Genomic DNA, 60,880 nt, shown 5'->3' on the forward strand with positions numbered 1-60,880 from the left:
CAAAAATTTAATTCTGAAATAGTAATTGACAGTAACATGAATCCAGAACAGTATGATTAAATTAAAGTAATCCTAATGTTTGCCCTCCTACTCAAAATGAGAATATTTTAGTAGACATAAATGCAAGTCCTGCTTATCCACTTACTTCTCTAACACTATTACAACGAATCCAATAAAACTGTATTCTTTCCCATACTTACTATAGAGGGAGGCATCATTTAATTTCAGTCGGTAAACAAAGAGCATCAATTAGGCGACTAAGAAAGGACCAGCGACAGCAGCAAGTAAGTAGAGACAAAAAAAACACCCTCTTTTTAACTTTACGACGGCAAGTTTTCAACATACTTTCGAATGGGTTATAAAGCTTGGAATTCCTCGATGCTGACTAGTTGCAAAAATTATACAACTTTCTAAAATAAACTACAAAGTCAAGAAACCTTTTCCTGTCAACCCATTTCCAGATCTCCCAAAGCATCCTTCAATCAATTCCCTTGACCACAGCAAAATCAGCACAATTATCCTATCTCTCTCATTCCGCCCCAGCATATTTTCACCCATAAAAAATCCCGTGCCGCCGACTCCAGAAAAAAGTGCACCACCATACTGCAAACCTTACCCCACAAAATTTCCAACTTCTTCCCCACTTGACAATCCTACAACAAAAACCAGACAATATTTGAGCCTGGGGAAATAAATTGCAGCAGTTGTAATCCTCTGGTAAATCGGACTAAACTTCTTGTACTTCTAGTTCGTTTTTAAGTTTATTGCACTTAATTCAATCCGCCCGTAAACTTATAATAAGAATCTGCTACGTAACAATAGAGAACTGACAAAATTATGCAAATTGCTACGCTACAAAATGGAGTAATTTTTTGACGATTTTTTTAGTGTACATACTTATCTAGTTGTAATGCTTAGGGCGTTGGATACTGGAACCAAATTCTGAATTCCTGATAAATTTTATGAATGAAGCCTACATATGTATGAAGTTCGTATTCCTAAATACTTATCTTTGTTTATATATCTGTGAAGTGAGATTTCTGAAGCTCAGATTAATGCGATTTTGTAAAATGTAGATGGAGAATGTGACAGTACAATTTAGGAAGCAAAAATAAACAAGTAGGTATGTACATATACTAAAATAACTAAAGCTGCATAGAGTAGTTAGCTATTCGACCTGAAGAGCGTGACTTTACTCAAATTAACGACCTTGAAGTGTGGCAGCATCCTGATAAGCATTCTTACTTCTCGTCTTGAGGTAGGTTACCGATTACTGCGATGAGACGGAAAATCCTAGTGGATTGCTGATCCACTGGGATCGATGTCATCTTTATGTTCCCCAAGAGAACTGAGAAGAGCAATGAAAAATATGTTAATTTTAAGTTAGAATTAATTATTGGTTTAAATTATTAAAAATATTATTACCGTCTAATGGAAATAAGATGATGATTGCGTTTCATATGAATGAATGAAGACGTTAAAGAGCCGGAAGTTGAAGATTTACATACAGGATGCTTATTTTTTCCTGTGAAACTTGGTGTAAGTTGTTGGCGTCCCTGTAATATATGTAGTTTTATGTAATCACATTATGAAAGTTTAATTACATATGTAAGTTATGAAGATAATTAATAATTTTCGAGTGGCTAGACAGTTTAAGTTCTGTTTAAGAAATTATGGGACTAAAGGTCTAAATTTTATGCTTGGTGTTAAGGGGTCTTAAATTGGGTCAATTTAACAGGTGGCTTTACTTAACAGATCTGTATTTATGTACATACTTAGTATGTGTACTTAGTATGTATACTTAGTATGTATACTTAGTATGTATTTACAGTCAATGGAAAAAGTATTGGCAACCCCCACGCCAGCTAAATAAAGTTGGCTATAACCATGGAATGCATCATACAATTGGCATGAACATTTGTACCCATTTAGCAAATATAATGTAGTTTTCGATTATAATCATGATTTATTAATTAAAATTAGATAAACACAGTTTTTAAATAATTTGCTGGAAAATTTGCAAAATTTACCCGCAAAAAGTATTGGCAACCCTTAACTTAAAAAATCGTAAATCAAAGAAACGCCAATTTTATTATGACAAACTGCTTCTAGTATTACGTAGCACCTCCCCTCGACGCAATACGAGCAAAAATACGTCGTGGAATTGATTCAACAAGTTTCTTTATAACGCTTTTTGATCTGGCTGCCCATACTTCCTTCGAACTTTTGACAAGCTCGTTTTTCGAAGAGTGGTTTCTCACCAGTCCCTCTTTTCTCAATCCGGACAATCAGAATCACATCGGGAGACTGTGCAATCAACGAAAGAATCTTAACCTTTTCAATCTCCAAAACCTTGCATCGTTAAATTGGCTACATGTTTGGGGTCACTGAATTTTCGGAATATAAAATTCTTTAATAGGTCAGATTTTTATTAAATAATATCAAATTATCGTTTAGAATGATTATTTGGACCTCATTGGTCATTATTCCATCGATAATGACCAGCTACCTACGCCACGACCTAGTCATTTAACCCCAAACCATAATCGCTCCTCTTCTGTGTTTAGCTGTCATAGGAATATATTCGTTTTTGTGAGCCTATTATGGCATCCGCCAGACTTGAACCATTCAATTGGCTCCGAATAAGTAAAATATGCCTATGTCAGACCAGCAGAACCTTTTTCATTCATTGGAAGTCTATTCATGGTGGTATTTAGTCCATTCCAATTTATTGGGTTGGTTCGTTTTGGTGACCCTCGCGTCAGTCGGGCTTCTGGACCCTGGAACCCCATGGCATGATTTTTGATTGATCACAATATTGCATGATATGTTGACCCCACAGTTGGTTCTCAAATTCAACATGGTTTTGGGAGCTGAAGTCTTCCGATCTCGAGTGATAATTTGCTTGATTCATCAGTGGCTCGTGGGCGTAGGTGACTTTTTCCTTTCGCACCATGGAAAAGTAGAAACTGAGATTGTCATTTTATATTTCTTGGCTACGTTTTCAATAGTAAATATGGAAAAGTATGTTTTCTCTTTGAATTTTCGATAAGAAAGCTTTTTTGTGAAAGAGACATGATTATTTCTCCCGGCGCCAATACAGCTCGTTTGGTGTCGCCATTTTGGCTCCAGACAACACAACTGTAGACTTAAAATGTCGCTAACGTCATATTTGGTCACCTTATTAACTTACCGTAATGAAATGTGGTAGCTGATTAAGAAAATTGTTTTGCGTAATTAATTTGGCCACATGTTGTCAATACTTTTTGCGGGTAAATTTTGCAAATTTTCCAACAAATTATTTAAAAACTGTGTTTATCTAATTTTAATCAATAACAAATGACTATAATCGAAAACTACATTATATTTTCTAAAGGCGTACAAATTTTCATGCCAATTGTATAATGCATTCCAACGTTACAGCCAATTTTATTTGGCTGGCGTGGGGGTTGCCAATACTTTTTCCATTGACTGTATGTACATACTTAGGTACATACCTATATCAAAAGTTTGACGATGTTGCGAAGTGTAATACTCCGATTCGTTGACATTTTAAAATTATGTAGTCAAGGTCAATACAACCAACGTTTCCTGAGGCAGTTTGGAATTTGGCGATGTTTGGAATTAGTTTAAAATACTTTGGGTCAAAGTTGACAAATGTACTATTTCTTCCTGCGACGGTCGCGTGTTCAAATATTTTTACGGTTTCCAACCACCGTCAAAACTGATTGAAGAAAGAAAGAAGTCAAATTGTATATGATTGAAGAAACATTGTTTGTATTGACTTGAGCTACATAATTTTAAAATGTCAATCAATTCTGATTGTTACACTTCACACCATCGCAATATTAGTTTAATTTGGTAACTCAATTACTTTTAATAAAGGCGAAACATTTAAACCTTCATATTTCAGTTGGATTCATAAAAAAAATCACTCACTTTACAATATTTATTGAGCTTACCGATCTTAGATAAGATGTCATAGCTTATTTAGGACTAGACGATTATCAATTATTCCATTACATACTATCTTGTCGCACTAATTAATATGTGCAAGAAATATTATTTCAACGAAATGAACTTTTTTTTTAATTTGGAGACGTGGCTCTTGATTTGACGAGGTTCAGACAACGACAGAAATATTTATGAAAGGAGGACAGGCCAAGGTTAGCGTCCCTTTCTTAAGAAAGGGATATCCAAGCATTCTGTCTTTTATGTCTCCGTTTTCCTGCCTGTCCGCATCTTTATTTTTCTCGAATAAGTATTTAACTACTTTTCGTATTATTTATTATCCTGGAAAGTTGTGATTATTAGATAAGACCACGTTTCTTATTAAAAATAATAACGTGTGCTTTGCACGTCCTGTCACCTTTTTCTTAGGAGGGAGCTTGCGAGGTTGATAATAACAGATCTTGATGCCCTTTGGATATATGGTAGGGACCCATGAGTGTACTAAAACCCTGAATTGGTTTGACTCCATGGCCACATTTACGCCCGCCACATCCACTCAAAAATGCCCAAAAAACGCTTTCACTCCAGTTTTCACTCACTCAAATCCACGCCAAAAATCCAATTTTACTCGGATTTTGAAATTTCTTTCACCAATATACTCCCAGATAGTTTCTTTCTTCAATCCAATATCAAACTCAATTTTTTCGAAATTTTTAGTATTTTTAAAATTTAAATTTCTGAATGAGCATTGTTGTAGCAATCAACAAGGCAAATTATGCCTGCGAAATAATAATCAGCAAAATTGAGTTTGATATGGGATTGAAGAAAGCAACCATCTGGGAGCGTAATGGTGAAAGAAATTTCAAAATCCGAGTAAAATTGAATTTTTGGGGTGGATTCGAGTGAGTGAAAACTCGATTGAAAGCTTTTTTGGGCATTTTTGAGTGGGTGTGCCGGGCGTAAATGTGGCCATGGAGTCAAACCACTTCAGGGTTATAGTACACTCATGGGTCCCTACCACATATCCAAAGGGCATCAAGATCTGTTATTATCAACCTCGCAAGCTCCCCTCCTTAGTTTTAAGCCGGAATTTGGACCCAAGTTCAGAAAAGGATTCTGAATATCCACAAAGAGAAAGGTTCAAATGTACACAAATGTTATGTACATACACAGTACTTCCGTCTTAAACAGCTCCATATCACTATTTAGGTGAGGTCATGGTAGCAAGTGCGCATAGATTTGTATCACTGTTACAAATAATGTTGCCCTTTTCAAAAAGGCCTTTTGTAAAAGTAGAGTAAACGCACTCTCAATTCTAAATGAGGTATACTACCTACATAAATCCAGTGTATTGTTAAGTTATGTAACACTGTTCACTTGAATAAAGTTTACCCTGGATATACTAGCTTAATGTAAAATTGAGGGTGCATTTACTTTTCTTCAGGAAACATTATTTACTAGCGTGTACGCATGTACTATAATTGTTCATTTATTGAGGGGTGAATCTTCGTTTTATGGTTTTGTTTTCTTTCCGTCTGAATCATAATATCTCGAGAACGGGTATGAATTTTGGCATGTAGTTTTTATCAACGTGTTTTTAATTCGCCTGGTTGAATTGCGTATTTTATTATGCAAGTTCATAAAATGTTTTATTTTGTGTACTGTGATGACCACAAAGGATGTGATTTCTGTATGACTACGTATTTGCATAATCTCTTAAAATATCTATGTATGACAGAACTAAACCACCTGACCAGGGAGTTCTTATTTATTTGCTGACCCTTTTAATTTAAAAATTATGAAGGTTAACATAGTGACATGCAATAAAAGAGAATAGTCATTGCAAATTTGCTAAACCAAAGTGCCGTCAATTTCCATATTTTTATTATTCCCGAACAAAAATATTATTTCTTTTTACACGCCGAATCATAAAACTTGTCTGCACAAATATTAAAATTTTTAAAGGCGAGGCATGACGTAGTTTGTGAAGAGGGTGGCATATCCAAATCTGGGGAAACAAAAGAAAAAAATCAATTACGCCGTTATCACAATTTTAAAAAATAACAAAAAATTGACGCCAAAAATTTGACACTTAAAACTCCAAAATTTTGTATTTTTTTGTATTACCATCCTTTCCACAAGTATCAAATCCCTTAATAATTTCTGCCCTAGCGTCCTCATTGTTTCCTCCGATCATTGTATTCTTCACTTGATCCTTGAACCAGTTCATGTTCAATTTATTCCCCTTCATGGTCCCCTCCACGTTCCGGATGACGCATAATTTAGCACACTAAATCATAACGAAGGAATCCGATGAGGGATTTTACCTACCAGATTTCTAAGAGTGCATAATGAACAAAAATTTGCAAAAAATTACATATTCGTCTTCAACATCCGCACAACCAATCCCCGCGAAGAGGGCACTCGTGACGGTCTGCGCAGGAAAAATGACCGACTGACCGTTACACGTGGAATGAGCGTTAATCTCCTTTTGGACATCGCTCTTCCGGACTAGAATAATTATCAAAATTAAATTTGTAAATTAAAAAAATAATGTTTCCTAAATTTACTAATTTAAGTCAGAATTACCGAGTTCTTAATACAGATAGCCATGATAACGACGAAAATCCAGGTGATAGCAGACTTAATCATTCTTGTCAAATTTATTTTTTATAATTTTGACTGGATTTTTTAAAATTTTTGCTGGATTTTTTTCACGATAAGTAATGCGTGACTGTCTCCAGTATAAAACTAAAAGGGATGCACATCCTTTTATTTTGTCGTGTTTGTGACAGGATACATAAATTAAGAAATCGTGTTTTTCAATTATTTATTGTTTAAATTGTCGGAATAAAAATAATGAAAAACAAAAGTATAAATGACCGAGGAAATGACGCAAATTAAGATTCTGTTTCGAATCAAATGCTTAATTCAATGAAATTTGAAAAATATTTTTATTGATTTGTAAAATTAGATACATGTATGTGTATATTTTAAATAAATTTATGAATATAAATTTTAAATATAAACAATAAAGTATAATATAATATATTTGCAATATACTTGTAAAGGATTTTAAATTCATTTATGTCCAATATTATTTACATATTTAGTTATAAATATTTGGTTTCTACATAGAATGATTTTCTAAAAATGTGTGTGAATGTAATTAGTAAGATCTTATTTATTTAATTCGAAACCTAAGATGTAAAACTTATTACTAGGATTCCTGATAATACATATTTCTAAACTTCAGGAATATTTTCTACTCTACAAAACTCTTTTTGCACATACCGCTTGTCCCGATTGAGTTTGTCTGTATTCGAGAGGTAATAACTTTATTATTTAATCTGTTGACCTGGGGCCGAAATGATTAAATAAACATGTACGGAGACGCAACTGTAACTTTTCATGCGTTACAATTTTAAACGATAAATTTATCCAAAATTATCAATAAACCTGGCAAGGAAATACAAATTTACAATATTTCAAATCCTTTATATTTAGGTAAGACCACAAGCGGAACTAGGAATATGTAGGCATAGCCTTTTCTTTTTCAGGGCCATCACGAGTGGGGGCCCCAAAATGTTTTAAATTCATTAATTAATTTCAAAATTTGTTAGATCTCGAAGCGAATTCAAAGAATCACACCTAATTTAAATTCTGTTCAGAAATTTTGCCAAATTTTACCTACTAATTTTAATTTCAAAAATTCTGAGATATAACATTTTGGGTTCATTTTTCTACAAGATTTGCTCTCATCTTGATTAATAATTTTACATGTTTTAAATCTATCGCAAATTTATCCCGATGTGATGCGAACTTAACAATGGCGATCATCTTGTCGGGATGACTTAACATTTGGCTGACGAACAAATTATCAATTTAGATGTTATTTAACTCAAACAGGATAAATCAAACTACTGCAAAAACTGCATCCGGCCAGTTCTTCCGTCAATTTTTGAAGTTATGCTATTAAATAATATAAACGTTTTAAACCTTTGTCGGTTAACCATTCGACGCCAATTTACCTTGCACAGAATAAGGGTTATGCGTAAAAAATACAAAATTTCCTTAGTTTCTTATCAGTATTTTCAAACCGGTCAGGGACACGGGGCCCCAGCGAACTGTGCCCATTTGCCACGAATTTATGGAACATCAGACACTGACTGGTGTTATAGTAAAAAAAAGGACCTAAATAAGCATTCCACAACGGTCTGAAAAGTGACAACGGGGGACAACTTTTTCGTTTAATTATAGCGGTTCTAAATCATAATGGCCTTCTCACCAGGGTTGCAGAAATCTCATCTCACCCTCGTAAATCTCATCCCACTGAGATATAATGAGAAATAGTGAGACATGAGAAATATGAGATTTAGTGAGATTTATGAGCCATGCACTAGCGCCACCTAGAGGATGTGGTCATGAACTACAAGTTTATCTCATTATTTCTCATATTTCTCACTCAGCCCCAAGTGAGATGATTGATATATATCATTAAATCTCACTAAATCTCACTCAGTGATATATATCACTTGTAACCCTGCTTCTCACGCTCCAGATTTCTTACCATTTGTTTAGTTCTTCAAGAAGCACCGTTACCATGGTGGCTTCTTGACTTGTAAAAATTAAAATATATGTGAGTATGTATGTAGATCACGGCTACTTTATTAAAATAATTAACTTAATTAAAATGTAAAAAAAATCGTTCAACTTTCATTTAAAAGTGCGATGAGTAAAATTAGTTGAGAAATTAAAAATCCTTCCATTTGAGAAAAAAGGTTTTGTCGCATTTGCTATAGGAGACAATAGTAATTTACACCTGTGCAATTAATCGCAGAATTCCTTGCTCAATATGCAGCAGGTGAAACATTTGAAATTGCAGGGGCAAAAGTACCTGGTTTATCACAATGTTTATCCTACTAAATACTTTGCAGAGTGAGAAAAACCGTACGACTGGTTCCAGGCTTGGAAAAGATTGTTCAAAATTTTTAATAAACTGGGCCAGGGAATAAAAAATTACCATATTTTTTAACCCTTTATTCATAATCAATACTTACAGTGTATCGATTTCTGTAATTTTAAGAAGGCTGCAAAAAGATGACTTTCAAAAATCTTAGTAACGATGAGTAATATGTAGAACTAAGGTTAACAAAAGTTAACTTTTAATTTTTTATTTGAAGGTGCTCTACTTCATAGGTTTCCACGCGTAAAGTTTGGTCAGCCTAGCAGTAAAATAGAAAAATCAAGATTTCGGATTTTCCCATGTACATATTTTCATTTCAGGAAAATCCAAGCATATTTAATCTTTCCTTGCACAAATTTGTTGTAAATGTTCCTTCTCGCAAATTTACCTCATTTACGACATGAAATCCTTCACGAAGATGAATATTCAACAAGATTGCTGAATTCGACCCCATGCATTTAGTTTACATTTGTACTATGCATTTCACCCACTTTCGTACTACACTAGAATTATGCATATGCGAGAAAGTTAAGCCAATTTCTTGCAGTTGGGATAAGTACGTCATTTTTGAATAAGTAACGCAGTAAAAATGGACATATATATTTCTATACATATTCGGTCTAATCCATCGCAATTTTCCTAGTCATTTCTCATCAATTCGAACTGTTAAACATCGTAAATTTAATTTTCGGAACCGTAAATTCGTTCCGAAAATGTGAAAATCCTTCTTATCTGAGTCCTTTGAATACAAATCCAATGGATAACTATTGTTGGAAAATTCCATGACCTCTCCTACTTTGAGAATCGAAATGAATAATTCAGATATACAGAAGGAGACCCATATGAAAACGTAAAATATTCATGAGCAGCAGTAACTAAGGAAGAACTGGCAACAACTTTTGGGTGGGGGTTGTGGAATTATAAATGCCGCTTTTGGCGGAGTATAACATCGTCCTCGGAGATTAGAGAGACTGAAAACTAGTTTGAGTCGTCATTCTCAAGAACTTGAAATATGAATAGATTTAGAGCTTATATTCCATAGTCTCAACGAACCATGAGTACGAACATATTTACTTATGTTTTTCCTAATGAATAAGTATTTAAGGTGAGTTTTCTTAAATTAATTCCAGACTGGAACTCTCTTCCCCGAGAGTTTTGTGATATCGATGACAAAAGTCTCAACTTCAGAAAATCCGTTAATCAGTGGTTAATAGATAAGAGGTCATAATTGTATGATTTTGGTTAAGATTTTAGTTATATTTTAGTTTTAATCATTTAATTAATTAATAATAATGTGGTCAGTCGTGTCACCCTAGGGAGACCAGTCTAATTTTGTACTGATAGGTTGTATGGCACGTGAAATAAAGGCAAACAAACAAACAAACAAACTCTTTAGTCAAATTAATTTAAATGGAGCAAGTGTAACTAAGGATAAGATTTAGTGAATTAGTACATTTTGACATGCATATTCTAAAGTAACTAGATCTAAAAATAAACATTTGGCTTGAAGAATATGTCTCTAGTAAAATTCATGACCTGGAAATATGGTTGCATCGTCGGGTAGTTGACCTAATCAGGTGACATGGAATTCTTGCTCCTTGTCTTGTACAGGTAACGGATCATTACGGTAGGGTGACAACTGGTAGTCGATTACTTTAATCCATTGGGGTCGATGTCATTTAAATAAATTTTTTCCACGGCGACTGAAAAGTGCAACAAAAATATCTTAATTTCACATATGTATATTAGGATTACCTAAATACATAATTATTGTTGCAAATTAGTTTAGAATTTATTACCGTTTATCGAAAATAAGACGATAGCTAGATAAATGCGTAGAGATGAAGATGTACGGGATTTTGAGGCTAAATTTTCAACGGTGAAAGTTGATGGAGAACCTGCAATATAAATAGAGGGGTCGCCCCGGGAAGTGGTGGTCAGTTTGTAATTAGTAGCAGGGTAGTAAACCATGGTTTCAAAGTTTTTATTTTTTTGTATACTACTACAAATATATTCAACCACGTACCCTCAAAATTTCATAAGCTTTCCTTGAAAAACAAATTTCGTACACAACTTCAAAGCGAGGAAGTCGGGAAACGAATTTTTGGTAAGTACCAAAATTCGAGTTACAAAGACTCAAAGAAGTCTTTACCACATTTCAACAGAGAAGGGTGTGGCCGTGCAAAAATTAGGACATACATAAAAAAGTGTGGCGAATCCGAAAATATCAACTTCAAGTACGCACCACAAGAAAAAACCATCATACTGACCTCTTGAAGATGAAAAACGATTAAATTTATTTTTGGAAAGTACCTCTCCACGTTTGTGCATGATGCGGCCGTGAGGTCAAAGATTAATATGAGCTATTTGTATCATATTAAGGCCCATAAATTGTGGGCCAAGGTGTATGGAAAAAGATCTGCAACAAAACATACGAAAGGCCAAGAAAAAATGGTGAACGCAAAACTTCCCAAACCTTACAACAAAATTTGACCAAAACAGTTGGGCAATGGCGACGAGTCCTACGTCTTCAAAAACTTGATAGAAATTCCGGGAAAGCAATTTATGCATGGTAAATATATCTCTAAACTGAAAACCTCAGAGAAATAAATTTTGTTTTTGAAATTTCTAAGATATCCCAGATTTGGTCGGCGTTGGTCCAATTTGGATATTTTTGGGACCCTTAAGTTCAAACGGGCTGTGTGGGCGTACAGGATTATTTTCAGAAATGCGAGACGGACCGTCCGATTCCTTTCATCACGGAGTATCAAAAACATAAAATGTAATATTTTGGCCCGAACTTTGCGATCATTCATCACGCAATATCTGCGAAGGAATAAATTGACAAAAATGTCAGTTTGGGGTTGGAAGATGAAGGTCTCTCAAACGCCCATCATCTTCACCCCAAAATTAGAATTTGGACTTTATCCAAGTCGAAATACTCCAAGGTTTGTGAAACAGGCGATACTTTAAAAAAATTTAAGTTCCGGTCTGTGGAAACTAACAATGAAGTTGCAAAGTCTTTCGGAAAAACATTAATGGTGGGCGTCATAAAAATAGTTAAATACATGATGGATAATGGACTTAAGTAGTCGCTGTCTGCGGATTTCTCACGATAGATATATTTCAAATATACTTCATCATTTTGGCATTTTTGGAATCATTTTTTGACCATTTTCAGGGGCAAATTTCACATCACCACTTCCCGGGGCGACCCCTCTAACAATGGAACCTTTTTTCAAGCTACACCGGGATTGACTAATGAGTTGCATCAAAAAATCAAGCCAAAAATTAGGAATCACATGGCGCTTATCGTTCCGTTGAATGGCCCCTTTGAAGAAAAATATTGGGGGTCAAAGTCCTCACGAGCGCCGTGGGTTTTCGCCTTGTGGAGGAAAAGAGAAAGAAAATTTGCTCAAAAATTGAACTTAACCGCCAATATTTTTCTTCAAAACGGCCATTCAACGAAACGATAAGCGCCATGTGATTTCTAATTTTGGGCTTGATTTTTTGATATAACTCATTAGTCAATCCCGGTGTAGCTTGAAAAGAGGTTCCATTGTAAGTGGATTTGCATATAACATGAAACATATAATTACTTTTGGCTCATTGGAGTAAATCAGCTTAAGAAATTGCAATACCATAAACTTTAAAACTTTTTTTGGTTTTAGGATTACATCAATTTAATCGGCGACGTTACTAGTGGTACGTAAGCATGTAAATACATAAATACATCAATGTTTGTGAGAAACTTATTTACTGATTTTAATTTGCTTATAAAGTAACCCAACTATTTTAAATACAAACATTTAAGCCTTCAAATTTATGATAAACTTATTCACAAAAATTAATTAAATAAAGTAGCAAATAAATTTTTGTTGAGCTTACCAGTCTTAAAAGGCTGCATGTTAGTACCAATTATCAATCTTCCATTACTAGTCGCACTAATTGAAATATGGTTAAAATATTATCTCGATGTGAAATTTTAAAGTTTTGGAGATAGGAAAAGTATGCCTTTACTGGACGAGGGTTAGGCAACGACAGAAATATTTATGCATGCAAGCATGAGTGGAGAAGTCGGCGTGACTTTCTATAAATATTTACCCGAGAAGGGCTGGAGAAGGCAGCGTCCCTTCTTGAAGGTGCATCCAAGAATACTACTGTTTATATGCCTTAATTTGTTTCTGCTGATCAACAACCTTCTTTTTACCCCATGCTTAACTGCAGGTTTACGACACATAGTCGGACTGCTTATCATTCTGGAAAACTGCGATTATCTTGCACATATGTTAGGGTACCTTTCTTACAGTTAAACAATAATAACGTGTATTCATTGCACACTCTCTCACATTTGACACATTTTTAAGCCGGAATTTGAACTCGAGTTTAAAGTTAAGAATAGAATTCTGGATATCGATCAAGGAAATGTTCATACATATTATGCGAACACTATGAGAAATCTGGGAGGACCACATACATATATACGTATGTGGTACACACATACTCCATATACATATATACACTGATGATATGATTTGGTAACAAATTCTTACCGGCTTGGTTGTACATATTTTGTGGAATGAATCTTTCTCATACAGTTTTCAACGACGTGTATCAAATTAAGCCTGTTCACTTTAATTCATGTGACCGATTATGAAAATGAATTTTCTGTGATTTGAATGAAAATGATTGAAAAATTCAGTCATTCTAGTGTAACTGACAGGATGTCTCACTCCTTTTCACCCTATGCTTTATACATAAGGCGAAGTAAGAAATGAAGTCCGATGAAGTGAAGAGAAGTGAAATGAAATGAATTTGAAAGAAAATGACTGAATGTGAATGATAATCTACAGTCAGAAATCGAGATGACTGAACTGTAAATGAAAAAAGTTTTTTTGAACAGGTACATATGTTTCAAATTCGTTTCAAGTTTTTAAATAGATATTTACAAAATGGATAGATGGGGTGCGGTTCGCAATATACTGGACCCAGGTAAATATACCACAATTTGCATTGTAACCTTGCATGACCAATTACTGTTTCAAGCTTAAAAAAAGTTTAGCAAAAATTCCCTATTAACTTAACTGTAAATGAAGTTCATAATTGCAAACTTTCTTAAAATATTTATTGTACCGAAGGATTTCTTTTAATTTTTGTGCACAAATTTATTCTCCAAACGCGTTCGACATAGTTCAAGATGGGATATTTACTTCCTCTGTAATTAATTAAACATTTGAGGTCTTTATACATAGGTCTTTTCACATATGTACACTCTCAATAATTTTTTTACAAAATTGTTACTGGCGGAGACACTATGCAATTCTACCGCGTGGTAACAGTATAGTAACAAATTGTCTTCTGAGGGTAAGAAATTTCCTCCGGTATCGGTAATATTTTTTTTACCTGAGCTTTGACATATTAGGCTGAGCAGGATTTAACCTCTGTATATATGTTTTGTTTCGGTGATAAATTATTACCCGAGCGGTAGAATTTCATAGTACCTCCGCCGGTAACAATTTCATCAAAAAATTATTGAGAGTGTACATACATAATTTGTTCTCATCATTATAAAGGGTGTAAATTTAATCCGGTAACCTTTTTCACTGCAAAGAAAATGCTTGTTTTTCGAAACTGCAGATATTAGAAAAACCAATTTTCCTCAGAAGTTACCTTACTATTTAGTCTTTTCACCACGTGCTTCGATTATGCCCTGAAGGTTATGCTTCATGCACTGTGCAAGATGATTTTCGTCGTGCTCAAAACCCACTAGGTACACTGCAAATAATTTGGTGTAAATCCAGTCCGGTGTAGCCACATATGCACACCGCCGGTGTTAATTTACCCGGATTGCTACCGCACGGTGTGCATATGTGGCTACACCGGACTGGATTTACACCAAATTATTTGCAGTGTACCATAACTTCATACCCTAATTTCAGGACCCCTATCAACGATTGGTTTAATTTCTTTGCTGTTCTGTATGTTCAATTTTGTCAGTGTAATTTAGGATAGAACTCAATTTGCGAGTTATTGGTCCAGAGGATATGGCGACAAAATTCCTGAAGCCGTCAAATTCCAATTATTTCATAGCTTTCATGTCAATGCAACATGGTCATCACTATTTTCAGATGACAGATGATTTTAATTGGTTAGATTATAAGTTCGGTCAACACATAATGCTGATCCGACGGTAGTTTTCACCACAATGGGCTATTTGTGCACGATTTTAATTTAATCCGTTTTACGCTTTTCCGTTCCATTCCACTATTTGGACAAAGACTTCAAGTTAACTAAGGAAATCTGAGTATAGTCATTGATTTTCTGGTAGGTGGGACCCTTTTGGATTGTTTGGGTCATTTTTCATCCTTCAAAAAAACTTTCTTCCCGCATTTACACGGACTTTTTCCGGCACATCCAAATTTTGGATGATTTTCATTATTAGTTTGAATTTCCCGCTTCTAAGACCTGCACCTCAATTTCATGGTGTTTTTTATTAACACCTATGTTCACTCCACCGATGGAAAAAATTTCAAAGAAAAACATCAGCGGGATCAATAATTATGACTGATTTTGTCTCGAGCGGGGATCTAAAAATCCGTGTTACCGGATTAAATTTACACCCTTTAAGTTAATGTTGGAAATCAGCATGTTATCAAGTTGTTATCTAATGACAATAAAGACTTATTATTATCACCACACATTCCTACATATGTTAACTCTGCATACATAGTTTGAAATAGCCTATTTCTACTCATTCTACCAATCAAATCTGGTCTCTTAAAACACGTCGATTTCCTTGTGAACCACCCCTCCCGTGAAATGAATGGGTGCACCACTGGCTTCAAAGATGGGTCGTATTCGTTCCACAATTTTCGGTACCTGAGTACTTAGGAAGCTAAATATGGATAACTTTGGGCATGCAAGTTATTTCCCTGAGCGAGTTACATACCACGGTTCCCGAGATTTCTACTCTTTTAAATCCTTTGCTCAGCATGATGAAATCCTGAATGTGGGGAGAAAATTTATTTTCCGTGATACTAGTGTCCTAGAAATGGACACTTTTAATTCCTGAAATTATTACGAGTATATGTTGTTAATATTATAATCGTTTAGTACATGCTTAGAAATCCAGTATTAAAAAATGTCACGCAGTATTGATATAAATATTGGTAACAAATTAGGATAGACCCGTAAAATTTAAATACCAAACGATGCCCCTCTGTGAAACATGTTGAGTGAGGGGGAGTCTAGAAATTTAATGATTTTTCCGTGACATAATTTATGTACGATCCCATACCAGATTTCTAACAGTGTATTTCGAACTTTATTTTTCCTGGACTGATTTTACCTTTCAAAAGGGACACAGCTCTGAGAACTTCAATCAACTCCGAGGACTCTTTCACGAGGACCTTGACCCGTTTCAAGTCCCACATTTTGAACGATTTCATACCCCGGTTGACGGAGGAAATGGGGAAAGACCACATCTCTTTCATCGTCAAGTCGAATTCCTTAACGGCGGGGAATAATTGGATCATTTTTTCAGGTAATTTCCCCTCCTTTCCCCACCAGAAATCCACGGTCAACGCGAGAAATTCCACTCGGCTGTGGCGCCTCCACACTTCTAGATCGTATGACATCGAACATCTTGCTTTGTTCTGGACCCAGAGGGTTTTTAATTTTGGGAAGTGGATGTCATCAAAGAAGCCAAGAATCCGGTACGCATTTATGGCGCGGATGGAGAGCCTGGTAAGTTTTGGTAGGACGGGAAGCTTGGCAAAAGTTTGGATCTGTTTAGGATCGGCAATAAATATCAAGCAAGTGTTAGAATATGTCTCACAAACTGAGCATCAAAACCTATTTAATTAGCCAAATTTATGTAGCAAAGCTACTTGTATTACTTGTAAATAGTTTTCAATTAATTTTTCGCAAATTTGCTACCTATTTGACCATGTTTTTCGTAAAAATTCACTGACTCGTCGTTTACATAAAACGAGTTGCACATACATACAAACAGGGTGGTTTAAATGTCAGGTTACAATGGAAAATTTTTCAATGGGAAAAATTCGCAAATCTCTATCATTAATTTTACCTCTGAAATTCAATATTTTAAGAATTTTGTCATCAGTGTTCTATAAGTTTTGATAAAAATTAATAAAAAGCCCAAATCCGTAACTAATGGAAATTTACGAATTTTTCCCATTGAAAAATTTTCCATTGTAACCTGACTTTTAAACCACCCTGTACGTAAATTCATTGAAAGTAACCTGCAGGTCCGCACACATACCCAATAGCTTAGCGAAATCATGTTTTTTGAGTTTAACAAATATGTAAATATATTAGTTGCTTATTGAAAACTTGTACATTGCCGTGTGTAAAATTCCAAAATGAAATTAAACCCTTACCTCCTCCACCTCACCGCCCTGCCTCTTAGCCTGGGACAATTCCAGCTCGATCAAAGAATCCTTCACCTGTCCCAGCATCTTGATCACATTGCCCAAGTAGTTGGGGTTACGTGCATGCCCATAGCACATTAAGAATTTAAATTTCAGCACTTTGAGATTCCTGCACCCCTCCAAATTCGGACAGAGAAACGCCGCGATATCCAGCGTGGTCAAATTGGGCGCAGAATCGAGCCAGGTTTTAGTAAGGGATTGAAATTCCAGGCCGACGGTGGTGTAGTCAAGTCGAAAGATTGGCTTAACATGGAACCTGAGCGAGGTCAAGGCAGGTTGCGGGGGGAGCTTGAGACACGCCTCGGCTGGAATTGTGAAGTCAATGTGGGGTTCCCAGGCGCTGCGGATGTCAATGCGCTGGATATTTGTGGACCCCAAGGTGCTAATTCCTTCGAGGAAAGCGGGGATAAATTCCTTCTCGGCGGCGAGAAATTTGATTTCATGAGTTAATCCGGACACGTGGGTGAGCCCTTTTGCGATAACGTCAGCATTCAGCTTGTCCGACCCAACGGATCGGTCGAACTTGTCGGAGATGAGGAGGCGTCGCGTCAGTTGGTCGTTGACGGGGGGCACCTCATTAGAGTTGGAGATTTCGCAGGAAAAAAGCTTGTTGAGCTGGAAATAAACCCGTTTTCCTAGTACGGTGGAGGCGACGTCGTTCCAGTCGTGACAGACGAGACGAGACGTCTTCAAATCGGGGAGGCTGAGCTTGGCAAAAATAGCTTTGAGAATCTGGCAAAAAAATTCAAAGTTGTTTAATTAAGCGGGCAGGGTAATCAATTATTTATTAATTTGAACAAATGTGTGTAATTATGCGTGTAACTAACCAACGGATTCGTTACAACCTTCGACATGGAGTTGACACGTGCGTTGTCCGAATCTGAAATTAAGTAAAACGAGTGAATACTCTGATACTAAAGAAAAGATTAATTGTTAAGATAAAATATTTCTAAATAGATTCAGATATTTACCAAAATCTGGAGAAAGAGTTGACCTCTCATCTTCTGAATGGGTTGACCGCAGCTTGATATTTTTGTCACTAAATTCCGCAACGTTCTGCATGTTGGAATCGAGTTAGTGCGTCGCCCGTACCTGGAAAGGACACACAAAATGAAATTAACACGTCATTCGTACATAATAAAAAATGCATGCACGAAGCATGAAGAAACGAAACGGTACAAACTTAAAACTTTGATGAATTATTCAGATATTTTTTTATGTCTAAATCCACGCAGGGTTAAACTTTTAAAGAAATTGAGAATTCTGAGAAACCATGCCACTATCAGTCTCAAATTCCCTAAAATCGAGTTAACGGGAAAATTTGAGACTATTTAGCAGTGGCGTAGTTTCTCAGAATTTTCAATTTCTGTAAACATTAAATCCTGCATGAATTTAGAGTAGCTATGTACTCTTTTTTTTACTTAAAATACCTAAACTTGTACAAATTTTGAAAACTCATGATGCGAAACGAAATCGCTTTCGTTCTTATAATTCATGTGGATTATAAATACGCTGTGGTTTAAAAGATAAAGCATTTATTGTTATTAATATGATAATCCTACCTTCCTTGCCCACTAACAATGGAACCTTTTTTCAAGCTACACGAGATAAGCTTAGTGACCTATGGTAAAAAATCAAGCTAAAAATTAGAAATGACGTGGTACTTATCTTTCCGTTGAATGGGCACTTTGAGGTCAAATATTTGAGGTCAAAGTTCACAGTAGCGGCCTGTTTTTTTCTCAAGCGGGCGAGCGGAGGAGTGAAAATTTTCTCCTTCGAGGTCACTCCGCTTCCTTCACTCTCACACGCTCACACTTTATTCAATGCATATTATTTTTGACAAAATTTCACAATCTCGTAAATTGATTCATACATTCATATAATTTTATATTTGCTATAAATATACGCTATATTTCATAAATTATAAGTTATAATTTATTGAACCCATCGTCACTTTTTTATTACGCATCGGTGGATCGTAGGATTTTAAAAAGCAAATATAAAATTATATGAATGTATGAAGCAATTTACGAGATTGTGAAATTTTGTCAAAAATAATATGCATTGAATAAAGTGTGAGCGTGTGAGAGTGAAGGAAGCGGAGTGACCTCGAAGGAGAAAATTTTCACTCCTCCGCTCGCCCGCTTGAGAAAAAAACATGCCGCTACTGTGAACTTTGCCCTCAAATATTTGACCTCAAAGTGCCCATTCAACGGAAAGATAAGTACCACGTCATTTCTAATTTTTAGCTTGATTTTTTAGCATAAGTCACTAAGCTTATCTCTTGTAGCTTGAAAAAAGGTTCCATTGTAAGTAATTACAGTGCAATATTTCAACGAAGCAGTTGCCTAATCCTTGGGAGATTTAGAAACGTTCGTCTTCCTATGACGAGGGTTAAGCAACGACAGGGAATATTTATCAAAGGAGGACTGATATTTATCAAATATTTATCAAATATAGATATTTATCAAAGGATAAGCTAGGGAGCGTCCCTTTCCAAGGGGACATCCACGCATTGTATGATCAGTTTTTCTGCTCGCCGCATCATTAATTTTTTCGAATGCGTAACAACATATGAACATATTCGTGTTATTTATCTATCATCCTGGAAATCAGATTAGATTACCTTTCTAATTGTTAAGGAACTATGTATGACATGTGCTTCGTACGTTCCGTGACGTTTGACGTACATCAATATTATCTATTAAGCTGGACATGAGTCCAACTCGTGCACGAGTTAATGGACGGCTAGATTACTGAGTATGGATCGATACAAAAGGTTCTTGTGTAAATACGTACATAATCCTGTCGTCTAGAATCCTAACAGTTAATCGCCATGGCAACAAATGCATAACTACATACAGATATATATGTATTTCCTTGCACTTAAAAGTGATACTAATATCCTCCACAAAGTGGGATGGGACAACAATGACTCCTTTGTACACTGTAAATAATTTTAAGCCGAATCGTCACCCGCGGAGGTAATATACATAGTGCTCTATTTTGGGTAACGATCTAGGAGACGTTTTATCACCAGATGGAGATAAGCCAAAAATCGTGTATTAAACACACCATGTGTCGTAATTTAAAAAATTGAACATTTTTATTTGCAAATATGTATGTAAGACTTTTTTACATGACAGTATTGAATTTTTTAAATGGCAACGTCACGTGTGCTTGATGCATGAGTTTTTGACTTATCTCCCCCTGGTGACATAACGTCTCCTAAATCATTATCAAAAAATAAAGCACTATAGTACCTCCGTTGGGTGACGATTTGTCTCCAAATTATTTAGAGTGCATATATACACTGATGAAATGATTTGGTAATAAATTCTTACCGGGTTGGTTGTACATGCATAGATCGGATATTTTGCGTACTCCGGCCTCCGCGTACTCCGGCCTCCGGCTGGCCACGTGTACTCCGGCCTCCGCGTACTCCGGCCTCCGGCTGGCCACGTGTACTCCGGCCTCCGCGTACTCCGGCCTCCAGAAAAGGCTGCGTACTCCGGCCTCCGGAGGCCGGAGTGCGTATTCCAAGCCTGGAGTACTCCGATCTATGTGTACATAAGTATTTTGTTTGTGGATTGAATTTTTCTCATTCGGTTTTGAACAACGTGTATCAAATCGGGCCTGTTCACTTTTATTCATGTGACTGATTATGAAAATGAATTTCCTGCGATTTGAATGAAAATGAGTGAAATATTCATTCATTCTAGATGAGTGATTGTAACTGAAAGGATGTCTCACTCCTTTTCCGTTTCACTCTATGCTTTATGAGTACAGAAGGCGAAGAAATGAAGTCAGATGAAGTGAAGTGTAATGAAATGAGTTTGAACGAAAATGACCTGAATGTGAATGAAGATCTTCACTCAGAAATCGAAATGACTTAACTGTGAATGAAAAAAGTTTTTTTGAACAGGTATGTTTCAAATTCGTTTGAAGTTTTTAAACATATATGGGTGAATGGCTTGTCACAAAAATGGGTGAAATGGGGTACGACGAAAGAAGGGGAAATGGGGTGCGGTTCGCAATATAATAGACCCAAATTTACCACAATACCACAATTTGCATTGTAACCAATTACTGTTTCAAGTTTTAAAAAAGTCTAGCAAAAATTCCCTTATTTATTATACCCACGGATTTCTTTTAATTTGTGTGCACAAATTTCTTCTCAAGACGCATTCGACACAGTTTAAGATAGGATATTTACTTCTCTTGTATATTAAACATTTGAGGTCTTTATAGGTCTGTGCACATTCGTATGTACATACATACATGATATTTTTCTCATTACTGTAAGTTAATGTTGGAAATCAGCATGTTATCTATTGACAATAAAGACTTATTATTATCACTACGCATTCCTACATATTTACATAAATCAACTCTACATGCATAGTTTGAAATAGACTATTCCGGCTCATTCTACAGATCTGCAATGTCCACTTCCTCGTGAATCACACCTCCCGTGAACTGAATGGGTGCACCACTGGCTTCAAAGATGGGTCGTATTCGTTCCACAATTTCCGGTACCTGAGTAATTATGAAGCTAAATGTAGGACAACTTTGCAAATTATTTTACTGCGCGAGTTACCATAGTTCCCGAGATTTCTACGCTTTTAAATCCTCTACCCAACAAGATAAAATCCTTAATGTGGGGTGAAAATTTAATTTGTGTCCAGGAACTGGACACTTTTAATTCCTGAAAGGATCACGACCTTTTATTAGTATCATAATCGTTTAGTAAATATACTGTTAGAAATCCAGGAATAAAAAATATCACGTGGTATTGATATGCATATGTATGGCTGTACCAAAGTAGTATTAATACACTCTGAATAAAAAAGCGTAAACTTTACTCAGGGTTGAGTAAAAAAGAGGATGGTACAAATTTTGCACAAGTGCAAAATTGGCCCCCCGGGCTGATAAATTTTGCACACCGTTGGATAAATTTTAACTTTTTGTTGTGTCATCCTCTTTTCTACTAAACCTTATGTAAATTTTACACATTTTTTATTTATTTAGAGAGTAAGTATTACGGTATTGTAATAACTAGATATTTCAGTCTAACCTTATCGGTAGAAAATCTTTGCTGAATTTCTGTGACTCTACGGCATGGTAATTAATTTATTATTGAGTGGTAGAAAATTAGTTACCAACTGGTAATATTTTCAAATTTCGCGACAAGGATTATTACCGGCTTGAGAATAAAATGTCTACCGCTCAATAATAAATTAATTACCATGCGGAAGAGTCACATATTTAGATCCTCCGCCCGGTAATAATTTAGTTACCGGGTTTCTTAGAGTGTATCAACTTTAACACAGAGAAATCCATACCTACCTAACTGCACCAGATTTCGAATTAGCGATTATAACTTACTTAGCTTTCAAAACGGACACAGCTCTGAGGACTTGAATCAACACTCGGGACTTTTTCACGACGACGTTGACCCGTTCCAGATCCCACATTTTAAACAATTTCATATCGAAGTCGATGGCAGGAATGGCATAAGACCGCACCTCCTTCATCGTCAAGTCGAATTCTTTAACGGCAGGGAATAGTTGGACCATTGTTCCAGCAAATTCTTCCTCGTCCTCGGAGAAATTCATGGTCAACGCGAGAAACTCAACTCCACTGTGACGCCTCCACAATTCTAAATCGGAGGACATCATCGTACATCCTGATTTGTTCTTGACCGAGAGGGTTTTCAATTTTGGGAAGTGGTTCTCATCAAAGAAGCCAAGAATTCGGTACGCATTTACGGCTTTCATGGAGAGCCTGGTAACTTTCGACATGACGGGAAGCTCGGGAAAAGTTTGGATCTATGTACAAAAATTTCAATTTAATTTACCTTTATCCAATTGTTATTCACAATCAGTCGATCAGACTGGTTTCTAAGTTATAACACCCCAATATAAACATCTGTACATACTAAACACTTTAGTGTCAAGTGTTGGACAGCCGTAGCAAATGTGGTGCAAACTGAGGATAAAAACAGCTTGCGAAATTTGGCAAACCTGATTATAATTTTCAACATGTTTTCACAAATTTGCGCAGTATTTTGTCATGTTTTTCTTAATAATTTACGGACTCGTCTTTTCCATGGAAAGAGATGCATTTATATTTCGTCGTACTAATTCTAGAAGCAGCTAACAATGCAAGTCTCTCACGTGTACAACTCAGATCGGGTTGGCACCAATTTTATTTCGTTCACCACACAAAATAAGCATACCCGTATTTTTTCATTTTTCCTAATGCGCTAATTTGAGCGCGAGGCGCGAATTTTAAAACATTTTTCAGCCAAAACCTCGGTTTTTAAAAATTCTGTCAATTTTCGAATTTTCGCGCGAATCCAAAAATTCTAAAACATGTCTCTTCAGAATGACTTACCTGACTTATGAAAAATCCAATTGTGTCGAAATTTGAATTTCAAAATTTTTTGCCAGTTTTTGAAATTCATTAAAATTATAAACTCTTTCAAATTTTTAATTTTTAAAAAAATACTGCATATGGATTTTTTACAAGTCAAGTAAGTCATTCTGAAGAGCTATGTTTTCGAATTTTTGGATTCGCGCGAAAATTCGAAAATTTGCAGAATTTTTAAAAACCGAGGTTTTGGCTGAAAAATGTTTTAAAATTCGCGCCTCGCGCTCAAATTAGCGCATTAGGAAAAATGAAAAAATACGGGTATGCTTATTTTTTGTGGTGAACAAAATAAAATTGGTCCCAACCCGATCTGAGGAGGAGAGACCCTTTACATGTCATCTTCAGATGTTGATGCCCTTTGGATATGTTGGAGTACCCTATGAGTCTACCAGAACCCTCAAGTGGTTTGATGCCATGGCCCCATTTGCCCCCGCCACACCCACTCAAAGGGATGAAAACCACAAAAATTATCAACTTCTAAAATCCACCAAAAATCCAATTTTGTTCTGATTTTGATAAAATTTACACTTTTGTGATCCCAGATACTTGTGTGATCATATCCAATAGCAATTTCAACTTTTTTGAAATTTTCGAAATTTTTGGGCATTTCACTGCTCATGACTTATTCGAAAATTTTCAAAATTTCAAAAAAGTTGAGATTGCTATTGGATATGATCACACAAGTACCTGGGATCACAAAAGTGTAAATTTTACGAAAATCCGAGCAAAATTGGATTTTTGGTGACAGTTAAAGTACATGAAAACAGGGCCTTTTTCGTGTTTTTTAAGCCTATGAGTGGGTGTGGCGGGCGCAAATGGGGCCATGGCATCAAACCACTTCAGGGTTTTGGTAGACTCATAGGGTACTCCAACATACCCAAAGGGCATCAACATCTGAAGATGACATGTAAAGGGTCTCTCCTCCTGAGTTGTACACGTAAAAGACTTGCATTGTAAGTGCAGTTAACGTTTAATTTTAAAAGCAGCTGACCGTTGTCAATGCTTAATTTTATAATCAACGCTGAGAACCACACACACCGCCGGTGTGGATTTGAAATTCCTAGGACTAGCCTTATCAGGCCAAAATATTCATATTTCAGCATAGAGCACGGTTCTCCATAAATTGTTAAGTCTTTATAATTTTAGAATTGCAATTAGCTCCTTTTACGAGTTTTTATTGTACACTTAGCTAGTTAAGCATCGATTGCACTTAGCTGTTTTTAGAATTAAACGTTAACTGCACTTAGCTGGTTTTATAATTAAGTGTTGACTGCACTTAGCTGTTTTTAGAATTAGTACGACCATATGTATGTATATACACACAATAATAAATCCTTGGAAACTAAATCTGAATATGATACATCTGCATATGAATGTGTGTGAAACTTTGCGAAATCATGTTTTGCACATGTTTGTTGAGCTTGAGAAATACATATACGAAATGAGCTGCTCATATTTAAGTATCCCAACGCCCTATAAAATGCTTAAATTAAATCTTAACCTCTTTTTCGTAACCACCCTCCCCGTTAGACAATTCCAGCTCAATTAAAGAATCCTTCACCTGTCCCAGCATCTTGATCACATTGTCCAAGTTGGGATTACGGGCTTGCCCATAGCGTATTACGAACTTAAATTTCAGCACTTTGAGACTTTTACACCCCTCCAAATTCGGACAGAGAGACGCCGCGACGTCCAGCGTGGTCAAATTTGTAGCAGCATCGAGCCAGATTTTGATCAGGGATTGAAATTCCAGGCAGGCGGCGGCATAATGGTTTGCCGAGCTATCATGGAACCTGAGCGAGGTCAAGTTCGGTTGGGACGGGAGTTTTTGACCCGCCTCGGCAGGAATTGTGTAGTTCGTGTGGCTTCCCAGGTGCCGCGGATGTCAATTCGCTAGACCTTAATGGACCCCAAGGCCCTTATTCCTTTAAAGAAAGCGGGGACAAATTCCTCCTTGGCGGCGAGAAATTTGATTTCATGAGTTAAGTTGGACACGTGGGTGAGCCCTTTTGTGATTACTTCGGTCTTTTTCTTGTCCGACCGGATGGATCGGTCGAACTTGTCGGAGATGAGGAGGCCTCGCATCAGTTGGTCGTTGACGGGGGGAAGCTCATTAAACTTGGGGGCATTGTAGGAAAAAAGCTTGTTGACGGGGAAATAAGCCCGTTTTCCTAATGTTTTGACCCCGACATCGTTCCACTTCTGGCAGACGAGACGACACGTCTTCACATCGGAGAGGCTGAGCTGGGCGAAGATGGCGTCGAGAATCTGGCACACAATTTAAAATTGTTCAATTATGCGGACAGTTTTGACAGTCATTAAATTCTTAAATACATATTTTGACAAATGAGTGTAATTATGTATGTGTGTAACTGACCACCGGATTCTGTAAAGCTTTCGACATGGCATTGTTCTCGTTGTCAGGTGCGTTTTCCGAATCTGAAATTAAACCGAGTGAATACAGATTATCTCTTATGTATGATCACACGTCGGATATGAATGACCGATAAAACCTCAAAATATGAATGAAAAATGACCGTAAAAACCCCCAAAATATGACCATAAAAATGACCTTTTTACATTTTTGGCTTAATTTTTTATATTTTTTTCTTGTGATACTCAATTTTTAGCAATAAAACAAGTTCATTCCCAATGAATTGAATCACCCTAGGCGAAAGTGAATGTACATTTCTGCAAGTTTCTCACAATGAACTATTGTGAGAAAATTGAATCTTTTGCCACTTTCTGTCGATTTGGTTTTCAAATCTTAGAATTTGGTCAAAAATGATAAAATGAACGAAAAAAGCCCGAAATATGATCGGGAATATGAATATGTTCCAAAACCCTAAAATATGACAAATATGAGAAAATATGCTTTGACCTATGTAACCTACTAGTGACCGTAAACATTCTCAGAAAGTTTGGCGACTGCAGGTCGATAAATGGAAAAAGTCATTTTTCACTCATAGCCGACGTATGCTCATGATGAAGAAAAGATTAATTTTTAAGATAATATATTTCTAGGTTCAAATATGTACTTACTAAAATTTGGAGAAGGAGTTGACCTCTCCTCTCGTGAAGGGGTTGACACCTGGTTCATATCGTGCTGATTTCTGTCACTAAAATCCGTAACGTTCTTAGGCATATTGGAATTGGGTTAGGCCGTCGTCGTCCGTACCTGGAATATGAAAAAAATGAAATTAATACGACATTATTGATAAAAAAATAAATGCATGCACGGTAAAAAGAAGATTTTTTAAAATGTGTTTCTCTTAAAATTTTGGAATTTTCCCTATACCGAACAATGTGGGTATTCACGTCAATTTCGTAAAAGCCGTAAACGTCGCTTCGCAACATGTCTTCGCAACTTTGCGATGTTTGCGAAGAGTTGCGATGCGACAACCAATCAGATTGCTTTATTTTTTTTACGAAACATGCCAAGCAAAAAGGGCATCTATTATCGTCGTAAACTATTTTTCACAAACTCGTCGCCAAGCAAATTTTCATTTTCCCTCATTTTTGGAAATGTTGCCAAATGAATTATTTTTTGCAAATAATCAATTTACGCATTTTCATGTAAAATAAGTCGTTCACGACACCGATTTCGCAAACACCGCAAAGTTGCGAAGATTTGTTGCGAAGCGAAGTTTTTTAGTGACGTGAATACCCACAATGTTAAAAGTGGATTTTTCGTGTTTTCACTCAAAAAGTTAAAAACTAAGAAACTGGTTGAAATAAATAATCCGTCTTTTATCGAAATCGTGAAAAATTTAATTGGTTTCTATCAGGGGTAATTACTTATGAAATCGACGCCGTACCCAAGAGAAATTTTGTTGAAAAATCAGTAGTATGAACAAGGTTAATATGATAATTGTCCCTTACTTGTCGTACTAATTAAAATGCGAGTAGTATTTCAATGAGGTAGCTTTTTAAACGTGTCTTTACACGACGAAGGCAAGGAATGAATTATTTCTGAAAGGATGACTGTACAACTCATCGTCCCTTTTCTTATGGAACATTCCAAGGATTGTATGATTCATGCCTCAGTTTTGCTTCTTATCAGTACACACATTTCTCTAGAATACTTAGGGAACGTGCATATATTATGTCATCGTTTTATTGGGTGGGTGGTTGTCTTCCTATCTTTCCCATGTTAAAATTCCATATCCCTTAATGTTTACGTTGGACGGGTGAGTGCTAAAATCGAGAATCTTTGATGATGTAATATATGGATGACCCCTTGACCTCTAACTATTTTTTTTTATTATCCTTGAAAATTCCAAATTGGAATCTCTAATTGTCACGTATGTAAGATTAGCCTTCTCATTGGTTAAAAAGTTAAAAACCCTTTTTTGTATGCGTTTCTTATGGAAAATTGAATGTCAACGTTGAACTCGGTGACTCATCGCCTGTGACATCACAGGCCTAAAAATCTGTACGGTGGTCGTCCATAAATTATGCGCCGCAAAAATCGCGATTTTCTACACCCATCTCCCTCCATTTAACATGTGTGACAAGTGCACATCGTTGGAGCCTTAGACCCCCTCTCCCCCGACTTGCGTTACGTAAGTTATGGACGCCCCACGTTTTAAATCAATTCTCGGCTTTAATATTTCATTTAAACGGATAAAGCCACAATTTTGTACAGCAAGTCGTTGATACTTTATTAAAATATACACTCCAGATTTTGAAAATTTTTGGAGGAGGTTTTTTTCAAAAAGAGTAAACACACAAAAGACTAAGGAGAATTCGAAATAATTCAATATTTCAAAAAAAGTTGAGATATGTACTGGATATTATCACACATGTATCTGGGATCACAGAAATGCAAATTTGATAAAAATCCGAGAAAAATGGATTTTTGGTGACATTTCGAGCACATGGAAACAAGGCCTTTTTCGTGTTTTTTGGTTCCTTTGGGAGGGTGTGGTGGAGAAAGGCAAGCATTTTTTTAATTTTCTGGAAATTTGGTATGCAAATCTTAAAAATTTGGTCAAAAATGATGAAATGAAGCCTGAAATATAATTAAGAATATGAAAATGTCCCAAGGCCATAAAATATGACCAATATGAGACAATATGCTTTTACTTACGTGACCTACGTTATCATTCTCAGAAAGTTTGAAGGCTGTAGGTCAATAAATGTAAAAAGTCATATTGCATTCATATCCGACGTATGCCTATTAGCTTATTTATTGAAGATTACATATCTATTATTCCCTTCCTATCTGGTTGCACTAGTTAAAACGGGCCAAGAATATTATTTCAACGAAATGACCTTTTTTTAATTTGGAGATGTGGCTCTTTGTCTGAAGAGGTTTGGACAACGACAGAAATATTTATGAAAGGAGGACAAGCCAAGGTTTAGCGTCCCTTTCTTTTAAGAAAGTGATATCCAATCATTCTGGCTTTTATGGCTCAATTTTCCTGCTTGTCTGCATCTTTATTTTTCTCCAACAAGTATCTAACTACTTTTCGTATTATTTATTATCCAGGAATATTGTGATTATTAGATAAGGTCACGTTTCTTATTAAAAATAATAACATACATATACATACTTTGCACTTCCTGTCATCTTTTTCTTATCCTTAGTTTTAAGCCGGAATTTGGACTCGAGTTCAGAAAAGAATTCTGTGTATTGAGCTCTTGCTCGATGTGCTCAACCTTTTCTGATAGGTTGATATGTAAACACATATTTATGTAAATATTTACTTCGGAAATATGACGGAAATTAAAAATAAAAACTTAAATGTTAAGTTTATGTAAACCGCAAGAAACGAAACATATTTTGAGTATCCTCTTAATCCTCATATTTTTTAAACTTGACACATTTGTGAAATTACTGACTATCCTAAATTTTAGGTCTCATTTCTAGACTTTCAAGACTTCATTGAAATCACAGATATTGAAATACACTCTTATAAATAATGTCACCCTTTTGTAAAAGTAAAGTTAAACGCACTCTCATTTCTAATTGAGGTATGTATGTAAACTATGCTACCTAAATCTAGTTTTTTTAAAAGAGTTTAAATGATTTTTAAAGAGTAGCGTGAAATTTAATTGGGTATCTAAAGTTAACCCTGGATCTATTTACGTATGTTCTTATTTAGTATAGCAGTTTTCACCAACGTGTTTCTAATTCGCTTGGTTTAATTGCATATTTTATTATGCGAGATTACCCAATGTTTTCCCAAAATTTCCAATGAACGAAAATCTGCAGTTGTCCAGAATTTAACACAGCAGTGGAGTGGGAGGTAAAACGGACGAAATAAGAGGAAAAACTCAAAAAATATTCTTTCTTCTTTCTTTTCTAAGTGTGCGTAAGTTTTTGAAGTTAACACTTTCTACATATTTATGAATAGATACAAGTGTCGTAAGTTTATGCAAGTTCAGTCATCTTTTTAATTTGTCGCAGTTAATTTATTAATAATATTACATATAATTTCACACGATATCTTATGACATATCTTACATGTAGGAAAAGCTGACTACTAAGGAGTCTAACATTAAAATTCCCTAACCTTAAAGAAAAAAAAAATCGTAAAAATAATATAAAAAACGAAGAAATTATGAAAAAGTCGCAATTATTTAATCCGACACGATTTGAGACAGGAAAGTTTATCGGCAAGAGTCTGTTCAGTATTATTTAACTAAATATTAATGACTTGGTTGTTTACGCCTCCACTGAAATGAAGGGGTGCACATCTGGCTTCCAAAATGGGTCGCATTTATATTGTCCCATAATTTCCGGTACCTGAATCAAATTTTTTATAAAACTGAATATTTACATTTAAAAAATACGTGCGCTATGTAGAAAATTATTTTGCTCCGAGACTTACCACGTTTCACGAGAGATTTCTGTGCGTTTAAATCCTTTACTGTATGTATGAGATCGTGAAAGTGGGGAGAAAAGTTATCCTCCGAAACGTATGTAAATGATTATTTGAACTGGATTATTTTCTCTCCTGAAACAATAATTGTGACAGTTTATGTATTAATATCATAATCATTTAGTGCCATACACTCTTAGAAATCATGTATTAAAATAATACGAAACGGTATTGGTGCATATGTAACTCTACATACCAAAAAACCGTATTGATAGGTAATACTGTGTAGTAGTCAGGGTTGCAGAAATCTCATCTCACCTTCATAAATCTCATCTCATTGAGATATAGTGAGAAATAGTGAGATATGAGAAATATGAGATTTAGTGAGATTTATGAGCCATGCACTAGCGCCACCTAGCGGACGGGGTCATGAACTACAGGTTTATCTCATTATTTCTCATATTTCTCACTCAGCCCCAAGTGAGATAAATGATATAAATCATTAAATCTCACTAAATCTCACCCGGTGATATATATCACTTGTAACCCTGGTAGTAGTACGTATCCCGGTATAAAATTTTGTCATATTTATTAACCCAGTCATAATGTTAATACGAATCGGTAGTAACTTTAATACCGAGAAATAAAAAATACTTGCCGAACTATACCAGATTTGTAATTGGGAAAAATAATTATTTAATGGACTAATTTAATTTAATCTTAACTCTCACCTCTCAAACGGGACATAGCAGCTTCCAGACCTTCAATCAACTCGGAGGAGGGCCTCACCCCATCGACGATAACGTTGACCCGATCCAAATCCCAGATTTTGAAGGATTCCATACTCCGACTGATAGGAGAAGAACTTATTTGTTTCAGAGTCAAATTGAATTCCTTAACGGTGGGAAATATCTGGATCATTTCTTCCTCCAATTCCTCCTCTTCCCAGGAATCAATCGTCACCGCGAGAGATTGGACTCCTCTGTGGGGCTCCCACAAGTTTAGATGCGTTATCAAGGACGACTTCCCTATTCCTGGCTGAATCGAGAGGGTTCTTAATTTTGGGAAGTGGTCCTCATCAAAAAAGTCAAGAATTCGGTACACATTTATGGCTTGGATGGAAAGTGTGGTTAGTTTCGACATGACGGGAACCATCTTCTTGTCAAGTTGGAGCTGCGATAGGATGCGCACATACAAAATATATTTATATTGTTAGTACTGATGAAGTGTTGGGATGAAAGTTTCGGAAATATGACGCAGGTTAAACATAAAAACTTAGATGTCAAGCGTAAACCGTAGGAAACGAAACACTATACTCTAAATCCACGCAGGATTGACTTACAATTGAGTTACATATTGATTGATTTACAGAAATTGAGAAATCTGAGAAACTATGCCACTGCTATTCTCAAACTTCCCCGTCAACTTGACTTCTAGGGAACTTGAGACTGACAGTGGCATAGTTTCTCAGAATTCTCAATTTCTTTAAAATTTCAGTCTTGCGTGGATGGAGAGCATATCATATTTTGGGTATCCTCATATTTTTAAAACTTGGCAAATTTTTGAAATTACTGGCTACCCTAAATTTTGGGTTTCATTTAATGGGAAAGATTTTTATTGAAATCGCAAAACTAAATACCTATATAGAAACTCCACAACTTTAATTTACATTACTTTTTGTACTTTGGAACAATCCCTGTAACTTAATCCGTCAGACAAGGATTTTCATACATAACTACTAATGTAAATATTTATAAAAAAAATCACTACTTGTCGACTACAATGATTTATAAAAGATTTTTCAAAAGAGATAATGCTGTTCATAAAATCCCTTCCGTTTAATTTTTCAAATTGAGTAAAACCTACGATTTTGAAAAGTTTGCCAGGATTGATAATTTCACAATTTTTTGTAATTTTAATTACTTAAAATTTGGCAGGATGTGAATTTATTTTTTTAATGAAAGTACTCTAAATTCAAGGTAGGATGATTTCAATATATTTTGCAATTAGCAATGCGATTTCAATTAAAAGCAAGTTGGATTAAGAAAGATTTTCCCTAAAATTGCACCTCCATTCCGAGAACACCCCCGCTTTACATAAAATGCTTATTTAAAAACTTTATACCTTCTTCATTACTCCAGAATTCTCCGGAGCGACAGACAACTCCAGTTCCACTAACGAATCCTTCACCTGTCCCAGCATCTTGACCACCTTGCCCAAATTGACGTGCACATAACGCGTTAAAAATCTAAATTTCAACACTTTAAGGTTTCTACACCCCTCCAAATTGGGATAGAGAGACGCTGCGATGTCCAGCGTGGTCAAATTGGGGGCAGCATCGATCCAAATTTGGAGCAGGGGTTGCAACTCCTCCCACCCGTGGATTCGAAAGTCTAGAAGGGTATTGAACTCGAGGGTGGTCAGGTTATCCTGCGGCGGGAGTTTTTGATAAGCCTCGACCGGAGTTATTGTGTTGGGGTCATAATAATCCGGCTCACTGAAGATGCTGATTTTTTGAATTTTTGGCGACGACCCCAACATCCGAATTCCTTGGAGGAAAGGGGCCACAAATTCCATTCGATTGGCGACAAACTTAATTTCACGAGTTAATTGAGACACTTGGGTGACAGCTTTGGTAATAATTTCGGTCTTCATGTGGGGCGGAATGGACGGATGGAATTGGTCTGAGATGACGAGAGTTCGCTTCAGTTTGGGGTTGACGGGGAACACGTGGGACGAATTGGAGGAAAAAAGTGGGGTCGCCTGGAGAGCAGCCTGTCTTCCTAGTAAGGGGGAAGCGATGTCGTTCCACTCATGGCAGACGAGGCGAGCCGTTTTCAGGTCGGGGAGGTCGAGGTGGGCGAAAATGGCGTCGAGAATCTAGTACAAAATTTTTTGATTAAGGTAATTATCAATTAGAGATTATGTAACCTCATACGGTCCAAATTTATACGTTTGTGTATAAATAAGTACATAAATTTCCATGATTTTATTACCCTGAATTTCTCCAAAATAAAAGATTTCTTTATTATTTTGTGGAAAACTCGATGATAAAAAGCAGATTTTTTATATATTTTTCCTCACAAATTTTGGAATTATCTAAAAATTGAGTTTTTTATATTTGTATTAAAAATGTTTTAGAATTTTATCTATTTATGTAGATATACATACATACCGACCAATGTTAAACAATAGATTTTTAGTGTTTCTCAAGTCATAAACTCATATTCAAAATTGGAAGCTGGTTAAAATAAATATTCGCCTTTTACATATGAAATCATGAAAATTTATATCAGGGTGCTTATGTATGAAGTAAATGTGATATTTAACATGTAGCATTAAACCTCTCGAGTACGATGTTTAAAATCTTTAAAATTTTAAGATAAATATTAAAATATTGAAGATATTTAACATATCGTACTCGGGAGGGAGTTTTTTGTAAAGAAATAAGTACTGCGAAACAGCCTAACTTACCAACGGATTCCTGACAACTTTCGAGATGACATTGTTGGCGTTACCACGTACTTTTTTAGAGTCTGCAAATAAACAGTAAATTTAGAAAATATGAATATCTACATAACATATCTATCGCAGTAAAGAAACCTGTTACGTTTATGATAAAAATATAGATTAATTACACTTACTAAAATTTGCAGAACTCCTTCCAATCTGTGGAAAACTTGACTGCAACTTCTTATAGCGATTTTTAACACTAGAGTCCCCAGCGTTCGGCATTTTGAAGAATGAGTGCCTACAATAATAACACAAAATGCATAAAAAATTAGCAAGCCATTCTTAATACATAAATAATGCACACATGAAATATTGGGCGTACTCACGACAACTTCTTATTTCGCATCGCAACTCATTTAGCAAACTTGCGAAGATCAAAATATTTCTGTCGTGAGGGGATTCGCAAAATATGACCTCGCAAAACTCCCTTATCTCGCAAATCTACAGAAAAACACCTATTTTGGTATTGTTTCCATAGATTTCCTTAATTTCTCTTGCAGAATTACTTTGCGAAATAATTTTGCGAAATAAGGACATGCTCAGTTGCTGGGTAAATTTGCGAAAAAAAATCCCATGGTTTTCCAGCAAATTTTTTGCGAAATCTCGCATATCTCGCAAAACTTCGCAAGTTATGTTGCTATGCTCAATTTGCGAGATATGCGAGATATGCGAAGGTTGATGTGAGTACGCTCATTCAAATGGTAAAAGCTTAAAATATGTATGCGATAATTAGTAAAATTAAATTTAAAACATGTAATCAAGTGTTTATTTACCTTTTACAACGTTTCAAAACGATGAGAATGAATCTGTGGTTTTAGATTTTGTGTGTATTTTATGCTGCAAATTAAAATTAAAATCAGCATTAAATACATATTTGCAGATTATAAGAACAAGGTCACGTGACAGCACGCATTTTTGTAGGCATAGTCCTATTTTATTCAATTCAAAAAATAATTTGCTCGGGCCAGGTAATAAATTCGAAATTTTAGTAAAAATCTGTATTAGATGCAGTTAAACTGCTTGTTTCTGTTCCATTTAAATAAATTCTTTGGATTAACAAAATTATTCGTCAAGCATAATTATGGGTTAGGGATCAAAATATAAAATTCCTTTAATGTACTAATTTTGGGCTCAGGTATTTTACTTTCCCCTAATGAAAATGTAATTTTCCCCAGAAAAAAAATTTCTACAATAATGAAATGCCCAAGAGGTTTACATATGCATAATTTGTGTACCTTAGCATGTTTAATATTGTAATTGTCCTAACATTGTACTTCTACTACTTATTTACATAAAGTAGTAGAAGGTGGATCAAATTAATTGGTGACGAGTGTAAATACATGAAAGTCTATGAAAAATATATTTACTCAATTCAATTTGTACACCAATTTATTTTTACACTCTATTTAAATACAAATGAGTAAAATTTGCTCAAGGTTGGATAAAAAAGAGGATAAAACAACCAGAAGGTAAGATTTGTCCAGCGTTGTCTAAAATTTCCCCAACGTTAGGTAAATTTTACCCCTTGATTGTGTCATCCTCTTTTTTTACCCAACCTTGACTAAAATTTGCTCATTTTTAGAGTGTAATAAAGACGAACCATTTAAACCACCAAATTTAGGATGGCTTTACATATAAACGAAAAATGGCTGCGATTGTAACAAAATAGCAAATTCTGATCTTAAAGAAGAGGCTACATGCAGCTTATTTACGTACCTTTAATATCACTGATCCGTGCTCCTTTACTTGTCGTACTTGATTAAAATGTGAGGAAGTAAATAATTATTTCAGCGAAGTCAAGTTTTTTAAAATTTTGGAGATATCAAAATGTGTGTCTTTGCAGGATGAGGGTTAGCCAACGACTAAAATATTTACGTATGTACGCCTACATATGTAAGCAGACAGCTCACAAAGAAAAAAGGGACACTTGTTAGTGTCCCTTTTTTCTATATTTATCCGGGGGAGACTAGGCTGGTGAGCGTACCTTTGTAAGGGGTCATCCAAGCCTTACGCCTCAGCATTTTCTCGAATATTTACATAATTACATCTTGGAAGTACTTATTTATTACCAGTTAAAATTGCGATTATCATATAATATAATCGTAAAAAGAAAAATCGTTAAAAAATGATAACGCATGTTTTGCACGATCCTGTCACATTTTTAACCCGGAATTCGGACTCGAGTTTAAAGTTGAAAATAGGATTCTGAGAATCGACAAAGAAAAGTTCCATGCATAAGTATCCCTTGAGTCAGGTTAATCGCAATTGTAATGAATCAAGTGCTCATACAGACATATGTAGAAAAATATGTATCATCATAATGTATGTCACTTGAGTACATATTTATTCATATTAAGGGGAGAAACTCCCATATATTTTCGAAATTGTCCCCTTACTTAAATTAAATATATATTTATGTACATAGCCGCAAATGAAGTTAATGCAGATAGGAGTTCGTACATATTTGCGTAATCTATTACAAACATTTATTGCAGGAGTAAACTATTTACTCAGCTAGTATTTTATTTAAAACTATGTACTATTCATTTCAAACGTCTGAAGGTATACGCGAGTTAGCATGGATTGAAACATATTTCTAAAACTTTTTGCATATTAAATATGTCTGTGCATATTACTTAATGCATAGATGCATAAGTCTATTTATATTAACGTTAGAGCTGGAATTTTTCTTTGCAAACTTCCTTCTTTTGTAGGTATATTAATGTGTTACATCTTCTATGTATGTATTAAAAACTTCCAAAAATAAGCGAAATATTAATTAAATACTTAATTTTCCATTCTCCATTAAGTAAATTCCATTAAGCCAATTTGAGAGTTGAATGTCTTCACGACCTTTGTACCTGTATTTAGATTCGTAGAAAAATATTAATAAATCTACGTTATTTGCAAATCGTTGAGATGAAAGACCCTTGGTAAAAAATATTTCATAAAAATTGTCCTTCCCTAATAGACATCGTCGGTATATATGGCATGCAAAATGGCTTGCTTTTTTTTGATTTTACGAATATTTTTACGAACGGAAACGATGTCTCAACCAACCTTACGGGTATTTACGAGCTTCATAAAGATGACATTTTAATATCTGACCATAGATTTACGGTATTTACGAAGGTTACGAAGATGACGTGAAAACCCTCATAATAAATTATCTAGTTTATTTATATTAAGCATTAAAGGTTTGATTCAACCTCAAAATGTGTACACAGGGGCGGTCTAGAAAGTACGTAACGCAAGAGGGGGAGGGGTCTAAGGCCCCCATGATATCGTGTATTTGTTACACCTGGTAATGGGGAGAGGGGGTCTAAAAAATCGCTATTTTTGCCATACGTAACTTATGGACGGCCCCATACCAGTCTTGATTCGACATATGCAGGGAACTATTTATTTCGGTTTATTCGTTTTAGAAAGTAATCCATGCCTTCCATTTCCGTGTTATCCACACCTCTCGTGATATGAATGGGTGCACCACTGGCTTCAAAAATGGGTCGTATTCGTTCCACAATTTCCGGTTCCTGAATTATTTATGTATTAGACAGCTGAATTTTGGACACATTTTGTACGCTTGAAAATTATTTTACTGAGCGACTTACCACACACCACCCCGAGATTTTTACGCTTGAAAATTATTTTACTGAGCGACTTACCACACACCACCCCGAGATTTTTACGCTTTTAAATCCTCCACTGTGCAAGATGAGGTCTTGGATGTGGGGAGAAAATTCATCGTCTGTATGGTCAATGTTCGGGAACAGGACACTTGTAATTCCTGAAATTATTACGACCTCTTACTTATTAACATCAAAGATAATCGCTTACGACACTCTTTTAGTCGTTAGTCTTTTAGCTGTTTAGTACACTGTTAGAAATCCAGTATTAAGATGATACCACGCGGTATTGATATAAGTATGGCTACGCCAAAGTTGTATTCATAAGTTACCATATACATATGTAACAAATGTTTTAAAATATCGGTAACAAATAACAAATTTGTATTTGCGGACGGGTATACTTTCGAGTTTGTTTTATACCATCCAATGAAAACATAGTTTATTCCAACCAAAATTAATAAATTTGCCATGATCATTAATTTATTTTGCGACATTTTTCATTAAAATTCCCAATAATTAAATTTTCGTAATTGAAATCGAAATATTTAAAATTCGAATTGAATAGAAATAGATGATTAGGTCATAATTTTGGCTCCTAGCTATAGCATCTTTAGCACCGAGAAATCAATACCTGCCTAACTATACGGACCCTCCATAAATTATGTGAAGCGAGAAGGGTAAAGGGGTAATTTTTGCATAACATAATTTATGAACGGTCCCATACCAGATTTCTTACAGTGGAATAATTATAAATGGATTGCATTTTATTTTACCTTTCAAAACCCGCACCCCTTTCAGGACTTGAGTCAAGATGGGAGATTGCTTCACCAAATCCACCTGAACGTTGACCCGTTCCAAACCCCACATTTTGAACCATTTCATACCCCCCTTGATGGCAGGAATGCAATGAGACCTTATTTGTTTCAGCGTTACAGAGAATTCCTTAACGGCGGGAAATATGTCGACCATTTTTCCGCGAACTCTTCCTCGTCCGGATACCAGAAGTTCATGGTCAACACTAGCAATTCAACTCCTCCGTGTCGCCTCCACAAATTTAGAAGGGGCGCCAACGACGACTTCCCCATTCCGGTATAGACCGAGAGGGTTTTTAATTTTGGGAAGTGTTCCTCATCAAACCAGCCAAGAATTCGGTACACATTCGTGGCTTGGATGGAGAGTCTGGTAAGTTTCGACATTACGGGACGCTCGTCAACAGGTTGGATCTAGATTTGTATAAAAACTTTAGGACAGATCGGCCATCTCAAGGGGCAGAAAATGACTCGCAAATTCGGATAATATAAATTTGGGAAATTTTGCAAAATTTGTTTTCAACATGTTTCTCCCTCAGCGTGTGGTCATATTTGTTCTTAATTAAATATCTCCTACATAACTAACAGGCTCCATCAAAAGAGATGTAAATAAATCCATGAAAACTAGGTGTAAAAATTGATAACAAGCGATTTGTACACTCAAAATAAGGTAGTAATGAATCATTACCACGCGGAATGCCTATGTGTCTCTACCACGTTGGTTACAATTTGTCGTTGAAATGGTAATAACAAGTTCAGGGAAATTCAAATTTAATACATAATGGTATTCACTTTTTTAATATTTGGTAATGAATTTGAATTTCCCTGAACTTATTATTACCATTTCTACGACAAATCGTAACCAACGTGGTAGAGACACATACTCATTCCGCATGGTAATGATTCATTACTACTTTATTTTGAGTGTATATATTTTGCGCATTCCCACTTTTTTTTAGCTTGAAAAAATACGAAATGAGCTACATACATAAATACCTAAAAAATTATACATTCTCGTGACTACTCCCACTCTAAAATACGTGTATTACATCCTTACCTCCTTCATGTAACCACCATCCCCCCTCGGCTGACACAATTCCAGCTCGATTAAGGAATCCTTCACCGGTCCCACCATCTTCGTCAGCTCGGCCAAATTAACGCCGGGAAAATTCCTCCAGCCCGGGATGAACTCAAATTTCAGCACTTTGAGATTTTTGCACCCCTCCAAATTTGGATAGAGGGACGTCGCGATGTCCAGCGTGGTCAAATTCGGGGCAGAATCGAGACAGACTTGAAAAAAGGAGTGAAATTCGTGCCGTCCGGTGGTGCGGTCTTGTCCAAACCCTGAATCTATGTTGAACCTTAGGGACGTCAAGGCAGGTTGACGGGGGAGACAGGGTAGGACAGGAACGGTGTAATCACACAGTTGCAACAGCCACGCGCTGTGGATGTCAACGCGTTGAATTTTTGTGGACCCCAGAATCCTTATTGCTTCGAGGAAAGCGGGGATAAACGACTTCCGGGCGGGGATAAATATAATTTCACGAGTTAATTGAGACGCTACTTGCGTGACCAATTTGGTAATAAGGTCGGCATCCTCATTTGACGGAATGGATCGGCCAAACTTGTCGGAGATGAGTAGGCTCCGTACCAGTTTGTCTGGCACGCGGTCAAACTTGGGCGACGAATTGTGGGATAAAAGCTTGTTGACGTGGAGGTAAGCCCGTTTTGCTAAAACAGTCGCGCCCACGTCATCCCACTCATGGCAGACGAGGCGGGACCTCTTCAAGTCGGGGAGGCTGAGCTTGGTGAAGATGGCGTTGAGAATCTGGCGGAATAATTAAAAATTGTCAAATTATGTAGGTGGGCGGGACAATCAATAAATTCTTGACAACTACTTATGTAATTGACCAGCGGATTCCGTACAACCTTCGACATGGCGATGCTAGCGGTGGCGCAGGTTTTTCTTGAGTCTGCAATTAAACCGAGTGAATAATGATTATCTCCAATGATAAAGAAACGGTTTAAGGTAAAAATATTTGTAGATTGCAGCATTTACTAAGATTTGAAGAAGGGGTTGACCTCCTTTCTCGTGAAGGGGTCGACCTCAACTTCATGCGGTGGAGAGGTTTGTCACTAAAATCTGTGACATTCAGCATATTAGAGTCGAATTAGTGAGTTGTCGGTTCCTAAAATAGAGTAATAAACACAAAATATGAACATACCACGTCAATCTTAATAAAAAATACATGCACGAAAAGATGAAATGGTAAAAACTTACAATATTTATGGATTAGATATTCTGGTAACTATTTTTACATACACCGTGTATGATACACGACATAAAGTCGTACAAATTTTGAAGATGTGCTTTTCCTCGTCTGCTGCTCCATGCAAAAAGGCTGCCAGTAGACTCGGTCCGGTTTCGATCCGAGAGCAACACGAGAGCAACAATTTCTCTTCTCTCTGCTCTCTATATTATTTTTTGTTTTTAAAAATTTGAAGTTTTTTCGACACCCCCAACTCCGTAATCAGTGTCATCACCTCCCTAGTGACCCCAACAAGATAGTGGTAGATGAATTTTTTTACCACGACCGTGTCTGACCGTTCTGTGCAACTTTTAAATTTTATAACAACCGGCCTCCCCGTTCCTGCTGAAGTGGACTGTTCCAGAAGCAAAATTCTGCTCACTCCATTCCACTCGTACTTCTTCTGAGGGGATTCCAGCTTATATACGGAGCGTCCTCTACGCCCCCAAGTGCTCGGTCGGAGTTTGAGACCGTGCGGTTGTCTGCGGGCTGGCCGCTCTGTTGCACGTAAAGTGCCTTCTGAAGGCGAGATCCGATCCTTTATTTTAGATATCTGTTCATTTATGGTTCACCTTTTCTCTGATTATTGTACGGTTTTTTTGTCGGGCCCTGTCACAATATGACAAAACTGATGACCATCGATGAAGCTGTAATACTCGCGCATCCCTCAACCAACGCAATAGTCCTGATAGGCGGGATGGCTGATGAGGAAAACAGCCAAATCTACAACCTACTTGATTTCGTATATTGGGACGACGACCAAGCTTTGGGACCAGACTGTCACCTCTGCGGACAGGAAATCATCGACGTCTCATCTCCCTTTATACACAAAGGAACAAACTACACTGTACTTTTTCAAGATGACCGTGCTGAATCTTGTGCGAATAGTGGAGTATTGCAATGTGTATACTGTTTAAATTTCTTTCACAGAAATAATTGCAGTTTTAAACTTTCTGACAAATCTTTTTGCAACATCTTTGTATCAAAAACCTGGTCATGTCCTAACTGTGTTCCTGATTTCAAGAGCAAATTGACAGTTGTAACTCATAGCAATGATAATAATTTTGTTAATTATGGAAAATTAATGCGCAAATTAGTGAAAATTCTGAATCCTTTATGCAGTCAATATAGGGAAATAGTTTACACAATTAATTGTTTTAGCCATAATTATGATTTATGTATCAGTAACTTTAAGCAATATGGAGTTGGATAAGAACACGAGTAGATCCTATCTGTATGTATACAATGTGGACCTTTTAACTTGGAATTGTATTTTGTTTATGATTATGATCACTTGCTTATATAAAGGGTGTTAATAAAGTCCGATCCCATGCATTTTTTGGAGCGTGGTTGTTACAAATTCAGCTGGAACTTTTGAACCAGTGAAGTTATTTATTTCAAATTTTTACCATGGGAGGAACAACTAAACGTGTAAGTCATGAGCATCTTAGAGTTGAGATACAAACATTGCATCAGCAGGGGCTTAAACCTACAGAAATTGTACAAAAATTGGGCTGCAGCCGCAGAACTGTTTGGAAATGGAAGAATAAAAATTTTGTCCACGACAAAAAGCGACCAGGGCGACCCAGAAAGGTGTCACCTACCACAAAAAGAATGATTAAAAACAGACTTTGCAAGAAAACCGGTAGTTCATTACGTAATTGAGCAAGGGAGTTAAATGACTCAAAACGCTATAAAGAGAAGAAGAAGCAAATTAACTGTGTGACCGTGCAAAAATTTGTGAAAACTACGAAGTGGGGTCACACAGCTTACAAACTAACCAAAAAAACCTCTCATGTCACAAAAATATATCGATGACCCCCTGAAATTTGAAGAACTCCTTCAGAAAAGTGCCCATTTGAGTGAAAAAAGACTTGGTGAAGAATTGCGCAGTCACATCCTTTGGACTGACGAATCTATTATTGAACTATATCCAAAATTGAACCAACAAAATGTTCGTTACAGGACAGAAAACAAATCGGATGTACCATCAAGAGCGATCCCAAAATTCGGGCTTAAAGTTATGGTAGCGGGTGGATTTTGTGCACGTTGCGTGACCCCTCTACATATCATACCAAAAGGCCAATCAGTCAATGCAACGCATTATATGGAAAAAATATTACCTATCTATTTCGATAGCATGGGGAACAAGGAAATATTTCCGAATGAAAGAAAAATAGTTTTCATGCAGGATGGTGCTATAGCCCATACAGCAAAAGCGAGTTTGAGTCTCATCAAGACGCAAGTTTCAACGGTCTGGAGCAAGGGGGTGTGGGCCGCTAACGGCCCAGATTTGAATCCCCTGAAGAACCAGTGGTCCATACTTAAGGAAAATGTATACAAAGAGCCACAACCCCGGACGAGGGAAGAGCTAGTAAAAAAAAGTTCAAGATGTATGGAATTCGATTTCCAGAGGCACATTGGAAAAATTAGCACAGAGCCTTAAACAAAGAGTTGAGGGCATGGTTAAAGTAAATGGTAACAAGACCAAATACTAAGGTAAATATGTCGAACATTTTTTGTAAGTATCACGGGTAGTTTTTTTTTATACTAGCCTTCACTTTTTTACAGGAAAAATGGGATCGGACTTTATTAACACCCTGTATATTTACTCGTTTTTTTCTTTTTTTCTAAAGTTGTTTATTTTATAATGTCACTTGTGGAAGAGCATGGTTTGTAACTGTGAACTTGTTAGACATTCGAATAAAGCATCAATCAATCAATCAATCAATCAATCAATCAAGATGTTGACACACTGACTGCGTGCTGAAATTGAACTGATTGGGCTGATTGAAACTGAAATTTTTTCGGGTTCTAAATACGCTGTAGCGTGAAATATAAAACAGCATTAGATATTTATTGATATTTAGATATTTAGATATATATATTAATATGATAATCCTCTTATAATTATAATTAGTATTTCAAAGAGGAAGTTTGTTTTAAACTTTTTGAGATATCAAAATGTGCGTCTATGCAGGACGAGGGTTAGCCAACGAAAGTAATATTTATGCATGACTGGACAAGTCCGTCACGGACTGTCCGTGTCCCTTTCTATTACTTATTAACCAAGGAGGACTGGACCTTTGTGAAGGGGCATCCAAACATTATGCCTCAGCATTCCGGCTCAATTATTCTTGAATATTTTCATAATTACATAGTGAAAGTAATTATTTATTATCCTGTACAATTTCGATTATCAGATAACCTGCCTTACGGTTAAGAAAATGACAACGCATGGTTTGCACTCTTAAAAAAGATGACCAGATTCGGTGTTAAAACTAACAAAGTGGCGTGTTATAGTTGCCTCCCACACTGAATCTAGTCACTCACAGTGTGACATTGGAAAAGTACCGCAATTTACTCTGGAAAAGTATGCGAGTTACTCGGGTAGGGTTCCAGATTGACTTTGAGGTATTACACTGATTTGAGTCACATTTAACACCAGAGCCATTCGCAGCATACTTATCATCGTGTTACTATTTAACTTTATGGGTGGTCAAATAAACTACACTGTATTTAGCTTGCCATTTTATTTTAATTTGTAATATAGTGTCATAAATAAAATACACAAATAATTATGGCGTAACGTAAGTAAATATTCAAATTGATTTCTGTAAATGTTCTGAAAATGTTTTAAATATGACTTCCTATAAATACAAATAGATAAATTGCTCAATGTATGTAACTGTTAAGAACGTCAAAACAAAATATCCAACGGGTTGAGTTTTTATATTTTAACCAATTTTTAATATATAACAGATTACTTTGTAACTCAGGAAAATATTTTTTAATCCGATGAGAGAAGAATAGAAACTTTGAAGAATAGAAACTTTGTGTGACTAACTCAAAAACAATACTGGTTGCGGTGATGCAGCCCGCCCAAGTCAGAAAAGTAAAAATTGACACTCGCCATTGTTACATTGACACTAATTTAGTACACTGAATTGAGCAGCTCACTGTCTTACACCATGGTTAGTCACGCCAACACGACGACGTGTTATTTTCACCATTGTGACTCACTAACGTGTATTTTGATGGTTTACTCTAATACGAGTATGCAAAATGACTCGTTGCACACTCAAATTTTACACTGATAAAGTAGGTTCGATTTTTACAACTCATAAAGTAACCAAGATTTTTAACAGTGTGCACAATTCTGTCATATTTGTGCTTATATTTTTAACCCGGAATTCGGACTCGAGTTTAAAGTTGAAAATAGGATTCTGAGAATCGTTGAAGAAAAGTTCCATTCATATGAATGTAGTCCCTTGAGTCAAGTGGTCATTTGTATACATATGACCACTTATGTGACCACATATGACCATATTTTTCTGGGAAAATATGGGCATAATGTATATACTACTTTAATTACATAAATATCTAGGGAAAAGTATTCAACTAATTTATAAATATCGATTAAAGCCAGAACCCTCCAACAAAATTTTAAAAACATTAAATGATTAAATATGTTCTGTAATTTCTTGAATGAGTATAAAGGACAAGAAATCGGGTTAAATAGTCCAAATTTCGTTATAGTAGAGCATAATACAAATAGTAAAGCATTGTTAGCATATATTCAGCAAGAGTTTGCCATTCTGGTGGGTGTTTTTTTTAATTTAGAAGCGTACAATCGTTGTAGTGGGTTCGGTCGTTTTCATAATGTTTAATAAAGTAGGAATAATACAGAAAGTTTATAATTTTGCTCAATTTTATTCACAACCAAATTTAATACTTATCTATGCATTTAATTAAATTATGCTCTGCTTGAAGACAATCCAGCTATTTTGGCAAAATAAATTGGATGCATCTATGTAAAAAAAATACATTGATTTTAAACTTGATATTAATCGTTTGTAACAAGCGAGGCAATGCAGTGGAGAGAGAGACAAAATTATTCATTTTAGACAAAAGACTTTTTATGTACACGCAATAAATAGTAAATTAATGTGAATTAAGATGCGAAATTGTTGCCCAATTATTTACCCGTCGTGCCTTTTCATTAACAACACGATGAAAAATAGTTATATCAAACTTAGCGATGCGTAAGTATGCAACTAGTATGCAAATTAAAAATAAAAATCACACCAAAAAATTGAGAAAAAGCACCATTCCTACAATTAACCTAGGTCATAAACATATTTAAGGATGGCAATGACAGAAGAAATTGAAGAATATTTTACAGGTACACAAATTACTAGCGAAACAGTCTCAACTCTAGTACACCAGTTTGTAATGGACAAATTTGGTAAAATCGATAAAAGTGTTCCACAGATGATTTTGATCGATTAGAAGAATACGTAAAATGTCATGATTCGAAATCTCCGTCCGAAATTTGACCGATTTCCGATAACTGGGATGTGTGTAGATTGTCATAAGCCCGATTTAGCTCCTCTTCCCCTGATAAAGGCGAACTAAGCGTACTAGTAATTAGTAATATCAGCATTATTACTAAATAGGTAAGAAAAATAAGAACAGTGTAAATAAATACGGCAGAGCATAATTTATTTTTAGGCACACTTTATAAAATTTCTTACCCAGTATTGTTCACGACTTGGGTTGTGACGCTGTTGTTCCCGCTGTTATTTGGTCCATTGATGATACTATTTCGGGTATTATGTTCGCTGCTATTTCCTCCATCAATGACAACTCTTGAAGCCAAACACTGATCTGAAGCGTGTGAGATGAAACCACTTGAGGTCGGGACCACGGCTACAAGAGTTAAAAGTACAATTAAGGATCGATTATCTATATTTAATTAACAAGCAGCGCCCACATGTCACTCGTCACCTTGATGATATCTTAAATCTGTACCCATTGAAAGTTGGGCGTACTCACGACAACGTCTTAATTAGTATGGTTCATCTATTAAAAATGTGCCATTTTTTCTACAAGATTATTTGGTGCACGCTGTAATTCTTATGATTTTTGAGTTTGAGCCGTTCTTGCAGTTCTTCACATATTTTCAAAACTAATAAACCGTAGTAACGTTAGAAGTAGCTCACCCTGTCATAATGATTTCCATATAACTTTCCACCAAAGGTACGGAATAAGGCGACAAAATAGATTATAACTCTCATAGATTATTGCACCAATGGTGTAATATAAACGGAAAAATTAAAAAAAACGAAAATAGTTTGCACCACTAGTGGAACATTAGCGACCAACGGGATACATAATTTTGAAAACTTTGAAAAAATTGTATGGTTCCTTATCCTTCCATTCTGCATCATTGGTGCGTATGGCATCCCTTTCCCAATTATTTATTATAAAATTTATATATTTTAACGTCAATGGTGCAGAAAAATCGAACAAATAGAACAGATTTTTGGGGGGAAATAGATGGTCCAATTGTTACGCCTCATTGATTTTTGGGGGTAAATAAAGGGCCCAATTGTTACGCATCATTTTTTATAACCAATTGCTCGGTACTAATGGTGCTACTTATTCCATAATTATAGTCCTATCTCGATGTACTTGCACAATTAATTCGCACCATTTACGCCACGGATTATTCGATACCAATGGTGCGCCGAACTTATCCAATAATGGTCGAGGGGATTCTTAATTAGCATCAATTGATGCAAAAAACTCGTGAACACACAGACGGACAGACGGACAAGAGGAATTCAATAGCTCTCATGCTACGCAGGGTGAGCTAATAACGTTTTGAAAACTTTAAACCATCGACACGAACCAGGGTCGTTGATAAGAAAATCAATAAAATATGTAGTATCGATGTATAAAAAGATGGCGCATTTTTAATAGATGAACCATAGCATCCCACGTTTAACAAACTTTTCCAGGATTAGTTTGCAAAATAAAAATTTGTCAATCTCCTGCGTAAACTTGCGATTAAAACATCTCATCGTTTGGCAAACATTATTCCAAATTTCGCACGATACACCAAATTTGCGAGATATTTATTTATAGGTTGAAGTGAGTACGCCTAATATACAAATTACCATTTCATTTCCAGAGAGTGGGACAGCTTCTTGAGAGGATTCAATCACCGAGATTCGCCGTAGCTTTCTACTGTTTTGACCACTGTGGCTTTGTATCACATCTATCCTGTCTTTAAAACTATTGCGAATGGTGTCCCACTTTTTGATGTCCATTTTTCGCATGACTATGTTTTCCTCCGACTCCTTGATAATTTGGTGCCCTATTGCTATCCAGGCTTGAGAAGTGAGGACTTGTTGCTCGCACTTTTGCTTCTCAGTCCTCGAAGTGTCAAGGACTTCTAAAGAAAAAATTAAGTTATATGTATGTATACATAAGTAGTTACCAAGCATTTATGGATTATCTAATAAATTTCCTAGTTTTAAAATTAGAAAGTTAAGGAAACGTGGACGAATTAGTGTTGCGAATTAGTGTCACGGTTTGGTGTAGCGGTTTGATGCTTGTTGATAAATCTGAATGAAGATAAGTAAATGCTGGAAATATATGCATATATCTACACTCTAAGAAATTGGGTGATCGGTGTTATCACCGCGCGAGTGGAGATAGCGAGCATCACCGTAATGGTGATAAACCTATCACCGAAATTTGTCACCATTGCTGGTGATCGCCACTACCACCGCACCATGGTGGTAGCTTTTAGTGCTTGCGCAGCTGACGGTCCTGTCCAACAATGGCAGGATCGTCACCCCACCAATACATACATACATGGTGGTAGCTTCGCTATACACGTGACTTGCAGAGGGGCAAGTTTGTCCTACTCCACATACCAGAAACAGCAGCGGAGTTGCAATGGTAAAATTACTTCGTATTTCAAAGTTTAAGAGGAAAAAAATAATACCGTGCCCAAACAGTTATCGTGAATTTATTGACACAGGTAAAAAAATTAAAAGTTAAAAGTTAGCTAATTTTGGCCAAGTTAATTTTGCTTGATTTCTAGTTGGAGAGAAATTTAACTTGGATGTGGATCTGGAGGACCAGAATGTGCAGAAATTGAAGGATTTTGACGACGTAATATTTGCATAAAATTTAGTTGCTTATTTGTTGAATCTGTACATAATTAATTAATATATTTTTTTCTCATTGGTCGGCCAACTGTAATCAATCTGGAGTCTATGTACATATAACTCACGAATGTGGTCACTGGTTGCACTTAAAAAAATCTCGATAGTACAACGGAATCTCTGCAAATAAGTAAATATGTGGCAAAGTTGTTTTAACGGTAAGGATAAATCAATAAACTCTGATATTTTGACCAATCTAAATGAAAGTTAATTATGTATTTTAAACTTTAATTAATTTCAGTCAGTGTCCAATGTCGTGAGTCGTGACTGGAAACTATTCACAACTTCAATTGCTGGTGCAGTTCCACAATGGCGAGGGACATACATAGGTTTTACATATATAAATACATACAAAATATTAATTATCTTTTTAGATATTTAAATAAAGCAATAAATTGTGAAAAATGTGACATTTTTGTATGAAATACTGAAATTATTTGTATTTATCTATCACCAGACAGTGAAAAGGCGAGCTAATTATAGTGGTGGCATATCACCGAGCGGTGATAAAAAATGTACATCCTTCTACCACCACCCGGTAGATGTCTACCACCACGATGGTGATGGCACTTTCTATCACCGCGCGGTGGTTGGTGACCACCATTGCGGTAGAGTCACATATAGTCACCGCTCGGTGACAGTCCGGTGGTAAAATTTCTTAGAGTGTATTATACATATATTTATCACAAATTTGCAACATTTGTCTGGTAATAGCCTTTGTCAGTTATCTACGAATTTTGGGAGAGATAATGATGGAAAAACTAAATGACATTTAACAATTATTACGACGTTTCAGTCTTCCCTAAGAATTACAAAAAATTATCCCACAATTGTAGGGGAAATTACACTAAAATCTGTTTTTCGTCCCAATCATGCTCCCAAATTCTGTTCCAGCTTTAACTTGTTTTAGCAAATTGTTGCCAACTTTGGATTATTTATTGAAACCATGACCACTAACCTATCAAAGTATCCAATTCCGACTCATTTCCAGGTGATATCGCAACGCGTGGCGAATGGGGTCGTCTTGGTGGGGTAGGGGGAGGAGGTGGAACATTTCCATTCAGGGAAGCCATAATTTAATCGCTGACTGATAAATGAGTACCAATGTTTATTTATGCACAGTGTTCTTTGGAAGTTGTGAACGGACTGAACTTTCTACCTGTCTGTCCGACCTTTCTAAATGGTAATGAGCATTTTCTTAGTATTCGAAGGTATTTTTAACGATACAGAAAAATAAGAGAAGAAGGAAAACGGAATTAGAAAGTCACTTTGGACACTTTATTTCTGCCTAGTTGTCACGGAAATGGCATATATTTGCTGTATATCCACCACACTAATATAAATATTTATTACTTTTTTCCAGTCACATGTTTAAGATTTGTATTAAAAATCCTCTTCCGCTTTTAAACATTTTGGATTTATATCTTATGGCCAATGGTCAATGAACAAATCCGTCCAAAATATAAAGAAACAAGACGCTGGGAGTCACGGGTTTTTGCGGGTTGATGTTTTTGGGGTTTTTATGGGTATACAATCTCCAGAAAAATTCTAATGATTAATTTGGTTTTTGCGGTTTTTTTGTGGGTTTTTCCAAGGTTATTGTAGGATTTTGAGGCAGATTTAAATAAAATCCCTTAACCTACAATGTACATATGTAGATCAATGCTAATCATATTTTCTGATTGATCATGGAATTTTGAGAATTTTCATGTGCGACTTGAATTTCCAAATACCATTGCATATTTTCAGGTTAACTTCAACTTAAACATGAATTTTCATTTTTTATTTATCCTTCTCAATGTTAAGTTAGGTAGATTAGGCTCCTTTGGCATTTAACACAAAACGGATTTAGCTCCTTTGGCAGCTTCAACGACGATATGTACATTAGGCATAATTCATCGAGGGATTTACAATTTTATTTTTATTCAGCCGTAATAAAAAAATTCGCACGTGCGAAAACAATATATATTCTAATCCCAAAAGTGAAAAACAATGAAATATCCACGTGGAGTGACATATGTACCGTCAAATTAGCCAAACCACTAATTTTTTCCTGGTTCTTTAATGATTGATGGCGATTGAAGAATTGTAATTAAAGGAATAATTGAAATCCAATAAAAATATATTCAAATGTGCAATTCAAATTACAAATTATCAAGTACATTCAAGATTCTTACATAAATTGATTACATTTCTCTAACGAAATAATTGCTAGCTACGAATTTGGTCAGCTAGGGTAATTTATAGAAAAGTATGTTAGTAAACTGTTAGAAATCAGATATAAATATGTAGTCATAGGTATTAATTTGTCAGTAGAAAAGCTGATAATTAATTTTCTATAAAATTTATTCCGGACGGTAATAATTTGTTATACATATGTCGGTAATATGGTAAAACTTTAACACTAAGGGTTGAGAATATTTTCAATTTGTAACAAACTTTATGCACTAAACAATTTGCTCAGTCATTCTAATAGAGTTAACTATAGTTAACTCTATTAGAATGACTATTTATATGTATACATATAAATAGCGGTAGATATTATATTAGATTTTCAATAGTATTCAGTAATAAAATTTGTAGTCATTTTGCACGTCTGTAAATTTTAAACTATCAATTACTTAGAAAGAAAACAAGTTTAATTTGTTTGATCATTTCCTATGGCATACATATATATATGAAAATAAACTGCGGCAACGCAGGGTACACAAGTAGCGCAATAATGCTGAGAATGCGATACAAAATATAGATTGCAGAATCTGAATTATTTCAAAATAATAAAATAATTTAAACTTCCTCATTTATATGTAGCCACTCTGAAAAATCATGCATCTTACATGTTTTACTGTTTTATCAATCTTTATTAATCAATCTTAATTAACTAATTAATCAATCTTACTCTTTTACTTGTCCTACATGTTAGATTCAATTTTTATAAAAATCTCATTTTGCCCCAACCACACCCCCTGGCGCCCGGGGGGTGTGGCACAACTCGGAGACACTTAATTCAACTCTATTTCGTCCATAGATTCAATTTTTCTAAAAATCCCATTTTGCCCCAACCACACCCCCTGGCGCCCGGGGGGTGTGGCACAACTCGGAAACACCTAATTTTACTCTACTTCATCTGTAGATTAAATTGCACTAAAAATCTCATTTTACCCCGACCACACCCCCTGGCGCCCGGGGGGGTGTGGTCCGGTTGACCCCAAAAGTTTACAGGATCCTCCCCCTAAGGTCATATGTATGATACCGCAAACCGATTTCGATTATCTCGATCCGTTCTGCTGTTATCGTGTTGACAGACAGACAGACAGACGGACGGACAGACAGACAGACTAACTAAGTCATCGCATAAAGTAGCTTGCGCTACTTAATAAAGTACAAAATATTACAACCAACCTATGTATTTTAAAACTGAGCTTATTATACATACGATATAGAGACAAAAATTTGTCTGTTTCTCGACACAATTCGAGACAGGAAATTTCCTACGCTCGAGTCTGGTATTCCATTGTAATTCTGGTAATGGCACTTTTTATGTATCTATGTTACCTCCCCACTCGGAAATGAACGGGGGCCCTGCTGGCTTCAAAACTGGATCGCATTGGTTCCACCGCTTACGGTCGCTGAATTATGAGAGAACATATTTACTGAGTATTTATAAACATGTAGGAAAAATGTATGCTAAATCAGTAAAATTGTTTTACTAACCTCATATCCCGAGATTTCAAAACTCTTAAATCCTCTACTGTGCAAAATGACGTCTTCAATGTAGGTAGAAAAGTGGTCCTCCGTGGACATAATGTCCAGAAGCTGGAAACTTTTTACTCCTGAAATTATGTAAACCTGTCATTATCTACTAAATATTACGGCATTTATAATTCCATCCCCCACACCCACCCAAATCCACCCTCATGAGAAATCAAATTTACCAACAATTTTGCTCGCAAACCATACTCAACCCAGATTATTAGAATTTTTTGCCCCCACAGTTTGAAAGACTAACTATTTATTTAGAAGCATAAATTACAAAAGGCGTTAGGACATGGTTTTGACGGATTCGCGGTTGAATATCTCTGGCGGGGAGTTGAATTTTGAACTGATTTTTGGTCAGTTGCAAGATAATACTCTCAAAAAGATATATTTAAAATTTTGGGCCGATAGCTTTATAAATGCCCCCTCCAGTGCCCCCAGAGTTTGAAGGAGCCAAAAAAACACTTTCCAAACTGAATTACTCATATAGCATGATAACCTAAGAGGTCAGAGGTGAATGATTGTTAATATTACAACCCTAGATAATCATTGCATGTAATAATAAAAGAATCCACAATGAATTACATAACGTTGGGCCTCCATCGTCGCTGATACGTTTTCATGAAAAGTGATCAATCGGACCGTGCACAGGAAAATTGACCTGCTGACCTTTAAAGCGGACCCACTAGGTCAAATGAAGATTGAGGGCAAAGCTCTAAGTGTCTCAAGTAATATTAAATTAAACAGTGAAGATTTTGTGTAAACAGTTTTGGAGAAGGACCCTAGCTAATCAGCTGACGGGGAATAGTAAAAAACTCGTGAACTAATTTAGGAAAATAATGGTCAAATTTTGTTGAAAACAAATTTTAATAACTTTTTTGTGTTCCCTGCTGCAGAACTATTTTACCTACAAGGTACAAGTGACAAAATAATAAAATTACTGCGTTTTGATTAGTTAAAAAAATTTAAAGTTCCGCTTCAATTTCGAGGAGAACTTTTGTAAAACTTTTATAGGGTTTGATGGAAACTCATTTCCTGGGGTGTAACCACTTATCAAAATTTTATCAAAAGTACTTACAATGCAACATACAATTTCTACCTTGGATAAAAACCACGTTAGGGATTTTTAGCATCAATGTCCTAAAATGTGTGGGCCTTTAAAGTCGAGGAGTTGCGTTCAAGAGAGCATTCCATTAAGACAAGTATGAAGCTAGACTACAAAAGGGACTTAAAAGATAAGCATGATACAAAAGTGGTTTTATATAGTGAAAAGCATGCTAAGTCCCTTGATAATAGTCGCAAAGACGATTTTTGCACCAGGACCTCAGAAAAAAATATTTTGTTCAACGCCATTTTATAAGAACACTGGTTTGGAAAACTAAAAAAGGACACCTCTCTAAATTTGACCTTTCCTCATTTCTCAGAGTACATAAAATCGGAAGCCAGATATGCTTACCTATAGTTTGAGACATGTGCTTTCACATAAAAAATGTTAGAAATCTCTACAACTAAAAACCATCCCGCAATTAAGGTATGAATTCGTCAAAACCATGTCCTAACGCCTTTTGTAGTATGGAACCTGTGCATACGTTAAAAAAATCAGATAATACTCGGCGATGCTAGTTCCAGAAACGCTCGATTTTCGTCAATGTGAGAAAAGTTTTTGACGATTTCCATCAGCTATCGCCGGTAAAAAAGGTCATATTTTATTTTCTGCTGTTTTAGCTCAAAAACCTGCTCAGCGGGTCCGAACTATTCGATTTAGACAGTTTTTAAAATTTCCACGTCCCCCTCCGTCTAATGGTATGGGGGAAAGCACTACCTTTTTTGACAAAACTTGCCAACTTTCTCCCTCGATTGTGAAGCAACCAGTAGGCCCACAGCGGTCAAACTTCGCATGGACAATCCCCGGGGTATGCTTTTGGGTCATCCTGAAGCGCTAGGCCCTACCCGTACGTTGGAAAGGTCTTGGTGGGAGGATTCAGAATATATATACTTTATGGGGTCTGGGACCACCCAGATTTTATAGCGAGCGAGGAATTTTATTGAGTTTTCCTCAATCCACTGCTGTGTTAGCTCTCAATCTGCTCCTGTGTAAACGTCTGCATGCACGGAAAACCAAAACTCAATGATACTCATCGGTCTCTATAAAATCTGGGGGTGGTCCCAGACCCCATAAAGTATATATATTCTGAATCCTCCCACCAAGACCTTTCCAACGATACCCCACTTATGGGGTTATGTGAGACTTTGCCTGGTGACCTTTTTCGTTTGTGCGCAAAACTTGTTGACCTTGGAAAAATTTAAAAATCCTTAACGAATCTGATAGTACAAGTCAGTCTGATCAGTTTTTATCAAATATGAAGAAAATCTATCGGGGATTGTTGAAATGCGAGCTATTTAAAAAATGGTGATGGATGAGCCAACTTTGTAACTTGACCTCATGTCATTTTGAGGTCAAGGAGTACGGGTAGGGCGTAGCGCTTCAGGATGACCCAAAAGCGTACCCCGGGGATTGTTCATGCGAAGTTTGACCGCCGTGGGCCTACTGGTTGCTTTACAATCGAGGGAGAAAGTTGGCAAGTTTTGTCAAAAAAGGTAGTGCTTTCCCCCATACCATTAGACGGAGGGGGACGTGGAAATTTTAAAAACTGTCTAAATCGAATAGTTCGGACCCGCTGAGCAGGTTTTTGAGCTAAAACAGCAGAAAATAAAATATGACCTTTTTTACCGGCGATAGCTGATGGAAATCGTCTTTTGGGTTTTGGCCGCTATGCACTGAACCAGCTCAAAATTTCCCAGATTTTGCGAACATGCAGCGCCCATAACGCTCGGAATTTTGAGCATTTGTGCAAGTGTATGCATCTTTTAGTCGGTTCAGCTAACATGATAAAAAAATAATCTGGGTTGAACATGGTTTGCGGCAAGATTGTAAATAAGCTTACGATTTCTACAAAACTTGACCAGTTTTTTCCCTTCTTAAACAATTTTACATATTATGCCAAGACAACTTTGAATACCCTCTTGAACAATTAGGTAATAAAATTGGAAATAATTATTTTTGCATACTTACAATGGAACCTTTTTCAAGCTACACCGGGATTGCCCAGCGAGTCGTGTCAATAAAAAATCAAGCCAAAAATTAGGAGTCTCGTGACACTTATCTTTCCGTTGAATTGTCTGTTTGAAGAAAAATATTGGCGGTTAAGTTCAATCTTTGTGCAAATTTTCTCTTGCTTTTTCCTCCACGGGACAAAAACCAGGGAGGAGTGCGAACTTTCATCCCTAATATTTTTCTTCAAAGGCACCATTCAACGGATATATGTACAAGTGTCGAGTGACTCCTAATTTTTGGCTTGATTTTTTGACATAACTCGCTAGTCGATCTCCGTATAGCTTGAAAAAAGGTTCCATTGGTAGTCTGATATGTATTTATCTTGGTCCTAACATAAATACCTTTCAAAACGGATATAGCTTTGAGGAGTTCACTCAACAAGGAGATTTGTCTCCCCCAAGTGACGCAAACGTTGACGCGTTCTAAATCCCACGTTTTGAACGATTCCATAATACGGTTGATGGCGGGAATGAAACTTAAACTTATGTGTTTCATCGTCAAATCCAACTCCATAACAGAGGGAAACATGTCCACAATTTTTTCCTCGAAGTCCTCTTCCTCCCCCTTCTTCGAATACAAGAAATCCACGGTCAACCCAAGAGCTTGAACCCCTCTGTGTCGTCTCCACAAATTTAGATGGGATGTCAGGGTTCCCTCCCCTGATGCGTGGTGGAGAGAGAGGGTTTTTAATTTTGGGAAGTGGTCCTCATCAAAAAACCAAAGAATTCCGTACGCTTGTAAGGCATGGATTGAGAGCTTGGTAAGTTTCGACATGACGGGAACTTCATCAACAGTTTGGATCTGCTGAATACAGAAAATATATATTATTGATATTTATTTATTTATTTGTAGAAGAATTCATGGATTCTGACGACATTTTCTTTATTGTAAATCTGACTAGCTTTCGGAATACTTATTCCTTCATCAGGTCTTTACAAATCCGATAAATTAAATGAAATAATGTATGTACATCAATTTTTGTGATTTTGTATATGAGCACATATTAGCAACTAAGTAACTGGACCAAATTTTAAAAAATTTTATTTATTTATTTATTTATTTCATACAATGAAACACCCCAAAGATTGGGTCATTACGTTTCAGGGACAGAAAAGTCTTATATATAAAGTATACACAGTTACATTTCTTCGCCATTATCAATTAGATTAAAAATATCAATAATTCGTTCTTCACGTTGCTTATCAATAAAATACTTATTGGCTAATTTTTTAAAAACACTTTTACTGATATTACCACTAAGTAAATTACTCGGTAAATGGATCATGACCTTGGACGCTCTATACCTGAAACTTTTCAGCATGATTTTTGAGTTACACGGTATATTTGGCTCCACATGTGTTACGGATCGCGTTTGCCTAGTTTGTATTACCTCATAATTAACATAATTATTAAATAGAGAAGGACATAGACAATTTACCATATTAAAAGATAGTTTCGATATTTCAAACTTTGCTATGTTGTCCGCATTCAGCCATTCGAGATCCATATACATATCATCAGTAATATTATTATATTTACGCTTGTTTAATACATATCTTGCACACGATCTTATGAGTTTCTGGATACATTTGATATTCTGATTACCAACTAAGTAGACTGGAGAGGCATAATTAATAATAGACATGATGAGGGAGTTCACAACAATATTTCTATGGTACGTACTGAGTAACATTCGAAGTGGTCTTAGCGTCCATAAACTACTGTAACATTTTTTAACAACTGCAGTACAATGATCCGTAAATTCAAGACAATCATCAATAATAACTCCCAATAGCTTTACTTTATGTACCCTTTATGATAGTACTAATCAAGTATTTGGCCGACCCACCCAGGAGAACTTTCGCAAAAATGTGTTCTGCTAAATTTCACAAAACTAATTTTAAATACAGAAATATTAAAGTAGGACTAGTATCAAAGTAGGAGTCTAGGTTTTAAGTGCGCTAATAAGTAGTTAAAAAGTGGTTTCAACAGCGGGATTTGAACCCGTGACGTTCTACTTTCATCACGGTTGGTTTGATCACTGAGCTATACATACATATATACCGACACTTTTAAAGATTAAGATGTCTTTTGAAAGTGTTTTCAGCATTTGGACCTGATTTGAGTTATGGAATAATGATTTATCGTTTCGATGAAAAACATACAATTTTTTTGCCTGTGCAGATTTGCAAACTGAGTTGCTATCTAAAAATTACAAGGTATCGTGAATACACCAAGTGTAAAATGTTTAAATTAAAGCCTTACCTGTGTCCTGGAATAACGTTTACTCAATTCCAGCTCTATTAAGGAATCCTTAATCTGTCCCAGCATCTTGATCACTTTGTTCAAATCGATGTCTGTCCTATAGCGTTCTAAGAATTCAAATCTCCGCACTTTGAGATTCGTGCACCCTTCCAGATTAGGATAAAAAGACACCGCGACGTCCAAATTGGCCAAATTTGGGGCAGCATCTAGCCAGATTTGGATTAAGGGTTGAAATTCGAGTTGTCCGCCAAATTCAGAGTTTGAAAGAGTTTTAAACTTGACGGAGGTCAGGCTAGGTTGCGGGCGGAGTTTTTGATACGTCTCGGCTGGAATTATGTAGTCACTGAAGGATTTCAGGTGGATGGAGATGTCCACGTGCCGGATTTTTGTGGACCCCAACATTCTAATTCCTTGCAGGAAAGGGGGGACAAATTCCTTGTGAGTGACGTCAAATTTAATTTCACGAGTTAATTGAGACACTTCCGGAACTTCGGTGAGAACTTTTGTAATAATGCCAATCTTGATCCTGTTTGACCAAATGGATCTGTGGAGGTTGTCCGAGATGCGGAGGCGTCGGATCAGTTGGGAGTTGACAGGGGTCACCTTAACGTCAAACAACTTGGACGCCATGAGTGTAAAAAGTTTGTTGGCGTGGAGATAAGCCCGTTTTGCTAATAAGGTGGAGGCGACGTCGTTCCAGTCTTGGCAAACGAGACGCGACGTCTTCAAGTCGCGGAGGTGGAGGTGGGCGAAGATGGCGTCGAAAATCTAGCGCAAAATTGGTGTAAAAAATATATTTCTTTGGTATTTTGTGCAAAACTGTTTGGTAAAAAGTGGATTTTTTTATAGATATTTTCCATCTGAAATTTTGGAATTTTCCTTATACTGACCAACGTTAGTAAGTGGGTTATTCAGGTTTTTCGTCAAAACACTCGGTAATTGGGAGCTTGTTAAAATTTTAATTGGTAAGTGTAATTGTGAGATCAGCATCGTACTGAAGGGAAATTTTGTAAAAAAAAGTAATAGTACGAAAGAGGTTTACTTACCAGCGGATTCCTCATAGCTTTCGACATGGCGTTGTTGGCGGAGAAATGTACTTTTTTCGAGTTTGAAATTAATAACGAATTATGAAAATTTTAAATAATTTTTACGACAAAAATCTGCATTTTACAGTCTGTAGACTGTCGCAATTACCAAAATGAGCATCGGTAGCCATATTTATTAGTTCGTCGCCTGTACCTAGAATTAACAATGATACACAAAAAATACGATTTTAGCACGTCATCATAAGCAAAAAATACATACATACATGAAATGATGAAATCGTAAAATATTTGTTAATTAGTTAGGCTAATTAAACATGTATATAAACATTGACCTCAACTAAACTTGCCCAACTTTTGAGGAAGACTGCGTGCTTTTAATTTTTGTGGATTTAATGCACAACAGAAAATACGCATTTCATATTTATTTGCATAAAAATACATACATACATAAAGTTAGTTGGTTCATTTAAAATTCTTATCATTAAAAGCGGCTTTATGGGTTATGGAGGTATTGCAATTTAGAAGTAACTTTCTGCGGTACAAATGGGTCAATTTAATTGGTGACATGACGGCAAATATGTAAATCTACGCATTAAAATCTATCAAAAATTTCGTTACTGAATCTATATACTTTGGTAATCAAGTATTTAACCCAATTATTTTTTTTAATAAATGCGGAACATTTATGCATATGTATGTAAATAGATACCTTCAAATTTACGACGGATACATGCAAAAAATCGCGATTTTTTAAAATAAAGTAACAAATTCTTAATGAGCTTGCCAATCAAAGGATATCACATCTTACTTACCTTTAGTTATGAAGGATTGTAACGTGCACAATGAGAAAGTGTAAAATTCTCTGGCAGGATTAACCCAATATATGTAAATTTGAAATCGCACCAAAATAGTTAAGATGCACGTAATTCAAGTATTATTTCAACAAGGGCAATTTTTTTTTAACTTTTTGAAGAATATAAAAACGTGTCGTGTTACGACGGGGGTTAGGCAACGAAAGAAATATTTGTGCAAGTAAGCAAGCCTGGACAACCCAGCACCACTTTTACGGGGGCATCCATCTGTTCTTATTTAGAAGATTTACTGCTTATCAATATCTTTATTTTTTCGAGTACTTGTGTACATACCTAAATAATTGCTATTTATTATCTGGAAGGATAATATTACCTTTTTTCCGGTTAAAAAACGATAACGTATTCTTCGCACGTTCTGTCACATTTTAGATATTTTTAACCCGGAATTTTTATGTACCCGAGATTAAAATTGAAAATAGAATTCTGAGAATGCACCGGACAAGGTTCATATTGTGGGTCTCATTGAGTCTCAAAAGTTGTAACAAGTGTGTTTGCAATTATATATGTACATACCTATGTAAATTTGTACCTTAATTCTTCATTTATTGAGGATAAGGAATGAAACTCTTGCAAGAGATTTGCGGATCTTTCCCAGCCATGGACTCCTCCCTGGTTGAAATGTCTGTGCCGAATTCTGCAGGAGTAGCCACAACTCCTATGCATAAATCATTATGCACAAAATTTGGTGCAGGTTTATGCACAATTTGACAAAGCAATCATGCCGACCAACTTATGCAGAAAATTATAAGCATAATTATGCATAGAACTTATGTCGAGTTTATTATGCAGAAATATGTACCCATAATTATACACGTGTCTCATAGTGTCTCATAGCGCGTAACTCGAATTGAGACGGCATGGGTATATTCATTTCATTGAACGATTTCGCATTTCACTTTTAAATCCC

The 60,880-nt window shown here is 36.0% G+C and overlaps 5 protein-coding genes and 2 long non-coding RNA genes across 7 annotated transcripts; all 7 read right to left on the bottom strand.

Moving 5' to 3' along the window:
• Nucleotides 1-742: 742 nt before the first annotated feature.
• On the bottom strand, nt 743-4,144 carry LOC118437450. Its single transcript, XR_004836119.1, has 3 exons — nt 3,963-4,144; nt 1,426-1,556; nt 743-1,348 (listed from the first exon to the last, which is right to left on the bottom strand). It is a non-coding gene; the product is annotated as an uncharacterized LOC118437450 (long non-coding RNA).
• Nucleotides 4,145-10,305: 6,161 nt separating this feature from the next.
• On the bottom strand, nt 10,306-13,013 carry LOC110855762. Its single transcript, XR_002548517.2, has 3 exons — nt 12,806-13,013; nt 10,717-10,815; nt 10,306-10,620 (listed from the first exon to the last, which is right to left on the bottom strand). It is a non-coding gene; the product is annotated as an uncharacterized LOC110855762 (long non-coding RNA).
• A 1,010-nt stretch (nt 13,014-14,023) lies between these two features.
• Nucleotides 14,024-18,449, bottom strand: LOC118437381. Its single transcript, XM_035856342.1, has 7 exons — nt 18,342-18,449; nt 18,198-18,250; nt 17,320-18,102; nt 16,266-16,704; nt 15,867-15,985; nt 15,678-15,796; nt 14,024-14,132 (listed from the first exon to the last, which is right to left on the bottom strand). The coding sequence occupies exons 1-5, from the start codon at nt 18,430-18,432 to the stop codon at nt 15,963-15,965; spliced, it is 1,389 nt and encodes a 462-aa protein (XP_035712235.1). The 5' UTR covers nt 18,433-18,449; the 3' UTR covers nt 14,024-14,132; nt 15,678-15,796; nt 15,867-15,962.
• A 6,919-nt stretch (nt 18,450-25,368) lies between these two features.
• LOC118437422 lies at nt 25,369-26,977 on the bottom strand. The gene is made up of 3 exons (XM_035856408.1): nt 26,848-26,977; nt 26,183-26,244; nt 25,369-26,073 (listed from the first exon to the last, which is right to left on the bottom strand). The coding sequence occupies exons 1-3, from the start codon at nt 26,948-26,950 to the stop codon at nt 25,699-25,701; spliced, it is 540 nt and encodes a 179-aa protein (XP_035712301.1). The 5' UTR covers nt 26,951-26,977; the 3' UTR covers nt 25,369-25,698.
• A 3,233-nt stretch (nt 26,978-30,210) lies between these two features.
• LOC110855761 lies at nt 30,211-35,998 on the bottom strand. Its single transcript, XM_035856219.1, has 8 exons — nt 35,865-35,998; nt 34,922-34,985; nt 34,280-34,386; nt 34,110-34,171; nt 32,760-33,515; nt 31,367-31,808; nt 30,645-30,770; nt 30,211-30,559 (listed from the first exon to the last, which is right to left on the bottom strand). The coding sequence occupies exons 3-7, from the start codon at nt 34,368-34,370 to the stop codon at nt 30,745-30,747; spliced, it is 1,377 nt and encodes a 458-aa protein (XP_035712112.1). The 5' UTR covers nt 34,371-34,386; nt 34,922-34,985; nt 35,865-35,998; the 3' UTR covers nt 30,211-30,559; nt 30,645-30,744.
• A 9,646-nt stretch (nt 35,999-45,644) lies between these two features.
• On the bottom strand, nt 45,645-50,051 carry LOC118437345. Its single transcript, XM_035856293.1, has 4 exons — nt 49,878-50,051; nt 47,861-48,138; nt 46,433-46,607; nt 45,645-46,346 (listed from the first exon to the last, which is right to left on the bottom strand). The coding sequence occupies exons 1-3, from the start codon at nt 49,990-49,992 to the stop codon at nt 46,443-46,445; spliced, it is 558 nt and encodes a 185-aa protein (XP_035712186.1). The 5' UTR covers nt 49,993-50,051; the 3' UTR covers nt 45,645-46,346; nt 46,433-46,442.
• A 2,261-nt stretch (nt 50,052-52,312) lies between these two features.
• On the bottom strand, nt 52,313-60,103 carry LOC118437437. Its single transcript, XM_035856434.1, has 6 exons — nt 59,914-60,103; nt 59,102-59,294; nt 58,056-58,823; nt 56,132-56,594; nt 52,634-52,752; nt 52,313-52,548 (listed from the first exon to the last, which is right to left on the bottom strand). Exons 2-6 carry the CDS (start codon nt 59,126-59,128, stop codon nt 52,540-52,542), a joined length of 1,386 nt encoding a protein of 461 aa, XP_035712327.1. The 5' UTR covers nt 59,129-59,294; nt 59,914-60,103; the 3' UTR covers nt 52,313-52,539.
• Between the last annotated feature and the right edge of the window lie 777 nt (nt 60,104-60,880).

This window comes from Folsomia candida, unplaced genomic scaffold (genome assembly GCF_002217175.1).
Source record: "Folsomia candida strain VU population unplaced genomic scaffold, ASM221717v1 Fcan01_Sc013, whole genome shotgun sequence".
NCBI lineage: Eukaryota > Metazoa > Arthropoda > Collembola > Entomobryomorpha > Isotomidae > Folsomia > Folsomia candida.

Bases quoted from the DNA above. Each gene is read 5' to 3' on its own strand.
- LOC118437381 (XM_035856342.1), bottom strand. From the start codon at position 18,432: ATGCAGAACGTTGCGGAATTTAGTGACAAAAATATCAAGCTGCGGTCA. The intron at 18,251-18,341 runs GTAAATATCTGA...ACTTAATTTCAG, and splicing joins AACTCTTTCTCCAGATTTTG to ATTCGGACAACGCACGTGTC. The intron at 15,986-16,265 runs GTAAAATCAGTC...TAATAATTTCAG, and splicing joins AGCTGTGTCCCTTTTGAAAG to GAATTAAAAGTGTCCATTTC.
- LOC118437422 (XM_035856408.1), bottom strand. From the start codon at position 26,950: ATGCCTAAGAACGTTACGGATTTTAGTGACAGAAATCAGCACGATATG. The intron at 26,245-26,847 runs GTAAGTACATAT...GTTTAATTTCAG, and splicing joins AACTCCTTCTCCAAATTTTA to ATTCGGAAAACGCACCTGAC. The intron at 26,074-26,182 runs GTCAGTTACACA...ATTGTGTGCCAG, and splicing joins AAGCTTTACAGAATCCGGTG to ATTCTCGACGCCATCTTCGC.
- LOC110855761 (XM_035856219.1), bottom strand. From the start codon at position 34,370: ATGCCGAACGCTGGGGACTCTAGTGTTAAAAATCGCTATAAGAAGTTG. The intron at 31,809-32,759 runs GTATAAAGTTTT...ATCCTATCGCAG, and splicing joins ATTCTGGAGTAATGAAGAAG to CTCCAACTTGACAAGAAGAT. The intron at 30,771-31,366 runs GTGAGAGTTAAG...TTATTGTTTCAG, and splicing joins TGCTATGTCCCGTTTGAGAG to GAGAGAAAATAATCCAGTTC.
- LOC118437345 (XM_035856293.1), bottom strand. From the start codon at position 49,992: ATGGCTTCCCTGAATGGAAATGTTCCACCTCCTCCCCCTACCCCACCA. The intron at 48,139-49,877 runs GTTAGTGGTCAT...TTTTTTCTTTAG, and splicing joins GGAATTGGATACTTTGATAG to AAGTCCTTGACACTTCGAGG. The intron at 46,608-47,860 runs GTAATTTGTATA...TAACTCTTGTAG, and splicing joins CACTCTCTGGAAATGAAATG to CCGTGGTCCCGACCTCAAGT.
- LOC118437437 (XM_035856434.1), bottom strand. From the start codon at position 59,128: ATGTCGAAAGCTATGAGGAATCCGCTG. The intron at 58,824-59,101 runs GTAAGTAAACCT...ATTTTGCGCTAG, and splicing joins AAGCTATGAGGAATCCGCTG to ATTTTCGACGCCATCTTCGC. The intron at 56,595-58,055 runs GTAAGGCTTTAA...TTCTGTATTCAG, and splicing joins AACGTTATTCCAGGACACAG to CAGATCCAAACTGTTGATGA.